Genomic DNA, 72,089 nt, shown 5'->3' on the forward strand with positions numbered 1-72,089 from the left:
TTAGTTTGGGTTGCTCCAAAGCTGACCCTGAGGAAAGAATGTGGGTACAAGTAGTTGATTCCTGGGGGTACGAGTGACCCCAGGAAGTGCTGTGAGTGGGGAGGGAGAGCAGGGAGGAAGGCAGCCAGTAAGGGTGTGTGCATGAGCAGGTTATTGGCATCCAGGTTTTCTGGGAGTTTGCCGCACCGAGGGACAGGGAAGCTGGGGTGTCTATGCATGGGCTCCAATTCCTGACGAGCCCACTGTAGGTCCTAGCTGCCCTGCACACAGGCAGAGCAAGCTCCCCTCGTGCTAAGAAAGCCTCCAGACAGAGAAAGCAAGCAGAGGAATGTGGATGGTTGAGGGGAAAGTGATAGTGTATACTACAGCGTCAAGGAATCCAGAAGATGGCAGAAGGATCTAGACGGGGACATCGGTAGCTTCTACTACACACTCTGAGATAATGTTGCAAAGGGCAGAATGTCCAAACATGGAGAAAAACAACAGCAACAACCCCCTGGTGGCATCTAGATGGAAAGAATAGTTCATTAGTACAGTGTCTGAAGGAATTAAAATTAGCTTTGAAACGGAGATTATTTATTCAACTTTGCAGACAAGAACTTCACAATGGCCTTGAATCTCCTTAAGAAAAATCTCCTTTGCTATTACTGAAGAACAAATTGGGAAAGAAACCAACATGTTTATTGCTTTGGCCTAAAAACGAAGGACCTCACCCCTGTTAAATACCAACTGCTTGGCTCTATTCCTACGTGAACACATGGAAACCTGGTTTGGGACAGGGGTGATTCTCTTGTACTAGTCATTGCTCTGGACCACCACCAACGTGGAGTCACTCAAAGATCAGAAGGGGTTTCACCTTTTTTTTCTCCACCCGATGCTTTCTGTTGGAAAAGCTCAATGACGATGTATGCAACTCGCTGAGGATTCAGTGGACTTCACTGTGGATGGAAGACTGCATGGAGAACAAAAGAGAGACTACAAAGGAAAAACTTTCAGTGGCTTCATAGATTAAAAATTCACCCTGATTCCTCATTTTCTTTACTCACCTCTGCCACAGACTTTGAGTGAGCTGAGACAGCTGTTCCTTCTGACCTGGGCTTGGCCACATAGCAGACATGACATAAACCTGAATGTTGGGCTGGTCTTCTTGGCCATTGTGCTCTTCCATGAGAAGAACATGCCCTCAGTAACTGCCAACTCCTCCTTCAGCCTGGGAGCCAACTGGTCCCCAACCCCAGCTGGGAGCTTTCGTCGTGAAACACAACAGCTGAAGTAAAGCTGCCCAGACAAGGCTATTCTAGATGAGACAAGAGCAGTCAACCAGAGAACTCAAGCATGCGGACAGATGCTTACAGTTGTAAACCTCTGAATTTTGGAGTGAGTTTATTATGCAGCATAAGGGTGGCATTATAAAAGTTCTCAATAAATACCAAGGCTTTCATTATACTATTCCCATTTATTTTTATTTATATATACAAAGTGTTTATTATACCAAAGTATTTATTATCCACAGAGCAGAGAGACTAAGGGAGGAGAAGAGTGGAGAATGAAAACTTTTTACTTTTACTCCATCTATTTCGATAATTGGTCAATTCTTTTAAAAACTTTTTTTTTAAGATTTTATTTATTTATTTGAGAGAGAGAATGAGATAGAGAGAGAGAGCATGAGAGGGGGGAGGGTTCCGAGGGAGAAGCAGACTCACCGCTGAGCAGGGAGCCCGATGCGGGACTCGATCCCGGGACTCCAGGATCATGACCTGAGCCGAAGGCAGTCGCTTAACCAACTGAGCCACCCAGGCGCCCGGTCAATTCTTTTATAACTATGCATTACTTGGTGGAATTTATGAAAGAAAAGTAAATCTGACAAAAATCTGTTTCCACAAAGGAAAAAGAAACAAAACATTATATTAATATATTGCATTTGGTCAACATTTAACTACCAAAATATCATTTATATGATGAATTAAAATCTTGCTACTTAAAATGAGATCCTTGGGCCAGCAGCAATGGCATTGCCTGGAAACTAGTTAGAAATCCAGAATCTTGGGGCGCCTGGGTGGCTCAGTTTGTTGAGCGCCTGCCTTAGGCTCAGGTCATGATCCCAGGGTCCTGGGATTGAGCCCTGCATCAGGCACCCTGCTCAGCAGAGGAGTCTGCTTCTCCCTCTCCCTCTTACTGCTCCCCTGCTCCCCTCTCTCTGTCAAATAAATAAAATCTTTAAAAAGTAATAATAAACTCAGAATCTTAGGCCTCACCTAGACCAGCAAAATCTGTAACAAGATCCCCATGTGATTCTTTTTTTTTTTTTAAAGATTTTATTTATTTATTCATGAGAGACAGAGGGAGAGAGAGAGAGAAGCAGAGGGAGAAGCAGGCTCCCAAGGAGCAGGGAGCCCGATGCGGGACTCGATCCCAGGACCCTGGGATCATGACCTGAGCCAAAGGCAGACGCTCAACCATCTGAGCCACCCAGGTGCCCACCCCCATGTGATTCTTGTGTACAGGCAAATTTGAGAACCAGTGCACTAAAAAATTAGGCATTTTCATTTTTGCTTTAATCACTAATAAAGAAATGGTTTAACAAGGGAAATATTTTATTTAAATTTCCTCCCTAATATGTGAAAAGTATTTGGAAGTAGTTTCAAGTAGCAAAGATATTTTGTGAAGATAATCTTTTCAAAATAGTAAAAAAAAGAAGGTTGAAATGTTAAACACAAAATTTGAATTTTTTCAGTAACTAGGGAAAGCAGGACAACAGAAAGCAAACAAAACAAAAAACAGGCATTTACATATTTCAGGAAGAGCAGGGTGAATTGTGTAAATTGCGCTTTTTCTTCCCACGTCAAAAATCAGTGCTTCCCCTTTCTAAGTGGAGAGCCAGCCAAACCCAGGCTGTCTGGATTCTGCATTCCCAGGTGAACTCGCACAGTGTGGCATGGGGACAATGTGAGGCTGGTTAATTCCCCAGTCCCAGACACCCTGGAAGGAGCCTCAACTTTCTGCTTTCACCTGGAAGTCAAATCCATCTCCTCACAACCTCTCACATCAATCCCACCCCAATTTCTGCCTTTCCCAAAGGAAGTTCCCTGGACTTGGTGTGACTCCACCTCTAATTATTCATGACTTATTTGCATGTGTGTTTCCTCATTATACGTCATCAGTGTCATTAACAAGTGGAGAAGGCTCCTGTTGCCTGGGTAACCACAAGTAGCACATCCATTGTGCCTATTGATTGGACCCCACTTCTAGTTTTTGTTATGCTCTTTTTTTTTTAAATATTCATTTATTTTAGAGTTAGAGAGCGTGCATGCCCGAGCTGTAGAGGGGGAGAGGGAGAGAATCCAAAGCAGACTCCCTGCTGACCCTGACTTGAGGCTTGATCTCAGGACCCAGACAGAGATGCCATTTCACTTTCTTGATAGTGTTTTAAAATGCACAAATTTTTATTTTATTAAAACAAATTTATTTTTTCTTTGGGTGCTTGTACTTTAGGTGTACTTAGGTGTCACATGTAAGAAACCATTTTCTAATCCAAGGTCATGGAAATTCATTCCTATATTTCTGCTAAAAGTTTTATGGTTTGACTTCTGGCAACCCATATACACTAACATGTCCACCCAGCACTCTACATAATCTCTACCATGGTTTACTTTTCTTCATAGCACCTATCATTTCCTGACTTATCATATGTGTTTTGTTGCATGTATCTCCTCCCCCTACTAGTTTATGAACTCTGTGAGGATAGAGAAGTTATTTCTTTTGTTCACTGCTGTAACCTCGGTGCCTAGAAAAGTGCCTGACACATAAGTATTTAATAATCATTTGTAAAATGAGTGAATCAATGAATAAATATCCTTTTGCACAGAACATGATGTTTAAATTTTTCATCTCTTCAAAATTCCCTGGAAAAAATGAATGAGGAATGAATTTCTGTGATGCCAATGAAAGTTAAATGATAAAGCCGTGAAGACCAAGATCTCGATTATCTTATCGTCTGCCTTCACCCTTATCCACTGTAATGGCTTTGTGGCATGGCTGGATCTTTTCTAGATGTGAACAAGGGTGCAACTAATAGGAACTGGAACACAAATTCATATTGCTCCATTATATTACTCTGTTGGATTCTTCTTTGGGTATCAACAGATACATAAAGATAATTTCAAAATGAATTGAAGAGAAAAAGAAATGTTAACCGTTTAACACAATAGGAGTTTATTATTTATACTTTTTTCCTAAATGGTCTTCCTAAAATGTCTGAAAGACACTTTAAATCATTAACATATTGAGAATAGCAACCACCAATAACAGTTTCCTTTCCAAAGTATTTTTTTTTAAAGATTTTATTTATTTATTTGAGAGGGAGAGAATGAGAGATAGAGAGCACGAGAGGGAAGAGGGTCAGAGGGAGAAGCAGACTCCCCACTGAGCAGGGAGCCCGATGCGGGACTCGATCCCGGGACTCCAGGATCATGACCTGAGCTGAAGGCAGTCGCTTAACCCACTGAGCCACCCAGGTGCCCTCCAAAGTCTTTTTAAAAAGTCTTCCTTCACTGTTTTGAAAAGGAGTTATTTTAAGTTTCTAAGAACTTAGCACAGAAAAGCAAACAAAATTCTCAGTGCGACCATCATTTCACTGCTTGGTTGTATGAGGTGAATATATCATTGATCTTACTGGCAAAGCCTGGCAAGGTAGTGGGCAATAGGACAGAAAGTATGCAAAACTAATCAGACTGTCTCTAGGGTACTTCTTATCTCAAGGTTAACAAACTCTCAGTCCATGGTTATACCTAGGTGATCCATGTACTCATACATCTGAACTTATGAATAGCATGAAATGAATTCAAAATAAAATCTTATAGTACAAGACATGGCAGTTATTTTTTTTTTTATCTAGACATGGCAGTTATTAAACTAAGATGAAGCAAGTGTTATGAAGTATGAAAACATGGTACTTGAATTCTATTTATTCAAAAGTCTTCACTGAACTGAGGATGTTCTTTTAACAAATTCAATTACTTATTTGAATATGTATTATATTTTAATTATTGCAGCCATGAAAAGAAGCACTGGTTAAGGATGCATTTAATAAAAATATCTAATCAGCTTGAGTTAGTCAATCATTTAAGTTTGTTTTTTCATGAAGATCTAATTTCTAGAACAACTGTGCCTATATTTTTTGTAGGTACATCCCTATACTCTGGCCTATCTAGTACACAGATTATTTTAGAATTATACTAGTTTATCTCAACTGCTTTTCTAGAGAAGCGTTAAATAAAAGAGAAAGGTTTTGGCTTTTTCCATAATTGTTATATATGTACAATGAAGAGTAACTTCCTGATTTCACTACTATGTTTTGCATAATTAACATAACAATGCAGATTTACTCTGCCCATATAAGGAATAGTAAAAGAAGTTTGAGAAGGAATAACTATCAATTAATATAGGCCCTATAGTAATTTTATATTTTAGACCAGCTATAATTTCTGGATAGATATTCAGATCATATGTATATTACATAGAAGACATAGGCATCAAAAGATATATTTAATGAATGTATCAAATATTGATGAGCATTTCACTGGGTACCAAAAAGATGCAATGTCATGGGTTTTTTTGTCTGTAAGAAGACGCTCATCTCAAGATGGCTTAAAAATACAAGCAATCATTATCTCATTTAGTATGAAGTCAGAGAGAGAGCTGGTCCAAGTTAATTCAAGTTAAAGCCTCCAAGTTCTTGGAATTCGCTCTACTAGTCTTAGCTGGTTGGCTATTATCCCGAGGCTCGTTCCCTCATGGTCTGATGGTTGCAGTACCTCCTAACAATGAAGCCTGAATGCAAGGTGCAAACCAGCTTGTCCTAGTCAAACCATTTACACAGGGCCAACCTGTCCTTAACCGATCATATCATTCTCTGCAAAGCCCTCATTCTCACTTGGTGATGAGAAAATTAAATGTTTTCCCATTTAATAATCTAATCTAATCTAGGATTTTCTGTCTAATCCTGTTATAACAGTCACAAGTAATTAGTGAACGAAATCCAAGTATTATCAGAATTAGCACGTTATCCATCACTGGTGTGTACTGGTGGGAGGGAGAAGGGAGGAAGCAGGAGGAAAGGGAGAAAAGAGAATCTGCCTGGATGAGTGATGGTGACCTTCATGGACACAGCTGGACTATGCTTCCTTCTACTGCTGGGGTCATCAGCTGATCCTGCCCAGGTGCTGAGCAGAGAGGGGTGTCTGACTTTTTTCTTTTTTTTTTTTAAGATTTTATTTATTTATTTGACAGAGAGAGAGAGAGAGCACAAGCCGGGGGAGCAGCAGAGGGAGAGGGAGAAGCAGACTCCCCGCTGAGCAGGGCGCCCTATGTGGGGCTGATCCCAGGACCCTGGGATCATGACCTGAGCTGAAGGCAGCCACTTAACCAACTGAGCCACCCAGGTGCCCCTGACTTTTTTCTTTTACATAGGTTCCATGCCTAGAATGGAGCCCAATGTGGCGCTTGAATTCAGGACTCTGAGATCAAAACCAGAGCTGATATCAAGAGTCAGGTGTTTAACTGACTGAGGCACCCTGATGCCCTAGGGGCGTCTGATTTTTTTTTTTTTTAAGATTTTATTTATTTATTTGACAGAGAGAGACACAGCCAGAGAGAGAACACAAGCAGGGGGAATGGAAGAGGGAGAAGCAGGCTTCCCAGGGAGCAGGGAGCCTGATGCGGGGCTCGATCCCAGGACCCTGGGATCATCACCTGAGCTGAAGGCAGACGCTTAACGACTGAGCCACCCAGGCGCCCTGATTTTTAAATTATTACTGACATGCTGATTTCAACAGAGCTGGTGGACATGATTTTCTAGACCTCCATTTAGCCTTATTTTGGACACTCCCATTAGGGGGTGTGTCCCATTGTTCCATTGTGCCACCCTCAGGGTAGCCCACAGCTCCTGCCCTTCAACTAATCTCAGAGAGCTCTCATTTGGAAAGGCAGAAATTTGTGGGGTCAAATTCGCTGCCCTCCAAGAGCTTAGGAGAGTGAAGAGAGTGTGGATGACTGCTTACTTGGAGATCCCAGCCTGTCCTGTTGGTTCAGATCCTTCATGAAACCTCTTGCCTTCAGTCATCTCCAGATGAGGAGGAGGTACCATCTCTAGGGTCTGGCATACACGCACACTTCAAAAGTTTTATGTTTAGGCCTCTGTCTACTCTGCCCGATCCACTTGGATTTAGGACATGTTCAGGCACCAAACTAACTTCCCTTCCCTAAACTCTACCTCCTCCAGAGTATTTCTCTCTCCCTTATCTCCTGTTTATACCTTCTGTGTCATGGTTGGGAATGGGATAGGAACAAATCAATCATTTTGTGGCAGTCCCCACTTAGCCTAGCCACAAGTCATCTAGGCCGGAGGATGATCTTGAGAGAGAAAAGAGCCTGATGTCTCCAGCGTATATCATAAGTAACTTTATGCACATATATTTTATTACTGACTTACCTCTTGACACAGAGTGTCAGACTCCCTTAGTTGACAGGTACTTGCCTTCCACATACTCTAAATCAGAATCTGCATTTTAACAAGATCCCCAGGTAACTCTTATGCATTTTAAAGTTTTAGAAGCACTGCCTTACCAGTTCTGGGGCTTTCTGGGTCCAGAGAAACTAAAGGAAATAATTAAACAATTAATAAAATAATACTTATTCTTAGCTGAAGACTCAAGTTCACATATTGAAAGAGGACCCTGGCTTCTATGCAGAATCGATAAGAAAAGATCTAAATGCATTCTGGTTATATTCCAAAATTTAAATAACAAAGGGAAACATAAAAAAACTTGAAGGAAAAAATAACAGCTGATATACAAAGCAAAAAGGAAAAACTGTCTGGTGACAGGCATCATCCACTAGACAGGAGTAGAATAATTATCGAGTAGAGGAAAATGGAAGCAGCTAGAAGGTAGGAGGATAACATTACAGAGTGCTAAGGGAAAAGGGTTCACCCCGGAAATTCAATATACAACTAAGATGCCATTTACCCATCAAGGTAAAATAAAAATATTTGCAAAGATATGCAGTGATTCAGAAAAATCTAGCATTTATGTACTCAGCTTGTGGAAAATTCTAGAGGCACAACTCTAACTGAAAACAAATGACCCAGACAGAAATGTCAAGATAGGGAGATGAAAAGGAGAAAATGATTAGGAAAGAATCTTTTAACATAACTTGCTAGGTTCTTAGATAATAAAAATAATAGCAAAGTTCTTTACATGCTCTATCTTACTCATTCCTCGTCACAATTCTGGAAAGTGGATGCATTAGTTACCTTTTGCTATTTAACAAACTATCCCCAAATTTAGCAGTTTAACACAACAAACAGTCATGATTTCATGCTTTCTGCAGGTCAAGAATGTGGAATAGTGTTCTGGCACAAGAGCTTTCTTGAGGGCGGGGTCAGAATGTCAGCCAGGGCTGTTGGCATCTGAAGGTTTGACTGTAGCTGAAGGGTCTACTTCCTAGAAGACTTTACTCACATGACTGTTGACTAGAAGCTTCAGCTCCTCACCCCATGGGCCTCTCCATTGGACTGCCTGTCCTTGTGGCTTGGCAGCTAACTTCCCCCTGAGTGAACACTGTGTGTGAGAGAGAGAGATTCCGAAGCCACAGTGTCTTTTATGATCTCATCTCTGATGTCACACACTGTCACTTCCACTTTATTCTAGTTACTAGAAGCAAGAGATGAAATTCAGCACACATGGGGGGGGCAGAATTAGGCTCCACTTTGAGGGGAGGGTCAAAGAATGTGTGGACATTTTAACCAACCACAATGGTATTATTCTCTACACTGAGGCACAAACAAGTTATTTAACTTGCCCAAGTTTACATGGTTGGTAGGCAGGGGAGCTGAGACACAAGCCCAGGCATTCTGACTCACATGCCCAAGCTCATACAACGTGAAACTGCTTTTCAATGAAAAAGGTTAGATTTCCTGGAATGTGTCCTACACACTGATACGGAAGATGCATACTGCCAGTGAAAACATAAATGCTTGAAATTAGAAGTTCTAAGTTATTTTGGCCAAACTCAACAGTTGGTGTCAACTCTTGAGAGAGATGTGGAGAAATGTGGCATCCCCAAGATCTAAGAGTAGAAGAGTATTTGGGGAAATGACAGTGGGGAAAGCATTGAGAGAACAGAACATCTGGAAATAAGTGGGGAAGAGTTATCTTATTTTTATAAAATGAAAAAAATAGACTATTAGTGTCTGAAAATGCAAGGTGGCAATTAATGGGATGGAAAAGTCCATCAGATTTCCCAAGTTAACAAGGTAGAATTTGAGCAAACCAGAAAAATAAGGAAAAAAATGAGGTCATAACAAAGAAAAGGAAATAATAAGCAATAGGATTAAGAGACTAAAACCAAGTATATCCCTTGTTACACTAAATGTCAATATATTCCACACTCTCATCAAAACACAGAGATAGATTGATATAATAATAGAACAACCTAGCTATATAGTATTTACAGAAATATACCTGTAAATTGATAATGAAAGTTTAAAAATGAGACATTGGACGGAAGGCAAACAAAAAGATTATTAGTCCGGGAGGAATGAAAGTTTATGGACACTCCCTAAGAAAAGGAGAGACATTACAAAACAGTAAAAAGCAAAAACTAGGAACCAGATATGTAATAAATCTATATGCACAAACAGTATGGCGGTGAAAATTACCAGAAATGGAAGAACTTGATAAAAGTATACTAACTGTGAAAGATTTAATATATTCTAGGAATTAGATTGATACAGTAAATTTAAAAATAAACAAGTACTTATGAAATCTGAATAATACAGCAGTAACCTACAAATACGAAAAATGCTCAGGGACAAAGGAACTTTTGAGGTGTTTATTTCAGATTCACATTTTTCTCCATGACCTTAGAACGATCAGAGATCCTAGATCATTCTCTAGGCCAGAGAAAAGTACAGATCCTGATACGAATACATTTATCCATTTATCCAGACTTTTCTATGCCTGCTCAGCATTCACTCCTTCAAGAGGTGTCCTGGTGATGGGTATTAAAGAGGGCACGTACTTAATGGAGCACTGGGTGTTATATGCAAACAATGAATCATGGAATACCACATCAAAAATTAATGATGTAATATATGGTGATTAACATAACATAATTTAAAAAAGAGATGTTTTATAAATGCTATGATATAAAAGAAGCTGTGTAAGCCCTAAATGAAAGTAGTAAGCAGTGCTCTATGTTGTCAATGAATGTATTTTCCATTTCAAAGCTTTTTGACATGTTTTTATTTCCCTTTTGGAAGAAACAACTAAATATGTCAGCAATCCATCCTTTACTTGTACGATACATAAAGCTTTAAATCAATGTGCAGTGCAACATAGCAAACAGCCTCCCACATAACTCCGAGACACCCTGAAAGATTTATTTTTAGAAGGAAAAAAAAAACATGAACACATGGACAATATAAAAGATGAATTTTGTAAGTATTTTTAAAAAGGTAACAACAATAAACTCTACAAACTTTGCCTCAGTCTTACAAAAAGATCCATAACAATTTAATAGATTTTATTTCCAGTCAAATATACCATCAGCCACTGGAATGCCACACCAGTTACTAACTCATATTTCAATTATTTTCACATTTAAATTAATTAATATAGTATTGCTAAGGAACAACTACTCCGTGGGCTGGCCTTTCAGGCCAGTAAATAAGAATTTAAGGGCTCTGGTAGCTAATGCAATTTATTACTGGATTTTAATGACAATTTTTATAAAGATGTGGGAAATAATTCAATAAAATCACTTTATTTACCAAGTGTTTTGCAGAATGCCTGGGACTACCTAAGAAGTACTAAATGTATAATCCCTTTGCATAGTTGTAACTTAAAGATAAAATTTTATTGAATACCAGATAAAGACGGAAGCACAAATTTGATCACTGGTAGGGAACTTAGCGCATGCATCAGTCTGTCTCATAGTCTGTATTGGTAAGAACTACGTAAACTTTTCTGCCACGTTTTGATTAGCTTTATTTCAAGCAGTAGAACTGTTAGCACCCTTTACTCCCGTTTTGTTGCCCAAGTTCGGATGACTCAACCGCTAAATGGCTAAGAGAAAAATATAAACAAAGTTCAAGTTAAGAGCTTCACAGTGTTTTGAAAATCTCTGGTGAAAGAGGGGAAAGGTCGTGTCTACTTATCAATCTGTGGGGTCTCTGATATTTTGCCCATGTTCTGCCTGCCCCTCATTGACAGGAAGCTACTATGTAAGTGTGTCAGCATACCTAGCCTCCTTAGACTGTAAAAAGTTTGAAATCAAATAGGATTATCATGGAGAAGCTACTTTTCAGCTACTTGCTCATAAAAACAAAGAGGATTTTTGTGAAACTCAGAGCGTATTCTTTCAGGGGAAAAAAATGTCCCAGAAACCAAGTGAGGACAGTGAGTCAGACTGATTATCTCCAAGATTTCATTCAACTATCAAATGTCTACCCTACGGTTACTCAATATTTGCACCAAGAGTTCTGATAAATTCAAGCACAGTTCACATTGATTCTGTTAAAATATCTAAGAGAGTTATGCAGTAAGTAGGTGAGGGTGAATAGTGTAGCTTGCCAATAAAGTCACACTCAAATATTTCCAAAAAAATCAATCTCTTAGACTAACAATCATTAATCAGAGCATGTAAGGTAAAATCATGAAATACCAATTTATACTCACTAGATTGGCAAAAAGTTTAGTGTGACAAGGCCAAGTCTTGGCTAAAACACACACTGCTGATGGGGAGTCTAAATTGCAGTATATACTTGGAAAACAAGTCGACATTATCTTGATATTATAAATAACCTGTGGTCCAGAAATGTCACTCCCAGGCATATACCCTAGAAAAACTCTTGAATGTGTGCATCTATAGACAAGTACAAACATGATCATAGCAGCATTCCTTATAATACCAACTACTGGAGATATCTTAAATGTCCATCAATAGTAGAGTTGATTCAAAAGGGGTATGGAATGGTAATATAATGGAACAGTATACAGCTATTAAGATAAAAGAGCTATAATTAAACATAAAAAAGGTATATTTCAAAAATAAGATGTTGGAAGGAAAAAATGTCAAAACAATACATACCATTCTACTCCATTTTTATAAATTCTCACAATATGCAATACTAAACACACATTTTTTAGGGATGCATTCATATGAAGCAACATATTTTTAAAAAGCAAGGCGGGGCGTCGCCTGGGTGGCTCAGTCGTTAAGCAGCTGCCTTCGGCTCAGGTCATGATCCCAGGGTCCGGGGATCGAGCCCCGCATTGAGCCCCGCATCGGGCTCCCTGCTCAGCGGGAAGCCTGCTTCTCCCTCTCCCACTCCCCCCGCTTGTGTTCCCTCTCTTGCTGTGTCTCTCTCTGTCAAATAAATAAATAAAATCTTTAAAAAATAAATAAATAAATAAAAAGCAAGGGGGGAGCTAAATACAAATTTCAGAATAGTGGTTACCTATGGGGACAGGAACGGGAGGGTGCAGTCTGGGGAAGAAATATACAGGGAGTCCAGCAGTAGAAGCAAACTTCTTTAGCCATGGTATGCTTTGTTTCTCCATCCTTTCCACATGTTACATAGTATATTCCTTTGTGTTCATAAAATAGTCCTTAATCATATTTTCAAACAGTCTCTGGGTAGAAAACAATAGATTGGGATGGGAGAACTATTGTTTTTAATCAGAAGCTGTTGCATACTATTTTTAAAAGCATAACAAAAATTTCAGAATTTGCCTGTAAAAAAGTGTTGGGGGTTGGGATGTTAGGGCGCACTGGTAGGCCCTGAAATAAAATGACCTCCTCGATAGATTTGCTGTTATTTGTGTATAAATGTTTTTAAGTCTATATGCATCCTAGAGTATGCAAAGAAAAAGTCTGGGAAGATTTACAAGAATCTACAGCAGTTGTCTCTGACAAGTAGATTTTTTTCATTCTATTGTATAATGTATTTTTCATTTAACTTTACTTTTAAAATTATTTTATTCTATATTGTAATCGTTTGGTTGGTTGGCTTTACTATAGGAGCTTTACGTTTCGAATTAAATGCTTTTTATTTCTTTTTTAAAAAATTTTATTATGTTTATAGCGCTGCGAATTAAATGCTTTTTAGAATAAGGGCAGGGGGTGGGAGAAGAGGATGAAAGAAGGGAGGACTGGTGCGGACCCCGGTGTCGGGCTCACGGCCTCCGCCCATCCGTGGCGCTGGGAGCGCAGGACCCTCCTCCAGCATCCGGGCCGGGCGGGCCACCTGGCGGGGACCGGGCCACCTGGTGGGGCCGCGCGGCTGGTGGACACCAGCCCCGCCCCGCCGTGCCGCGCCCCCGAGCGGTTGTCCTGGCAGCGGGGCAGTGCGTGGCCAAAGCTCACAATCGGCCCTGTCTCGGCGGCTCCCACCCCGCCCCCTGCGCTCACCGGGCTGCAAGCTCGCCCGCGGCGGACCCGGGGCCCATGGACACACACCCCCCCTCCCTGCAGCCCCGCGCGCCGGTTCGCCTGCTCTGCCCACGTAGACACCATTCACGGCTGGGCGCCCAAGCCGGGCTCCTGGAACCCGCGGTCGCAGCTGGGGCCCCCGCCAGGTGGCAGAGAACGAGGGCCGAGGCCGCAGGGCGCCCCCGCAGGCCGAGGAGCGTCGGTGCCTGGTCATCCGCGGCTTCTGATCACCCCCAGGACTAAGAGGTGAGCTTGGCACCTTGCTCCCTGCCACCTGGCTTTTCCCTTGAAATTACTTTTTAACCCACCCCTCCCCTTCCGGATTTTTCTGAGACTTAAAACTGAAAGGGCAGGGGCGTCTGGGTGGCTCAGGCCCTGATCTCAGGGTCCTGGGATTGAGTCCCGCATGGGGCTCCGCTCAGGGGGAAGTCGGCTTGTCCCTCTCCCTCTGCCCCTTACCCCCGCTTGTACTCCATCTCTCTCTGCCCTCTCTCTTTCAAACAAATAAATAAAATATTTAAAAAAAAAGCTGAAAGGGACAGTAAAGAACCCCCCAAATGTACACCGTGGTTTATGGGGGAGTTGAAACGTATGGACATTTGATTGATTCATAGCAAGCCTGCATTGAGGGACTTTGCTAAATATTTCACTAGGATTGTCTCATTTCCTCTTCGCTCCGCCCATGGAATGGGTTCAGTCATCCCCATTTCACAGGTAAAGAGACTGAGGCACAAACCAGGTAGGTAAGATGTCCAGGTTTATGTAACCAGTTTGTATAAACAATGCAGAGAAGGGGGAGTCACAAACAACAGCAGATTTCCCCACCTGCAATCCTACACTCTTTCCATGGTTCCAGGCGTGTCTCCCTCCATTCCTCTTTCTAGCAAACCATCCTTATGTCACAGACTCCTTGGAGAAGTTGATAAGTTCTACAGATCTTTGCCCACAGAAAAATGCACCTGGACACACACACACACACACACACACACACACACACAGCAGATTGTCATATAATTTTAGAGGATTCGGACCCAAACACGGACCTTGGGGCAAGAAATCCTGTTCTATATTCCCTTGTCTTTTGAGACTGTCCATATAGATGATGAGATGGGGGTGTGCCAAGGTGGCTCCAGGGTCATACAGAGGTAAAGTATACATAGGGGGGCATGTGTGTATATATGCTGACCGCCCCCCTCAAAGACCAGAGATGCTACACAAGTTTTTGAAGAACCCAGAACTAGAGTGTATTATGCTAGGCGAAAGAAGTCTGTCAGAGAAAGACGAATACCATCTGATTTCACTCATACATGGAATTTAAGAAACAAAACAGGTGAACATAAGGGAAGGGAAGGAAAAATAAAATCAGATTAAAAACAGAGAGGGAGACAAACCATAAGAGACTCTTAACTCTAAGGAACAAACTGAGGGTTGCTGGGTGGGTGAAGGGATGGGGTAACTGGGTGATGGGCATAAAGGAGGGCACTTGTTACAATGAGCCCTGGGTGTTATATGCAAGTGATGAATCACTAAATTCTACCCCTGAAACTAATAAAAAAAATAATAAAACCGAAGAACCCAGAACTAGAGAACAGGACTTTTGTTATTCCCTCCAGAGGGGCGAAGCCCTTGGTCAGTCTTGGCAGCAGGGTGTGAAGGAGAGCACAGGGCACTGCTCTCACCAGCCCCAGCCCTTTCAGGGCTTTAGCTGGAAGAGTGCAAGCTCTAGAACCTGCCCGTGGACTGTGGAATTCACCAGCGTAACTTGATGGGCTGACCCCGCATGCTGTTAATTCTTCGGGGTGGGTGCCTCAGAGACAGCGTTGAAGTCATCGATGCGGATGTCTCTGTTCACACGAATGAGGGGATGTAGATTCAGGAGAGTCAATGAGCTATTTGGAAGCACTGAATCCTATTCCATGTACATCGTGCCTACGTATGCAGGATGACACAGCACCTAACTAGGGTATGGCTGTGTAATAAGACAAACCATAAACAGCTGCTAAAGTAAATATCACCACAGCACGCAGCAGAGACCAAGTGGGTGACTTGTGGGACAGCTCAGGATTTAGTGGGAGCCTCTTTACACACATGGCTCTAACCAGCTGCATTATCCGGTTGCCTAGTCCACCACGTGTTATAAACAGATTAGAAGGGAAGAGAGGGGCCATGGCAAACAGGACATTGAAGCCACAAGCCATGTGATGACTGATGTCCCAGTGGCAAAGGAGGAAGCACAAAGAAAAAACAGCAGGCAAGAGTGGGGAGAAAAGGATTAGGCAGCAGCGTGCATTTGACAGTGGTGGTCACTCTTCCCCTTGACATGCTCTCCTCCTTGACTTTGCCCAGTGTCGGCCTGCCCGGCAGCCACCAAACCCCCACAGCTCCCCATAGGCCAGGCTCAGACCTCTGTCTCTTGAATTGTGTACCCTATTGCCTTGTGGATTCTGATTCAGCATGCCCAAAGCGTTACCGTCTACACTCTCTGACCAATCCAGACCACATCTCGAGCTCCCCATCGCAAACACAGGTAGCCAGTGGCTCAAGCCAGAAACCTGGGCATTTTCTTTGGTTCCTTCCACTCCTCGATCTTAAAACTTTTGGTCATCCTTTATCGAGCAACGATTACTTGAATGCCTCACGTGAGTCAAGTTCTGGGTGATGGAGAAATAAAGGTCATTATGATATAAAACTTCTTTTTTTTTTAAGATTTTATTTATTTGACAGAGAGAGACACAGCGAGAGAGGGAACACAAGCGGGAGGAGCGGGAGAGGGAGAAGCAGGCTTCCCACTGAGCAGGGAGCCCGATGCAGGGCTCGATCCCAGGACCCTGGGATCATGACCTGAGCCGAAGGCAGACGCTTAACGACTGAGCCACTCAGGCGCCCCGATATAAAACTTCTGTTTCATGAAGGCTCTATACTAGTGGGGAAGTCACACAACACATAAATTGAATATATCTGTTTCTACAGATATATAGAAATGTAATATACAGAAATGTTTCGTTATGAAGAAAAGGTGACATGGTGACTGCAGTTTGAACGGTAGGAAGTGCCAACTGACAAATTCTGAGCAAAGGGCACCCCAGGCAGAGGGAACAAGAAGTGGCAGAGGCAGGAATGCGCTTTTGTTCCATAAACAGGGGGCCAGTGTGGCTGGAGATCACCTTATCAAGGGAGGTTGGAGTGAAGTAAGATCAGAGGGGCAGAGAAAATGTTCTTAAAAGATCATCATGAGGTGTCTGGATTTATTCTGATTAAGATGAAAAGCATTTGAACTGCTCTTAAAAGATAGTTTGGAGAGAACTTTCTGGCATGAACATCATGTTCTATATCCTAACAGGAGTTTGCGTTACATAGATGTATGTGTTTGTCAAAACCCATGGAATGGTACCCTTAATACTTGTACATTTCATTATATATTCAAAAGGCAAAAAAGAAAAAAAAGGAGCTGTAAGCAAATATTGAACTCTAGTTAAGGATACTGTATGCTGGAATATGTCTGCAATTTACCTTGAAATGGATCAAAAAATAAGATGGATACGTGCTAGACAGAAGGATGGATAGGTAGGTGATAAAGCAAGAAAAGCATTCATGGTAGGATCTCAGGGGTAGATATATGGGTATTCAACTTTTCTTTATATTCAAAAATAGTTATGCTAAAATGTTCGGGGTGGAGGCTTGTCTGATCTACATTTTAGAAAGATTTTCCTGGGAACTGAAAAGAGAAGGGGCTCTGGAGGCCTGCTGAAGAAGCAGGGAGACGACCTAGAGTCTGTGGCAAGGATTTGGCCGAGGATGGCACCCCTGGCAGCTGATGTCAGGCTATATTCTGGAGATAGAGTTATGGGGTTTGCTGATGGATTTAAAGAGTGGGGGTTCTGCAGGGAAAGAATGAGGAATAACTTCTAGTATTTTCCTCGGAGTAGACTCATGGATGGTGATGGCACCATCGGGAGTGGGGAGAACGGGAGAAGGTCAGGACGCTCCCAGTTGTTCTCTTCCGACGGGTGACGTTTTATCTGCCTAGTGGAGGTCCATGTGAGGATGAAGAGTCAGCAAGTTAGAGATACCACTTTGGACTCTGGGGAGAGCCAGAGATGGCTGTATAAATTTGAGAGTGAACAATCAGAAGCCTCAAATTGGGATGAAGGTCATGAGATGGGATGAGACCATCAGGACAGTGTGTGAGGATAGAGACAAGTCCTGAGGGCCGAGCCCTAGGCACCCCAACAGTTAGGCTTCTGACAGAAGAGGGGAGCCAGCAAAAGCGGGATGAAGAGTGGGTGGTGAGGGAGAAGGGGAGTAGGCAATGGAGATGGGGTTGCTTAGAGGGACGCAGCTCGAGAGGAACAAATGGTCACCAGTGCTATTCACCGCCACAGGGAATGTAGGCAAGGGAGCAGGCTTGAGGAGAAAAGGTGGTGCAGTTTCAGATTTTATAGTACGATGAAATCCTTTCCATTGCAAATGACAGAAACCCGGCTAACTAGTTTATCTAAATTAAGGGGGGTGGGGAGGGCATATTTACTCCTGCAGCCCTGAGCTAATGTCATGTGGACTAACTAAAGTGGTAGGTGAATTCTGGCACAATGGAGTCCCAAGCGCAACATCTGCCCTCAGTCTCAGTCTCTGTAACACCCACGCTCCCTGACAGCCACCATGGCTCACACAGCCACAGCCCCACATCCTACTGCTTAACTGCCTCAGCACACAGTAGTCTGGCCGTGTTCTAGCAGGAGGGTCCTGTAGGGTGCTGAATGCCTCATGTCTTTCCCGGCATATGCTTGAGACATTCCCTGTACCTAGGGAGAGAGTTCATTCACACCGGCTAAGCCTCGGTCTCAGACCCATTCCTATCACAGGGGATAGAAGGGGCAGCCCCATCAAAAATTTTGGGGTGGAAGCTTTCCTGACCTTACCCGATCTACATTTTTAAAATTATTTTCTGAGGACTGAACAGAGACTAGACCTTAGGGGTCCATTGTGGGAGCAGAGAGGCAAATTAGAAGTCTGTGGCAATGACTTGGCCTAGGATAGCAGGACTGGATGATCTGGAATGGATCCCCCATACGGTAATGGGGTTCTTTTCCCAAAAAAGTGAGGAAAGCAAAGCAAGCTGGGTGTACCTAGCATGACCTATGACTCAATTCAAAAGATTGTTTTTCCATAAACAGTAAAGAAGAGATAAAATTACATATCAGAATGCTCATCACAATTTAACAGTGGGATTATTTATGAAAATTATGGTTGTCTCTCAACCATTTACCTACGTCATTCCCATGTGAAGTGACACAAATCATCCATCACATTTAGTATCCCACTGAGCCCAGTAGATTCCTGCTTATAATGAGCACCTAAAATTCCACACGTTCTTTATAACATTTGCTAACTACCAAGACCTGTATGGTCTCTAGGTTAGAAGGACGTGCTGGTACAGAGCCATAGAGTGGGGAGCTCAAATCCTCACCTTGGCACTTCTGTTAGCCTTACCTTCTTCATGGATAGAATAGGGAGGCTATGTCAAGGAAGGAGGGTTAAATGAAACAAGAAATTAAATTAGCAAGAAAGCTGCATCAGCAAGGCTGATATTAATTATGATGAAACATTTGTTTTGAAATATTTTAGCTTTATGCTAGCTGAATATTCTCTATGTATAATTTATACTTTTTGTGAAATCAATTGCAATAAATTGTGGTAATAACATTTCGTGAGAAACAGCCTCTCTTCTTAGGGAAGACTTAAAATAGTATTATTTATGCCAAATTAAAGATGACAAAATTAACTTGGAGTTGTGTGTTTCTGTTTTTTTTTTTTTTTTTTTGCTGCTATAGTTTTTGTTTTGGTCCAGAAAAGCATTTTCAAGAAGGTGGTCGAGTATGGCTTTAGCCGATAAGAGACTTGAGAACTTGCAGATCTACAAAGTTCTTCAGTGCGTTCAGAACAAAGACACGAAGCAGATAGAAAAGCTGATCAGGCTTGGATACCCTGAACTAATCAATTTCACAGACCCCCTCAATGGACACAGTGCTCTGCACTTGGCCTCGGTTTCCAATGACGTCGATATGGTCAGCTTTCTCCTTAGCCTTGGTGCTCACCCTGATGTGCAAGACAAGATGGGTCGTACTCCGACAATGAGGGCTGCAGAGCTGGGGCATGAATTGTCCATGGAAATATTAGCCAAGGCAAAGGCTGACATGACTAAAGTTGATAATGAAGGAAAAGGTAAAAATCCCAACATTTTATCCAGTAGGTGCAATCCACTCTGTAGCCAGCAATCCAGAAAGTGGACTTTTTTGCTTTCCAACTGTGGAAGTGAATTACTCATGAGTTTAAGTGAAAAGCCAGGTTCTCACTCCTGTACCTAAGGACACCAACTCCCTGTAATTTGAAAATGGTATTAAGGTATATCTTAGGAAACGAGCTCTGAGAGATGTCTCCCTTAAAAAAATTAAGTTAGATTAATTTGTGTTTGGTGGTTTTTCTAAATGTGGAGAATTTTTAATGATACACACTGATAATACTATAGACAGAATCATCGATTATAAAATACAAAAATCTTGTTTAGAACAAAAGATGAGGAAGAGAATTTCTTAATCTTTTTTATACTTTAGAACCTCAAAGAGTACTCAACTTGGACTCCAAAAGGATTGTGTCCCCTCTCAATAGCAGCCTGATGCAGAAAGGGGTTGCAGCTGGGAACTGGAAGGGCTAAGGTGGATTCTGGCATAAAATCCAATTCTTGAGGGTCAATTTAAATGTATTTGGAAACCTGACTTGAACCTTGAGACATGGCATTTCCATGCTTTTTCAGGTGAGCTAGCCCTACTTCCCTGCTCTATTCTCCCTAATCTCATCTCAACACCTTGTCTGGGAGCTTCTTGCCCAAATAACTCAAGGTTTCAGAAGGACTTGACACAGCCCTATGAAAATCACCAAGAAAATTACCACCAGGCTTAATATAAATTGGTAGATTTAATCAGTTGTCCCAAGGAGTTGCTTCAAGTACAAAGCCATTAACATCAGTCCCACACTGGAGAAATAAATCCCATTTTTTAGTGTTAATGTTTTTTGACAGGAACAAAATCCGCTTTTATAATTCTCTCCAGACTTGGTATTTGATAAGTGACTTTCTTAAAATAATAGGAGAGGACAGGAAAGGAACAATCATTTAATTACTTAATAGCACCACATAATGAAATTCAGGGATTTCAATTCAGGGATCAAATGTGTTTTAAAATGTTAAATCCTGAAAAAGAAAAGAAAAGCCTCTTAAAGCTCTATAAAATATCATTTCCCAAAGTGTGTTCCATGGACCACTGAATCTCTAGGATGTTGAAAAGCATTACATGCAAAATTGTTTCCACTGCCAAACTCGTTAGAGAAACATTGGATAAAACAAGTTGAGACGTGTTGATTTCACATTTGTCAGACAGACTAAAGACAGTGACATTTTCCATTTGTCTTAGACCCTTGAAATAGTTTTTCCTTATGGCATTTTATATACCTGGAGTTTTGTGAAATATACTTTGGGGAAACACTATAGTGGAGAACAATTTACCTTCTGGAATTTGAAACAGAAATATAAGCTAAAAAAAAAAAGGTTGAGAAATTTTATCATAAAAATCTAAAATTGTAAAATTAAAACTAAAGTAAAATTAGAAACAGGATCACGTGAATATTAGTAGCAAATGCAACAGCCATCTGGTTAATATCTAAGCTCATTCAAATTAATATTAAACCTGTCAAGGTTCTGGGAGATGAATGTATGAGAAGACAATCTGACCAATCACATAGGAAGAATTAAAAATATAAAACTTGGAACAAATATAAATCTTGTTGCACACATGACCTTGTTAGTCCGGCCCCATAGAGACTTGATTCTGTCTAACCCATGGTGTGCTTATTGCACTGCGAGCCCTGTCTTCCCCACGTCAACGAATCTAGCTCACCTTGCACAGCTCTGTTTGGCTGCCACTTGCCCAACTGCTTTGCTTATTCCACAGAAGTCTCTGCCATTGACATCCTATTCTCCAGTGATTGATGTTTCATTCACTGCACATTGGTCCTAAAGGACAAGCCAACATTTAAATGGTTAAAACACTTACTGGATCTTTAGAAGGATGTGGGACATACTCTAGGTTAAACTGTACTTTGAAAAATTTTGCAGAACATGGAAAATGTAAATCTCTAAGCCAAGAAGCTCTTTCCTATATGTTGTCCTAGAGGATTAATTAGTGTCTGTCCATTCTGGAGTATGGAATGGTATCTATTCTCTTCAAGGGTTAAGCTAGACTAGCTCCTAATAGCACCCATTCCATTGGTTCTCCCATTTATAGGAATGCATACCCAGTCCCATAAATGTAGTATGCGAATTCTACAGTCTATCATCTTGACTCATGTTCATTGTGGCTTAAAGAGTCAACCCAGATAGACTTTAACTGTGAGTTGCACCTACCATCATTATAAAGTATCCATTTCCTAAGTACCTTAGGGCCTTTTGTAACAAATTCAACCTCATCTGGTATTCTCTAGGTGACATTGTTGTTTGTTATTGTTTTGGCCCAATTTTGCCTGCTATGACTTGTTGTGTCTTTGATTTTCTATTTTCAGCCATGTCCTTGGCCATCTTTCTGTTTTTAACTGTTCTGAGTAACCCTATATTAGATGCATCTGTTTATATGAAATATATTTAGATTTTGATTTTATATAAATGGTGGTTTTTATTTTAATGGTAGAATTTATCCAACCTATATTTATCTAGATGGCCCAAAGGTTTGGCCCCAGGGCTGTCATTTATTTTATGTTATGAGGGTATAATATATTTAATATATATAAATATATAAATAAATACATATAAAAATATTTTCCTACATGGTCCATATGTTCTTTATTTTGGTGTGTGTGCGTTATATTTTCTAAGGTTAATGGTCTGCTTTTAGATCTTTTTTTTGTCGTTGGAATGGTAGTTTTATTTACTTTTATTATTTACTGATTGACTTTTAAAAATTGAGGTATAATTGACATCAACATTGTATCAGTTTCAGGTGTACACATAATTTGATATTTGTATGCATTGCAAAATGATCACCACAATAAGCCTAGTTAACACCCACCACCATATATAGATTTTTTTTCCCCTTGGGAAGAGAAATGTTTTTGATTGTTTTAATGGCGAATTTAATAGCTTTTCATATACATAAAACTTTGTTGAATTAACACTTTACATGGTATTCATCAATATTTTGCTATGAAAGAAGAGATTAGTACAATAATTTTGCATCCTTAAACTTACATGTCTACTGCTTTTATATATGAACAGCCAGCTTGGTAGGTACAAAAAACCCTCCCATTTTCTTTCTCAAGTGATACTGTAGAGATCCTTTAGTTATTTTCTAGCATTGACTATTGCTGTGGCAAAATCTGGAGGCCAGCTTGACTATCCTCCTTTTTTTTTTTAAGATTTTATTTATTTAACAGAGAGACACAGCAAGAGAGAGGGAACACAAGCAAGGGGAGTGAGAGAGGGAGAAGCAGACTCCCCGCTGAGCAGGGAGTCTGATGTGGGGTTCAATCCCAGGACCCTGGGACATGACCTGAGCTGAAGGCAGATGCTTAACTGACTGAGCCACCCACCTGCCCCTTGACTTTCCTCTTTATAGAGGACTTGAATTGTTACCCAGAGGCTCACAGGACATGTCGTCTACCTCGCTTTACCAAGGCACACCTCATTGATTATTCCTAGTCCATTTTTCCTGAGACCCCAGTATGCTTTGTCTTTTCTTTTTTTTTTTTAAAGATTTTATTTATTTATTTGACAGAGAGAAACACAGATAGGGAACACAAGCAGGGGAAGTGGGAAAGGGAGAAGCAGGCTTCCTGTGGAGCAGGGAGCCCAATGTGGGGCTCAATCCCAGGACCCTGAGATCATGGCCTGAGCCGAAGGCAGATGCTTAATGATTGAGCCACCCAGGCAACCCCCCAGTATGCTTTTTAAATCTTCAAATTCAGGTTTTCACTTCAAGAAAGTTTTCTTCTGTTGTATCTCCATATTTTTTCTGTTCTACTTGTTTTTTTGTTATTGCGCACCAATTACATATATGTTAACTCTTCTTTGACTCTCTAGACCATTTCAGCTCTTCCCCATCTGTTACATTTTCCTTAGTTCTGTCAAGTTTTTTCTTCACTTCCATGACCATGGTTTTTGCGCTCTCCTTTTTCCTGCCTCCAGTTTGACTTTCCTTTCTTTGGTGGTTTTATTTTCCTCTACCATTTCTTCCTAAGCTCAGCTGGCTTAACTTCTGCTTTTTCTTCTTTTATCTTCTATTGTCCTAGAAGCCCTGCATTTAGTCTTGGTCCATCTTCACACTTTTGTTTTGGAAAAAAGTTATATTTAACTTCTTTGCTATCATAGAAATATGACAGTCAATAATTTTCAACACAGTATAGTTTTTCCAGCGTGTACTTTTAACCTAGCTTTTATCATCAGGTTTCTTCCTTTCGGTATCTGTATTTTTCATAGGTCACATGCTGGGTTTTTTTTGTTGGTTACTCTTCCTCTTTGAATGAAGCCCCTGTTTAGAGTGAGGTCATTACAAAGTCAGTTTGGAGTTTGACTGTTGTTTGCCCAGATTACAACAATACCCCTGGTCTGTAGTGCATTTTTGACGTGGATTATGTGGAGGGCTGCATTTTCCTCTCTTCACTGGAACAAAACGAGTCGCCAAAATGGCAGAGCCCCTTGTCATCAACTTTTTCTTCTTAATGCTGCTGTACTGACAGCCTGCTTCTTGTAAACATGGCCAGTCTGCACATTTCATCATTTAGTACCATCTGCTTTGTCACTCTGCAGCTTCAGACAGGACATAGCAACCCACCACTAGCCCTCCAGCACACACCATCCTGCACATGGACTGCAAGATGCCAAATACCCAAGGTTGACAGGGCCTCACATATCAGCACTCAGATTCTTCCCTGAACCAGGTCCTATCACATTTGGTTGTGACTGTTTTCTAATTGTATCAGAGGTTGACTCTCTTTTTGACTTTGTCTTGGTGTTTCAGTCAGTTTCAGAAGGAAAAGCAAGGTAGCTACACCTCTGCTCTCCACCTTCAACTAGCCAATTATGGATTTCAAAATTATTAGTTTTTCTTTGCTATCTGGTTCAAATATAGAGAGACTATTAATGAAGTACTATTTGGGGATTCTATTTTTTCACAGGTATTTTGTTTTACTGCATTTTACCTACTAAGCGGCATTATCGCTGTGCATTGATTGCCCTGGAACATGGCGCAGATGTCAACAACTCTACCTATGAAGGAAAACCAATATTTCTTAGAGCTTGTGAAGAAGCACATGATATTAAAGACACGTGCCTGACATTTCTGGACAAAGGAGCTAATCCAAATGCTATCAACTCAGTATGACTAGTCCTGTGATTATAAATATTCCTTTATTTTTCAATTATAGAGTCTTAGTAGTGCAATTTTTTTTTGCATTTAAATATGGTAAAATTACCCTGTCAGCTTATAGACTTTCATTTCTATTCAAAATGCTTTAAGATGATATACTCTCATTATCTTTATGTTGCCATGATTTTACGGTTTATTTCCTAATTACATTTGGAAAATTGGTATTTATTATGCATAATGGTAAAACATCATTAGAGAAAATAGAAAAGGTATCACCAATGTCTAATAAAAATTAATCTTTTTGGAAAGAAAATATGTAGTTGTGCTATTTCCCTTAGTCATTTTGCTCCCTCTCCTCATTTGGCCAATTTTATTGAGTTTTCTCATTTTTTTAAGAGGCATTTCAAGACAATAAAAATAGATTTTTTTTTCTCATTAGAAAACACTTATAACCTAATTTTAGCAAATATTTTACCCTCTTTTCTCCCCTTTTGCCCTACTTTCTTTGCAAAAAAAAAGAAAAAATGCATCTTAGGCATGATATTTTCACAGGGACATCTGGTGTGACCCTGAATCTGATATTGGAACTCTCTACACTGACCCACTGCACTGACTTCATTTTTCCTATTTGCTTTGTGGAACTAATAAAGATGTAGAGAACTAAACCTGCCAGTGTGAATCTAAGGCCAAATGGATTGAGAACATATGTATACCAAATGTGTTATTTAAGATGACAAGTATAACCAGAATTTCATCTGCTTCTTGTCCAGTCCACAGGTCGAACGGCTTTAATGGAAGCATCAAGAGAAGGAGTGATAGAATTAGTTCGAGGGATATTGGAAAGAGGAGGTGAAGTGAATGCCTTTGACAATGAGAGAAAACAAGCTGCACATTTTGCTGCCAAAGGAGGCTTTTTTGATGTAAGAATCTGCCCTTTGCTTTAAAATTTGTTGCTCACCATTACTTACCTTTTCCTCAAGTTTTTAAATATTATATAGGTTATATTAAGAATTTTTTCCACATTACCATCTTGATTTCCCTAAGTAATTCTAAAATTATATTTTATATCAAATACTTTTCTTTTAACTTTGTCTAGCTCTGTATTCAGTTTTATTGGCTTGCCAAGTTTATGCATTTAATATTACTAACCATGTTTTTCTGTATCCTTAACTATGGTAATTTAAAAGTTTTGACAACCAGGACTACTTTATTTTATGCCCCTATTACATATTAAAATCTTCATAATACGTCCGGCATGGCCAAATTGTAGAGAGAACAATGTCAACATACTCTTATCGCCCTGATTTTTTTTTAAAAGATTTTATTTATTTATTTGACAGAGAGAGACAGCGAGAGAGGGAACACAAGCAGGGGGAGTGGGAGAGGGAGAAGCAGGCTTCCCGCTGAGCAGAGAGCCCGATGCCGGGCTCAATCCCAGGACCCCGGGATCATGACCTGAGCCGAAGGCAAACACTTAACTGACTGAGCCACCCAGGCGCCCCATTATCTCCCTGATTTTTTGTGTGCATCTAATGACTCACCTCCATTTTAAACTCTTCAGTATTCTGGTTATCTGAATATACCAGCAAAGGATATCTCATAGGTACAGTGACATTGCAGAAACAAAATAGGAACCAATGCTCTCCTTTTTTTTTTTTAAAGATTTTATTTATTTATTTGAGAGAGAGAGCATGAGAGAGAGCATGAGAGGGAAGAGGGTCAGAGGGAGAAGCAGACTCCCTGCTGAGCAGGGAGCCCGATGCGGGACTCGATTCCGGGACTCCAGGATCATGACCTGAGCCAAAGGCAGTTGCTTAACCAACTGAGCCACCCAGGCACCCATTGCTCTCCTTTTTTTTTTTTTAATTCTCAATTACATCTAAACTTTCTTTAATCAATTTTCTGAGTTTTAACAATTATCTTTGTTTTTGTCATTCGGTCTCTCCCCTGCAATAAAAATCTACACCACAGTAGAAGTCACGTGTGGTAAAGAATTTGCTTCCCTGATGATATTTCCCATAGGCTGATGTTTTCTAGAATTACTAGAATTCACTAAGATGCCCCAGCTGAATATAGAATTTTCTAACCTCTAGATCAACGTTATTTGATAGAACTTTTGGCAATGTGGAAAAGTTATAAATCTGTGCTGTATAATACAGTAGCCACATGTGGCTTTTGAGTATTTCAAATATGGCTAGTGGAACTAAGGAACTGGATTTTTAAAAATTGTTTTCTATTTAATTCAATTTAATTTTAAATAGCCACATGTAGCCTAAGTAACTATTGGAGAACACGTTTAGGTGCCAGTCTTCATTCAATGAATGAACATTGCTATTCCTCTACAATATCTATGATTTTTTTTGCAGATATTGAAGCTTCTTTTTGCTTACAATGGAGACATGGGGCTGATATCAATGAATGGGAACACACCACTTCATTATGCTGCCATGGGTGGTTTTGCAGACTGCTGTAAATATATAGCTCAGCGAGGTAAAATTGCCTAACAATTTTATGCTTAAAGTATTTATGATTTACCCATGTTGTAGATGAGCAGAGAATCTGGGCCTGTCACTTGTCAGTTGCTTATCTTTTTCAATAGCCGAACATCAGTTATATACGTAGAAAGAAAATTGAGAATCTTTTTTTTTTAAAGATTTTATTTATTTATTTGAGAGAGAGAGAATGAGAGATACAGAGCACGAGAAGGAAGAGGGTTAGAGGGAGAAGCAGACTCCCCGCTGGGCAGGGAGCCCGATGCAGGACTCGATCCCTGGACTCCAGGATCATGACCCGAGCCGAAGTCAGTCGCTTAACCAACTGAGCCACCCAGGCGCCCGAGAATCTTTTCTTACCATACCTTCTGTCAAATCATGAATCTTGTCTTAAAGTGATGAAAACCCACATTCTCAAATATTTTTAGGTAATTGTTAAAAATCTAAACAGGATTGTTCATGGGTCAACTAATTATTAAAACGCTTATAGTTATTAAACTCCTTTTAAAAAACTGTCGACATCAATCTGAAGGACGAATACTGAAAACTATGTCTTTTAGTCAGAAGTTTTAACAATTTTATTAAAAAATGTTCAATTGTATCAAGTGCAAAGGATAAACTTTTCTAAATAATTTGAAATTATGGGAGAAGTGTTTTAGGGACAAATATGACATAAAATGAAAATTTTCATGGAAAATTTGAAAGGTAAGTAATATTTTAGATTTTCCTGAAGCTTCTATGTAACTATTAATTTAGGAATATGAAGTATGTATGTATAGCTTAATGTATTCCTTGAAGTGGTAATATTAGCTAATTAAGTTTATGGATCAAATTAGTGTTAATTACATGCTGACTGGATGTACATTGAAAGTTTTTAACTCAGCGCGCCTGGGTGGCTCAGTTGGTTAAACATCTGCCTTTGCCTCAGGTCATTATCTTGGGGTTCTGGGATTAAGCCCATGTTGGGCTCCCTGCTCAGGGGGAGTCTGCTTCTCCCTCTGCCCCTCCACACCCCGCCCCCTTGTGCTCTGTCTCTTTCTCTCGCAAATAAATAAAATCTTCATTTAAAAAAAAGTTTCTAACTCTTCATTAGAAGTGGAACTGCATTCTACTGAACTTTATGGTAGTGTTTTTTTCTTTTTTTTTCCAGTTTGAGAAATAGGCAAAAACTTAGCCTATTATTCTACAATTCTAGGATAGAGCAGAGAATTTTAGAAGTCCCTGGGGCCTAGAGATCCTGTATTGTAACCACCAATATAAATAAGACTAATGTGCCTGTATAACTAAGAGTGTAATAACTGATTCACTTCTACTTTTTATGAACTTATACAAGCTCGTACTCTCCCCCCTACCCCCCCAAATAATAAACACTTTTAACAAATAAAGGAAAATATATCAAATGCAACTTTTGCCCCCATAAACGGTCTCATCAGTCTTGTTTTCAAATCTGTTACTATCAGCAATTTATTCTGACATTTTTAACACTGTATATTTCTAAGAACTAAAGATCTGTCCAGATTAAGACAAGCTTCTTCAACTTTAACATAATGACCACTTTATTATTGGGACAAACATCACCAGACATCTACTCTGTTATTTATGTACTCCTGGGAGAAAGTCACAAAAAGCAAATTGAGAAACACATTTAGTAAGAGCTTGGGCCATGCCAAAGGACTTCCCAATGATGCAGAAAAATATTATCTTCCTGGCAGAGTCATGAGACTAGACCGTGTTTCTAAAACAGGGTCTGAAAGTACTCTTAGTTCTGTAGCATGTTTGGAAGTACAACCACTTCACTGGATCAAGGTGGGGGACCCAGTTCCATAGCAGAAACGTGACCAGTTAAATGTCCAGCTTTTGAGTCTTGGATCTAAGGCAATCAGAGCAACAACAAACAATGCATTAACCATGAAATGCTCATTTCTGAGTAAACTCCCTGGATTCAGTGTCTTCTATACTTAAACGTGAAGGCTGAATTCTTTTGCCACATTAAACTATCTTCTTCAGTGTTCTCCTCCTTTGACCGTGGTCCTACTGCTGGAACAATTTACAAGTCCCCGTAAGCAGTATGAGTGCTGTGTCCAAGGGCAGAAGCTGGGAGTTTGGAGCAGTTCTAGGGAAGCACCCCATGAGGCTTCTCTTTCTCTTGGGCCTTTGGCTGGTGCTCCGCAGCGCACACCAGCTGTAAGCTGAGTACCTTTGACCGCAGATCATACATCACAAAGGGAATGAATGGATCTTTTTTTTTTTTTTTTTTTTTTTTACTAATTATAGAGGAGGAGACAAAAAGTCCCAAGGCAAAAGGAGAAGAAAAGGGCCTTCAGATCTTTAAGCTGTGATGTTGGAGTCTTTTATCCACATAAAGGCTTCTAACTAGGAGGAAACTGAGAGCAGAAGGAAGCAAGATAAAACACCTTTCAAGTCCTTTGATCCTTAGGGGTGAATATAGGAGTGGCTTGGGAGATGGTAGATAAACACCCAGACACCTTGAATAAGCAAAAAAACTAAGTAAAAACAGCATGCTTGAAATTGCTATGGAATTATGCTATCGAGATCAGTCTCAGGTCCCCTTTTCAATAAGTCACTGTTCTTAAAACTGTTCAATATGGACATTTTAGAGTCCTCATTGTCATAATACTTTTTGAGTTCTTCTACCACTAGTAAAATTATCAGTCTTAATATAAAATTTTACATTTTGACAATGCCAAAGGAAGTATTAATCTTAAAAAGCACTGGTGACTCATTTTCTTTTTGACAAGGAATAAAACTATGAAGTATTGGAGGGGCATGTTTTATTTTTGCACGCAGCTGCCTATGTATTTGGTTGCTAGACATACTGATTGAGTAGCAATCTTTTTGATTATGTGATGTTAGCAAAGCAACAGAAGAGCCTTCTTCTAGATTCAAAACGCTAGAAAGAGCTTCAGTCTGACTTATTTATATACATAATGGATTTTTAATATCTTAAGACACTTATAGACAGCACAGCCTTCCTAGTGGCACTAAGTAGACTCCCCAATGCACTCAGAGAAATTTATTTATTTGAGGAATACTTACATATAATGTTGGTGTCATCATTTTAAGGAAGGGTCCAAGAAGGAAAATGAATTTTAATGCCTAATTTACACAAACGTAATACTAGAGTCCTTTCAGATTTGATGAACGAATGACTTTGTCCTCTATCAGGTTGTTCACATGACCAATCACAAAACAGCAGGTCGATATAAATTACATAGAATTCATGGAGAATACAGATAAATATAGTTTAAGATGGTACACAGATTTGCAGTCATAATCATTCAAAAAGAAGCAGGTGTACAGCATTCTGAGTTCCTAAGAGCCTCGTAAGCTGTCTGAACCCAGTCTCTTTCCAAATTCAAATGCCACACTTATTCTTTTCCTGTTTGGCAGGAGGTCTCCTTAGCAAGTATCCCAATATGAAATTTGTTTCAAGTATCTATAGGGATTCATGTCCTAATCCTTTCGGGGCAGAGAATATAAACTGGAAACAGATTTCCCTCAGAATTCACCAAAGTGAAGCTCACAGAAAAAGAAAAATTCACAGTTTAATTTTGTAATTATAGTAGCTAAATGGGCTCATTGCTCTATACAAATAATTTAGGGATAAACTTTTGACCAGTAGTTCAAGCTTAAGAAAATGGTTGTATGAATGTCATTTGCAGAGTCATGCAAGTGCCTAGGCACTATTCATGATAATGGTGCTTCATGTTTTAGGATGTGACCTGAAATGGAAGAACTTAGATCATAAAACACCCAGGACTGTGGCCAAGGAAGGCGGCTTCAAAGCAGCAAGCAAAGAAATACGGCGGGCAGAGCGCATCGCTAATAAACTGGCGTGGCCAGGAGCCAAAAATCCAAATCCACTCTGGGCCCTGAGACTTCACGACTGGTCGCTAGAACATGAGACTTTCCTTCGGGAAGCCTTTTCATTTGTGGACAGAGGCGATGGGACAGTCAGCAAGGAAGACTTCGTGTTGACGCTGGAGGAGAGGCAAGAATATGTGACCCCAGAACAGCTGGCTATGATAGCTCAGTATCATGAGAAATTGCGGGGAGCTGGGGTCAACATTAATGATTTCTTTAAAGGAACCAGGTACCTGAGTAAGTCTTATGTCTTGGGATCCTATGGGCCTAAGAAAAAGAAAAAAGGGATGACCAAAAAGCCAAAGAAAGGCAAGTTTGTCTTACCGCTGCCAATCTGCATCATCCCTGACCATGCATTTCCCTGCCAGAGTGACGGCGGGCCGCCCTATTACATGATTGAAACCTACAAGAATGTAACAGATAGCCTTCGGTTTAACCGAGACTGGCCGCCAGAACATCCCGTTCAGGATGACTCTGCTTGGTACATTGAGGATCCACCAAAGGTATTTTCAAATATTAATTTCATCACCAAGGCAGGAGACCTGGCTTCTCTGAAAAAGGCATTTGAATCAGGAATACCTGTGGATACGAAGGATAATTATTACAAAACACCACTAATGACTGCTTGTGCCACTGGAAACATAGATGCCGTCAAGTTTCTTCTTGAAAAAGGGTGTGTTTTCTTGGTTGAATTCACATTCAACTCCAGAATTTTAGGACAAAGAAAGTGCTTCATTCCTGACGTCGAGATTACAGATAGATCTTGTATGGGAAAGTGGGCTAATGGGAACCTGGGAATGTGTGTACCCAAAGATGGTTTGCCAGTAACTATGCATAAAGTTGCTTTGCCTAGAGATTTATCTACATGGTGTGGAGTCACTTTTTATTTTATTTTAAATTACCGAAAGAATTTTTTTTAAAGATTTTTATTTATTTATTTGAGAGAGAGAGAATGAGAGATAGAAAGCACGAGAGGGAAGAGGGTCAGAGGGAGAAGCAGACTCCCTGCTGAGCAGGAAGCCCGACGCAGAATTCGATCCCGGGACTCCAGGATCATGACCCGAGCCGAAAGCAGTCGCCCAACCAACTGAGCCACCCAGGCGCCCCTACCGAAAGAATTTTTTAAACTATTTTTTTAAAAGATTTTATTTATTTATTTGAGAGAGAGATCATGAGCGGGGGGGTAGGGTAAAGGGAAAAGCAGACGCCCTGATGAGCAGGGAGCCCAGCGAAAGAATTTTTTGTTGTTGTTGTGGTAGGGACAGATAACATGATCTACCCTCTTATAGGTTATAAGTGTACAGTACAATATTAACTATAATCACAGTACTGCATAGATCTCTAGGACTTACTCATTTTCTGCATTGCTTTTTAGTCTGTCTCTTATGTTGGGGATCCTAGCAAATTCAAACAAGCGGGACAGTGATCATGATGACTTAGGGCATGTCTCATTCCCTCCTCATGACATTTTTACTGAACTTCTAAAGCAACTACTCAGGTTTAATTCCTTCTTTTACCATAGCTGAATAACCTGGCATAAGTTTCTTTTTTGTGTCTCACATTTCTCGTTTTTATAATGGGGCTCTACTAGGATGCAGCTTGCAGGTTTTTTGAAGATTAAATGAGTTAAAATATGTAAAGCACTTATTAGCAAAGTAATTGCATATTTGATAAAAGGGTATTATTGTTATTACTATAACGGTCAAGGTCAAAGAAGCATTCGGATTTGTAGATTATCAAGAGGGAGTATAAAGTAATCAATGAGAATTTGAAATTTTGGGCAGTGAATTTTTAAAAAGGACTAACATTTAAAATAATACATTTTCATGCATAGAATTTTAATAATGAAGGTGCATTTAAAAATCTATGACATGCAGAGGAAAGTAGATACAAAATGAAATAATAGGACTTTTTTATTTCCTATCAGCTTTTACCTTCATTAGATCCAGTTATATAATTTTCCTTAATTTTAACCTTTGCAAAAAAGTGTAGCCCCTGGGATCTAACTAAGTGCCTTTTAAAACTAAACAAAATGTGTGTATATATATATATATATATATATATATGCACACAAAGCAAATTAAGACTATCGGATAATGCAGAACACAAGTCAAAAAAAATGATGGCACAGAGTTTAACTTTATTTAGAGCCCCCCTGGTTTACAGTTGAATAACTTGATAACACTAATAGGAAATCTTGCTTTGCATTTCCAGCCTCTGGTGTTTGGAACAACCTACGTTTTTAGCTTGTACATCTATCTTATTTTATAGGGCCAACGTTAATGCAACAGATAATTTCCTGTGGACCCCGCTTCATTTTGCATGCCATGCAGGCCAACAAGATATCGTTGAGCTTCTTGTTAAAGCCGGAGCAGTGATAGATGCGGTCTCAATCAACAACTCCACCCCTTTGACTAGAGCCATCGAGAGCTGTAGACTGGATACGGTAAAGTACCTCCTTGATATTGGCGCTAAATTCCAGCTGGAAAATAGAAAAGGTACGTGGGCGCATGAGTGATGGTTCGGGTCAGAGAGGAGAATTTATGTTAGGTTTCAAACCCCTTCTGGTTCTCTTCTTGTAAGATCATATTTCCCCGCGAGTCGCTACTGCAACCGCAAGCCTAAGTTGAATGTTCTGGAAGTTCATACACAGTTCCTCTCAAGTCACTGATATGAAAGGACCAGTTCTTGATGTTTGCCATCTGTCATGGATGGATACTTTCGTAAAGTACAGTAAAAAGTGGTTTACTAGAAAATGAAGTGGGGAAATAAAATGTAATGTTTTTTTATCACTAGATTAAAGTGATGGAAAATTCTATCAAATCCATCCCAAAATTTCTAAATGCCCACTTTTAATTTCTTACTTATTTCACTGTGGCCCAGGAAGCATTGGTTTGTGGGCTTACACCGGTTTTCAGACTATACCTTGGGTTATCACACTGTCATAACTACCAAGTCCCTAGGAAGTGGCATAATTTTAAAGGCTGTAGAATTTGTATTCTTTCTAAAGCTGAACAAAACAATTCCTGATTTTGAGGCTCTCTCTGGGTAGTAAATGGGAGGGGCCCATCTTATGTCATAAATATACAACCTGAAAAAAAAATAAACATTTGAATAAAAGTTTGACCTCATTGCTTGAAGGTGTCATTTTCTTACAGTGGAACCCATTGCTTCCTTTTGATCAAAGAGAGCATTAACCCTTCTGGCTGCTTCGGGCTTCCCCTGGGTCACTGGTAGTATTGTTTCAGGCCTGCCTGAGGATATTACAGTTGTCATAATACTCAGCCATCTCTATAGAGCACTGTGACACCAGCTTCCCCAGGCCTTTTTGAATATACCTCCTTGTATCAGGGAAAGGGGAGGATAGTGTAAAATTGTCACATGAAAGGAAATGTGTGTAAGGTGGGAAGAGAACCATCAATCAAATATCCAAATGTAAATATTCTACCAATATTTCCTATCCATTTTTTTTAAGAAACATGCTCAAAAAAATTAACAAGAAAACGTTGTGTTGCTAGTAAATGGCACTTTAAACTATGAGATTTCACAGCTGGGTCCACCTTAGAGAGTATCTGATCGAGCTTGGTGGCCTTACACGTAACCATTGGCTGTAGTAATCACCCTTACTGCCACATGCCGAGGGCTGATGTACTGAGGTTTTTCGGCATGGTTTATTATCAGTCTGTTTATTGCAACTCTGAATTTATGTCTTGAGCAGGACATACTGCCATGGATGTTGCAAAGGCGTATGCTGACTATAGAATAGTTAGTTTGATTCAAGAGAAGCTGGATAACTTGCCAAAACCAACAGAAAATCAAAAACTGAAAGGCAAGCCACCTCCTAAAGTGAAGACTGAAGGCCCTGAAGTTAAGAAAGAAGAGGTAAGAAAAGTGATCGACTACCCATTAGTAACTGGTAAAAGCTTGCGGGGGGTAGGAGAGTGTCAGTATTTACACATTGTTACACAGCATGGGCAAAATAATATGCAAGCCATATTTTCAGCACTATTATGCGGCACTGAAAAAAAATACCTAGCAAAGAAATTCCTATTACTGAAAATTCTAAAAAGTGCTCATTGCAAATAAAATCCATGTAAAAACCAAGTTGGCTCAGCCAAATACAATTAGAATGTTGGAAAAAGAACTGGTATCGGATATGTATATATTTGGTTCTAAGTCATACAGATTTGATGAGATGGCTCGGACAGGGAAGGAAGGTAAGAGGAAAGAAGCAAAGCATGATTTTCCTCATTTTGGTCTCATAATCTTTCACTACCCATATTATCCCCCTTCTAAGGAATTTTAATGACTACCACTGAACCCTGGGGATATTGAGCCACTTGTGACTTGGATATCCCTCAGAATGACTCCAGAAAGTTTTAAAGGTGCCAAAGTGACTGTTCCTGGTAATCCTGAATAATGTGCATGCCTCTAAACTACCAGCAAAAGGTTGAGGTTTTTGCCCAGGCAGATTACAGAGAGAGCAAGACTTTGTCATTAGCAGGGAAGCCCAAGTGTATTTCTAGGCTAGAAGCTTCTTTTAGGGAAGCAAGAGGATCTCTGGAGATTCTTTGCAGACATAAGACAGGGTGAAATTCAAAAAGGAAAAGCTCTAATGTTATCAAATTGGAAAGGGTTGGAGAAACATAGGTAGTAAGAAGTGGAAAGGGTGAAAAGACTGTAACAAACATGGAGGAAAATAAACAGTAGAGAGCAATAAACATGGAAGACGAGAGTAAGGGGGGCAGAGGTGAAGGAAGATCAGTTGGCTAGGCTTCTATTACATACATCATTATTTTTTAGTAGAATAATTTAATTCTTCTAATCAATGGCCATAGGTCAAGGATGATATTTTGAAGACTTGTATGATCTGTCTCTGATAGAGTTAAACAAGGCAAACTAGTTATCTTTCCCCATCCAAAGTTATAATAATATTCTATTTCATTTCAAATTATAATTTGTATGGTAGCATTTTAATTTTAATTTTTTCTTGGCTTCAGAGAAAGATATAGAATGGTAAATATTAGAAAGTATATATAGGTTTTTGTAATTGATAGGGTTGGTTTTTCTTTTGTCTCATTTCCAGGAACCGCTTTCATCTGTTTATGCCATACCAACCGTATCAGAGGAAAAGAAAATGCGTAAGGATAATGTGGTTTATCTCCATTCATTGATTACCAGTGGTTATACCAAGAAAGTGGATATCACATTTATTCCACGGAGGGTAAGTACTTTGGAAAGACCTTCATAACATGTTATAAACTCATAATATCATTTTCTAAGTACTTTTTATGCAGAGCACCCAAACAAATATCCGAAGATTATCTTTCATAGTTATAATTTGAAGGTGTCCTTTTGCCAGGTCCTACTGCTTTGACTAAGTCCAACTTGTTTAGCTTCCAATATCTAGTTTTCCCTGCTACTATTTCTATATTGTCATTTTAATTGTCCTTGAAAAACTATTTTTTGGTCAATGCCATTCCCTATAGCCATTTGGTCATCAAATGCTATAGATACATTTTCTTGATGCTTCTCAGACCCTAACCTTCCTCTTTGTACTCTTACTACCATTTCACTTGGGAGTTTCATACTAAGCAACACCGGATTTATTCAGTAGCTGCCTAAAACATCCACAATTAAAGAGGTGGAGACATCTTTGGAAAACAGGAGCGATCTTGCCAATGCCCATCCAACTATGCTGAATAAGAGACCACCAGCCCCATCTTCCTTCTACTATGAAAATAATTTTCTCAGGACTTCCCCATAAGACATAAAGGTAGCAAACCCCAATGATCTAACTCTATCACTTCCTTCTTTGACATCTTAAAAATGAACAACAGAGGATCATCAGAGGTCACTAAAATCATTCCAGTTGTCCAAATAGTCACCATCAGAAATAGTGATGCCCATGTAGCCACTAACATCATGTAAGAGGAAAAGATAAGTTAAAATAGATTTAGAAGTAAATTTCATAGTTTTGAATTAACCATATTGGGCATTATCTGCATACTGCCATGTTTGCTGGCTTTCCTACTCATGCCTGCTCCGAATATGGTGATTTATTTAAGATCTGGAGTCCTGAAGCCACAACAGCAGAGCTGATCAGAAAAAGGGAGCTGCAGCGAGAGAGGTTCACTTATGAGGTGGACTTTGAGGACTTCATGATGCCCTTTCAGAAGAACATCACAGAAAAAGCTAAAGCCTTGGAAGCTGCCTTCAAGACCTAAATCACAGCAGCTGCTTCTTGCGGTCAACATTTCGAGGCCCAGGGACTATACTTCAGAGAAAGTTGGTATTTCCATCAAAGTCAAAGCAATCCACAAATTAAGAATTTGTAACCAAACATTTGTTTTTGCTCTAACAACTATAAATATTCTGAACTATCTAGAAAGTGTGTATTTTATTTTGCAATGAATTACATATTCTGGATAAACCCCCTAATCTTCTTTAAGGATGTAGAGGAATAAATGGCATTTTGGTTATAAACATAACATTATTACAAAAAATTTACAGGTTGTATGTCATTATGTTGCTCAAGTTATAATTCTGGTGGAAATTGATGAAAACAATGTAATAGTAGGGAAGAGAAGTAGGTTTTCTTTTTTTTAAAGATTTTTATTTCTTTATTTGGCAGAGAGAAACACAGCAAGAGAGGGAACACAAGCAGGGGGAGTGGGAGAGGGAGAAGCAGGCCTCCCTCGGAGCAGGGAGCCCGATGCAGGGCTCCATCCCAGGACCCTGGGATCATGACCTGAGCCGAAGGCAGACACTTAACGACTGAGCCACCCAGGCACCCCGGGAAGAGAAGTAGTTTTAATCCATTAAGGAAGGAGTTTGTTTCTGATACACCATCGTATGTATTAGATACTGGTATGTATCCAATACCTTGGGTCAGATAAACTTTATCACCTCTAGCAGACGCTGTCAGCATTCTACCCTTTTCTCCTCTGCTTTGGGATTGAAGTAGGTCTGATTTCCAGATGCTGGAAGGCTGCCTCTGACACAGTAGGACCCAAGTACGTGAGAATCAGAGCCTCCTGGAAGCAGCTCTCAACCAGAAACTGAACAGATACGGTGTATTAACACCCCAGCTCCCTCACTGCCCTAGTTGGATTGTTTGGAAGTGCGCATTCCTACTGATTGCTAAAGCTCCCCTGAGAGGTTAAGATCACATTGCCCACAGTGAGAATTTGATAACACACCCTTCACTGGCCACCTTCCTTTCTCTGTCCTCCCACATTTCTCCCACACCTACAGATCTTTATCAAGATCACCTCTGAAATACATAAACCTAAACCCTTGTCTCAAGGTTGCTTCTGGAAGGACCCAAATTAAGATAACAACTACAGTACTAGTTATGATTCTGAGCCCCCCTAGCAAAAATTTTAAAAGTGTGTCCCCTGGGACACCTGGGTGGCTCAGTCGGTTAAATGTCTGCCTTCAGGTTGGGTCATGATCCCGGGGTCCAGGGATCAAGCCCCATATCAGGCTCTTTGCTCAGTGGGGAGCCTGCTTCTACCTCTTCCTCTGTCGCTCTGCCTACTTGTGCTCTCTCTCTGTCAAATAAGTAAATAAAACCTTTAAAAAAAAGTGCCTTCCCTTATCTTCTGTTTACTATAAAATAAGCATTTCCCCAGCAAGACCCCCAGGGTCTTGTGCAATTAAGAAACAGTTCAAGTGGTAGTCATACACTAGCTGAAACTTTGAGCAAAATTTCCAGATGCCAAAAAAACGTATATATGATAAAGAATGACCAGATATCATACGTGACTTTTTCTTAAGGCAAGTGTATGGGGAGGGGGGAGCAAGGGAGAAGAGGGGGTTTAAGAGACCCACCATGAACCCTTACAATTGTCCATTGGGATTTAGGGCAGTGGCCTGGAAAAGAGATATGTCAGGATTCCACCAGAGAAATAGAACCAGGAGTATAGATAGATAGATAATAGATAGATCATAGATAGATAGATAGATGATAGATAGATAGATAGATAGATAGAGAGAGAGAGAGAGAGATAGATAGATAAAGGGATTTACTGCAAGGGGCTGACTTACATGATTGTGGGACTGGCAGAGCAGGCCATCAGGAAGGCCAGGCTGGAAACTCTTAGGTGAGAGGGTGAGAGCTGTCCCTGCAGTTCACAAGTGGAATCTCTTCTTCCACAGGGAAACTTCAATTCTGCTGTTAAGGCCTTTCAACTGAGAGGATCAGGCCCACCCAGATTACAGAGGATAATCTCCTTTATATAAAATCAACTAATTGTAAACGTCAATTGCATCTACACAGCTCCTTCACGGCAACACCTACATTTACTGTTTGACTGAGTAACTGGGTGCTATAACCTAGCCAAATTGAGACAGAAAACTGACCATTGCTGGAGGTGTACTGCTGAGTAAAAAGTGAGGGGAGGCATCACCCGCACAGGAAATACAGTGAATGCTGGGCAGGAGTGCCAAAAATATCCACAGACAGAAATTCACTTTAGGATTGCCTTAGCAAAGAGCACTGACTCCAAATTACAACTCTGTCAGCCATGTATGACAAAAACACTTTGCTTTATCCCCTCCCTCACTTTCCACCTGTGGATGAGCCTTTAATGGAGCTAGTGAGTGGGGAGGAGGCTAGATGAGTGAGCAAGTAGCTAACCAGGCCCACTTTCCCCTGAGGCAGGCTTGAGCTGGAGTTCCTTACAAGTTGTATATTATGGAGCCTGGAGATTTGCTATTAGACAGAACTGAATTTTGTTTGTTTTATGAGTTTTGTGTGTATATGTTTATTTTTAATTATTTTAAAGTTTTGAAATGTACAGAAAAGTTGCAAGAATTTTATAAAGAATTCCTGTATATCCTTCGCCCAGATTACCTACATGTTAACCACATGGCTTCTTTCTTTCTTTCTCTCTCCATATTCTCGGGTATGTATAATTTTTTTTCCCTCAACTATTGGAGTGTCAGTGGAAGACATGATGTCCCTTACCTTACAAACTTCAGTACGTATCTCCAAAAAACAAAGACATTCTTTTACAGAACCATATTACAGCGGCCAAAATTAGGAAATTCATATTTGAATTAACTAGTCTACAGACCTTGTTCAGATTTTGTTATTTGTCTCAATCATATCCTTTATAGCAAAAGAAAATCCCAGATCATGGGCTGCATGAGTTGCCCCATCTCTTTCATCTCTCTTTTTTTTTTTTTTGACATTGATATATTAGAAGAATGCATGCCAGTTATTTCGTAAAATGTCCTTCAATTTTGATGTCTTATGTTTCCTCAAGATAGCTTCAGGTGATACATTTTAGGCAGGAATACCACAGATGTGATATTGTGCCCTTCTCAGTACATGATATCGGGAGGCACAGGTTGTTGATATGTGATGTAAACTTTGTGAACTCTAATCTCTTGGTTAAAGTGGTATCCATCTGGTGAAGTGGTATTTCTCTACTGTAAAGCTATTATTTTTCCCTTTGTACTTAGTATCTTATGAATAGAACCTATGAAACTATATAAATTTCCCGTTACCCCCATAATTTTCACCTACTAACTTTAACATTCATGATTTTTGTCTGAAATAGTTATAACAGTGATGGCTATCATAAGATGATTTTCTAATTTCATCATTCTTTCAACATTTCTAGTTGGTTTTCTACTTTGGGACAGAACTATTTCTCCTAACCCATTAATTTATGTATTTAAATAAGTATGGACCCATGCATTCCTTTTTTATTTAATGAGTTATAATCCTTTACTAACATGACTTTGATTTTCAATTGTCTCTGATTTGGCTAGTGGAAGCCGCTTCAAGGTGGCTTCTGAGAACAAGACATGTTGTTTCCTCAAATAATTAGAGGACATTTTATTTTCTGAATATGGTGGGAAATGCCTTACCCATGGTTTTATTCAAGAACAAGGAAAATAGCAGACTATTAGAAGGTCTAAATTTCTGCTGTCACCGTAGTGAATACAACACTTCCTCAGTGCTAGTTGCATCTATAGTTGCACCTTCAGCCATTTGCAAATGTACACTGAGAGACAGTATTAATGTCAAGTCCTATTAATTCTTTCCCCATATATGTCTATATTCATTTGAATGACTCATCACATGTTTGAATGGGAATATTTGAATGACTAAGTTTATTTCAAGATTAACACTAAACTGAAACAGACCAAAGCCAGAGTTCTCTGATGGCCTTAGAAAGCCATCAGTACTAATCAAAGAGTGGTCCATGGACCAGTAGCATCACCTGATGGCTTGGTCCCACCCCCAAAAATTACAGTATTGACTACTATATAAGCTTAAAAAAATATTTTGTAGAGGAAATTTTACTGGCATAGAAAGAAAGCATGTCAAAGACATTTTAAAAAAAAATAGCATGGGGCGCCTGGGTGGCTCAGTCAGTAGGCGTCTGACTTTGACTCAGGTCATAATCTCGGGGTCCTGGGATAGAGCCCCATGCTGGCCTCTGCACTCAGCGGGGAGTCTGCTTGTCCCTTTCCCTCTCCTTTTGGCCCTCCCCCCACTCGTGCTCTCTCTCCCAAATAAATAAAATCTTTAAAAAAAAAAAGCCAGTATAAATGGTATGTATAGTAATTTCAGACATATAAATATGCAATACTCAAATAGTAATTTTTCTGAGTTTTAGAATTCTGAATTGACCTTTATTGTCTTAATTTATATTTGCTGTCCTTCTTTTTAACAATGAGCATGTATTACTTTTTTGTTGTTGTTTATTGAAAAGTAATACATGCTCATTGTTAAAAAGAAGGATAGCAAATATAAATTAAGACAATATGTATTTTTCTTTGAAAATGTATTTTTCTTTGAAAAAAACATGTATTTTTCCTTGAAAAAAACAAAACAAGTTCATCCAGAAGTCCAGAATGCCAGGTGATTTTAGTAGTATCTATCTGCTTCATTCCTTTATGTATATTGACTTAGTTACGATTCTCTCAGAAGGAGACACTGAGCCAGGAATTCAGGAGCAGGTGATTTGTTGAGAAAATACTCTTGGGGAGACCACTGGGGCGGGGCACAAGGGGTTGGGGGAGTGCAGGGCGTGGGGGTGAGCAGGACAGAGAAGTGAAGGAAACCAAATAAGGGTGAGCTTTCTGGTGAAGTGCCCCCCCCCCCCAGCTTCATTTTAACTCCTGGAGAGCTATAGAGAACAGGCAAAAAGTACTGGGCTTTTGGATTCCTGCATCTGTTAATAACTACAGCCTAGGGAAAGTACTGGTAAGGCTATCTCAGTGCTCAAAGGCAATTCGATAAATTGAATTGTGGGTCCTGGGGGAACCAGTGGTTGGAAAGCCTGCAGGAGCTGACAGTGGATGCAGTATGAGAAAAGGGACACCGACATTGCTGCAGAAATGAAGATGTAGATGCTTAAGTTTAGAGGGAAATACTCTCAAATAAAAAAAAAGGAAATACTCTCTTCCATGTATGTCCTTATCTTTAAATTGACACTGTGTAAATTGGTTAAGAATGTGACTTTTGATACAAATGCAGTGATCTGAAAGAGCACCTGCACCCCAATGTTTAAAGCAGCAATGTCTACCACAGCCAAACTATGGAAAGAGCCCAGATGTCCATCCACAGATGAATGGATAAAGAAGATGTGGTGTATACATACAATGGAAAATTCTGTAGCCATCAAAAGGAATGAGATCTCGCCATTTGCAACGACATGGATGGAACTGGAGGGTGTTATGCTAAGCGAAATAAGTCAATCAGAGAAAGACAATTATCGTATGATCTTGCTGATGTGTGGAATTTAAGAAAGAAAACAGAGAGTCATAGGGGAAGGGAGGGGAAATAAAAAGATGAAACCAGAGAGGGAGACAAACCGTAAGAGACTCTTAATCATAGGAAGCAAACTGAGGGTTGCTGGAGGGGAGGGGGGTGGGGGGATGAGGTAACTGGTTGATGAAGGAGGGCACATGATGTAATGAGCACTGGGTGTCATATAAGACTGATGAATCTCAGACCTGTATCTCTGAAACCAATAATATCTTATGTGTTAATTAAAAAAAAAATGAATGAGGCTTTTGTAGTCAGCAGACCTGGATTTGAATCCTCACTCTGCCATTTCCTAGCTGCCTATCCTTGGATCAAGTTACAAATGGTCTCTGAATCTCAATGTCATCCTCTATGAAGTAGGGATAATAATCTGACCCTCAATAACCCGTCATGAGAATCAAATGGAATTACATCTGTAAGGCTTCTAGTTTTGTGTCTATGCAGTCAGTACTCCGTAAGTGACCTGTTTTCAACCCTCTTTCAGTCTCTAGGGGCAAGGTAAACCAAAAGAAGGCACAGGGATGGAGATCCAGACCTAGACCATCAGAAGAGTAAAGGTTCGTCAAAGCAGAATCATTTTCAGACTGTCAGTTGAAGTGATTTAAGCACGGAGATGTTTTCTTTATCTGGTTTCTGATAATCAGAGAAAGAGGAACATTACCCCTTTCCTATGAACATAGTCACTTAATTCCAGCCTTACTAATTCTAGTGGCCCAAATGTTTACTTTTTTTGTTTTGTTTTGTTTCTAGAGCCTAACCCAACTTCTAGAATGAAAATAAATTATTAAAACAGAGTCTTAGTTCAAGCTCCCTGGAACTAGAGCTTGAGATGGAAACTCTTATGTAAATGCTTTATTGCAGGAATGCTCCCAGAAGAGACTTTTCAGGGCATGAGGGATGCAGGATAAAGCAGGGGGAGGACCTAAGGAAGAGAAAGTTAGATTGAGCCTGACTCCAGGGGGAGCTATGGAGGATGGATTGTACCACAGGGGTTGCCCTGCCCTGAGGGAAGGAGGCTGACTGTTGTACCCTCCATCAGTCAGTCATTGGCCAGCCACCTGTGGGGACAGAAACCTCACAGATGCAAGGTGGCTCCCATCAGCCAATGGCAATCCTCCAGAGAAGGGGGGAGCTCTGAGCCACCAGCCAAGGCCACAGAGCAATGCGTGTGTCAGCTGGTAAGGGGAATTTGGTAGCATCTGCTACAAATGACATGTTTATGGGCGCAAAATTTGGGTGTAAAGTTTTTGATGGTGATTTCTTGGTGTTTATTGTGTATAACAGTTGTCTCTCTTTTAAAAAGAAATGTAACTTTTACAAACTTCCAAACTTGTCTAAATCATTCTTAAGGATACAGAATGAGCAAGAACAGCAATGAGAGTCAATTCAGCAGCTACCTAAAAGGAGAAAGTCATTTCTGTTTCTTCAAGCTTGAGTTGAGCATTATCAATCATTGAAAATTATAACCGTGAGAGATAGACAGACGCATTCAAACCCCATGCTCAGGAGAAAGTCATGTCTAATTGGTATAAATGAATCACCCCCCCCCCCCCTGTTTGGTTAATTTAGCAACTTTTATTGAATTCACAAATTAGCAGATTCCCTATGTAGCCATGAAGGTGCCCAAGAAAACCACTGAGCCTGCAGTTTGTTTTTGAGGAGGTGGGATGACAAGAGAGGAAGGGAAGAATTTAGATGCCTTCTACCCACAGCTATAAATTTGCAGTAAATAGTCATCTGAACTGTTATTATTTTCTAAATATTTGTACAAGAGGTATATTTTTTCCTGCATTTGTGTTTCTTTAACAATGGATCCTGGAGGGAATTTATAAATGAAGGCAGATGAGGTGTTTGTGCGCATCAGATAAGCTCATGTTAACATTCTTAGGTCCTTAGGTAATTGTTACTACATCATTAATTTTATCTGGGCAATAAGGAAGAACGAAATATTCTGTTAATATTCTGGAATTCACTGGAGATTTTTTTTATCCCCGATAAATAGTTGAGTATTATGTGATGCATATGTGTGTGTATTTTATTCAGGATTAATAATGATGGTCTTTTCCTTTTATCTTCAGTAAATAAGACTTGAAGAACTAATACATAAAAGATGATTCGATTTCCATAGGTTTAGTGACTTTTTTATAAGATGGCTTGAAATATCCATGTATTTCTCTAAACCTGGGAGATTATTATGTTCTTTGTTGTTGGGACATGCGGGCTCCAATGTGATGCTTCTCTCTTAAAGAAGTTGGAAATAAGAGAAATAAGTATTTCCTCACAAAAATTAAGATAATGAAATTAAGACAGGAAGAAAGAAACGAACAATAGACAAAGTATTCCTGACAAGTCTGAATGGATCCCAAGCTAAAGCAACATAGAAAGAAGAGTGTCAGCCAGAAGGAGGATTGGTCAGCGATAGAATTATCATGAAATGACATCAGCCAAGCTATGTTTCTCCAGATTCTGCCCTACCGAGAGATCTCTGTAACATGTGCATTTTTGTTGTAGATCTAGACCTTTCAAGACTGGTACCACTAGAATTTTGAATCAACCAGCAACAGTTTTTGTGCACAATTTGGTCAGATTCATTCATTCAGCATATATTTATTGAGCACTGATAAGGATGATCCAGGAACTGTTCCTTGTTTGCCCCATGTGGGGTATCATGGAGAGAAACCCAGGTTTCTGCATCACCTGGCTTCCAGCTGGATTTAGGTAAGGGCAGACACTGGTAAAAGATGGGAGAAGAAAGGAAGGAGAGGAGAAGCCAAGCTAGTTCTCCAGTGCTCTCTTTGCCCTTGGGCAGCTCCCATGCAATAACTTTGTCCATCTCCCCATGGCACCAGCTCTCTCCTTAGCACCCCACCATGGTTCCAGCTTCCACCAGGTGAACCTGGCCCCTGGGCTCTGGTCCACCCCCCCCTTCCTGTCCCTCCAGCTTGGGGATGGTGTCGGCTTGTACGTATCTGGGCTTCCTCACTGCCTCTTCTATCAGGGGCACCACCAAATCCTTGCATTAACTTCCCTTCTGTAAGAACTCAGAGTGGTTTCTGTTTCCCTGGTTGGATCCTAACTCGCCATGTATCAGGCATGATGGCATGTCAGGAGAAAATAAAATGCAAAAATCAGGCTTGGCCTCTACCCTGATAGAGCTTCCAGTTTTGTAGCAGAGACCTATTTTAATAGAACAACCACAAAATCCATATGTGACAATCACACAAGTTTGGATAATTAATGATTATCATTAAGACAAAATTCCACAGGGTATACTCCTGTAAGGTTTTCTTTTTTAAATTCCAGTTAGTTAACATACAGTGTAATATTAGTTTCAGGTGTACAATATAGTGATTCAACAAGTCTCTACATTACTCACTGCTCATCACGGTAAGTGTATTCTTAATCCTGGTCACCTCTTTCACTCACCCCCCCGCCCCCCCTTTCTGGTAATCAGCCTGTTTCTAATCACCTTAATAAAAAATGCACATCACTGAAGCAGACTGGATGGGTAGTATTGACTCTTCAGAGGGTTATTTGGCTTTATCTTGCTAACAGCATCTTCCGAGTCATTGCAAGTCACATTGCTCCTGATACTCAAAAAAACTACCCAAGAACTCCATGGGCCAGAACATTTTTTTTTAATTTTTTATTGTTATGTTAATCACCATATATTACATAATTTGTTTTGGTGTACTGTTCCATGATTCATTGTTTGTTCATAACACCCAGTGCTCCATGCAGAATGTGCCCTCCTCAATACCCATCACCAGGCTAACCCATCCCCCCACCCTGCTCCCCTCCAGAAACCTCAGTTTGTTTTTCAGAGTCCATCATCTCTCCTGGTTCATCTCCCCCTCTGACTTACTCCCCTTCATTCTTCCTCTTCTGCTATCTTCTTCTTTTTCTTTTTTCTTCAGAACATTTTTATAAGGAACTGAGCTCTGGTAACAAGGTCACTACTTTTGGTCACCAGCTTTTGAGGTAGGCAGCAGGAAGTAAAGCTAAGGGATTTCAGAGTTCACGAAAGTGAGACCAAGAGATACCTGCTCATCTCTGTTCAGTTTCTAGTGTTCCCATGTCATTCTAGGTGGCATAGAATTGGTAGGCTCAGAATTTGCTATAAAATTCAGGCTTAATTCTTTAATAGCATCTTAGCTCTTTCACTTACTAGCTATGTGACTTGGCAAACTGACCTCTCTCAGAGTATTTCCTCGTGTGTAAAATAGGGACCCTCACTCACTGTGGTAGTGATTAGTACTATTCACCAAATATTTCCAGCCTGTCCCCACACACTGTAGGACCACACTTCCTGTCCTGCCCCCTTCTTAACTAGTTGTGAACAATGAGTTGTGAGCAGAAGCGATGTTTGTCATTTCCAGGCTGGTGCTTTGAATTGCAGGTTTGAGAGTCTCTGAGCTTCACTTTCCTCTGCTGCTGGCTCTTCTGTCAGCCCAGGAGACACAGAGCGAGGTCCAGAGCTGCCTGTCAACGGACATGACAGAGAGAGGTTCTGTCATGGTTGGTCATAAGCAGCTGAGATTACAGGTTGTCAACTACTGTAATAGACTTTCTTCCTAGATTTGTGTTGAGGACACAGTGGGACAATATATACTAGGCAATTGCTCTAGTTATTATCCATCAGCCTATAAAGTGCTAAGTACATGTATGTTTCCATCATTCAGTCATTGTTGGCCTTCCACGTGTATAAGTATTCGCATTTGTGTAGCTCTCAGGATAGGAGTTTGAGGCCTAGGATTGGAGGACACTTTAGAAGTGTCTATGCTGACATTTAATTATTCATGAAAATTACTGATCGTCAGGTTCGTAAGTCATATTTTCAGTTCATGATAATTGATAATATACAAGAACCTTAAGAACAACTCATAATGGCTAAAAACTAATACCTAACCTCCTTTTCGATAAATAACCACAAGCAACTGATTTTTACTCAGCTCTCACAGCCGAGTAAAATGCAATTGAGAAAAGTCTTAACTGTTTGATAAATACTGAAGGAGTGTTTAGTTTTAACTCATAATAAATACAAAGCATATGGGTTTAAAGAAGAAAGTAAAAAATAAATTCTAAAATAATGCTGGTTCCTACCTTTCTCTTTGCCTTTTTTCAAATGTTTATGTTCTACTTATAAATATGTACCTGTATAAATTATGACTAAAGCTATTTTTACTGCTTCACAGTGAATCTTTTACTGAATGTAAGGAACCTTAATCTCCGGTGTATTATGTACCAAAGGACAATAGATTCAGCAACAGAAATAGTTACATTCCATTAAAAGCCAACTCTATAATTCACAACTGAACCTAGGTTCTCTTCCCAGTCCAATGTTATACTTAACTTCCAAAAGGTCTAAAACAAAGTTTTTAGTTTTATAATTTGCAGGATCACATTTTTTCCATCTTAAACGATAGATTCTTATATTTATGTTGTTCTCCATGGGTTTTCAGAATAAGAGCTAAAGGGCTTGACAGTAAGTATGATTTGAGTAAGTTCAGTAGTCTCTTGACAGGAGGTGGTTTGATTATTTGACTATTCCAATTATTAGTCATGTTGTTTGATTTTTAAATACTTACATACACTTTTTCTTATAAAAGGAATACATAATCCTACAGGAAAACATGCCAATTAGAAGGAATAAGAAAAACATCACCTATCCTTCCAACTCTAGAGGAAACCACTGGTCACCCCTTGAGGACTTTATCCCAGTCCTTTTGCCTTGCACACATTTGCCATAAAGGTAAAAGCAAATACAAAATAATCTATAATGTTTCTTAGCCTTTGTTCCTGATTATGAATGTAATTCATATGGCTCCTTGTAGAGGATCTCTATGGAGAACATAAAAACTAAGACAAAAACATAATCCAGGGGAAAACCACCAGAGATCACTACTATTAATATTTTAGTTCCATTAAAAGCAATCATTACATAGCTACTTCAGAGTTCACTCCAAAGGTGTATTCCAGAGAAAAGTCTTCAGCAGCAGGATTAGATTTTTCAGAGCGCTGAATGTTTACTCACTTCTGAGTTGGAGCACCTGCATTCATCATGCATTTGTAATATGGGGTGGCTACACTACGTTACATCCTGATGTTACAGAGATAGAAACCCAGCCTGTTCTTACCAAAAGCCCCAGGTTTGGGGAGGATGTAGAGTAGGAAGTAATTACAATACAGAGTGATTAGTGCTAGCAATTGAGATAAGCTCAAGATGTAGTGGAGCACGAACCTATCCTACTGGGGAAGAAAGTGTAAGGGAAAACCAGCTTTCTGGAAGCTATGCAGTAGGGCTTTGCTCTCAGGGGTGGGTGTAGCCAAAGACTGGGAGGAGGGGAACCAGCAGTGCGCATATGCTACCCAAGAACAAAGGTAACCCCACATGGTTGGAAGATAGATCAAGACAAGAGATGTGGTGAGAGCAGTTGGCGTAGGCTTTGTATTTTCACAGTAAGGAGTCTGAGTTTTACCTAGATGGCAATGAGGCAATTAAGCAACAGTGACATGATCAGGGATGCATGAAAGAGAGAGCACTCTAGCAGGAAGGGTTGGGAGACCCGGCAAGGCGGAGGCTGAGGGGGACAATAAAATATGGCACCATTCAGACTAGAAATGGAGAGGGCCTTTGTGAAGGCACCGGTGACAATGACTATTGGGGACATCAAGGAGGCTTAGAATGTCCCTTACCCCTTCACATGCCACTCGGGGACCAACCTTAGATGTTGACTATAATTGAAGTCAGAACACAGGGACCTGTGCTAGGTCACATATGGAGAGCAAATGGCTCAGGCTGGTTACTTCAAAGACCCTTCTAGGACAACATGACCACCACAGAACTAGAAAGATACTCCTTTGGGCCATGATGATTTTATCTGACCTACAGGTTGAAAGAAGAGTAAATCTATTCAACACAATTACTGAATCATAGTCATTCATAGTATGTTGATGAGATAGTGACCCAAAGGGGTACACACTTGCTGGATAAACAAATCCATTGGTTAGGGAATGAGGACTTTACAGAGGTCAGGGGATGTTGAGGTTCAATATAAATTGTTTTCTTTTCCCACATGGGCTGGTAACATGGTTTATTTTGCAGAGTTCCCTTAATTAAGATGACCAACCCAGAAAGCTCTCCACATTTTTTTTAGCACAGCACCTAAAACTGTCCATAATTAGGTCCCCTGAATACTCTTTTTTTCTTCAACAATTAGAACTTTCTGAAAGTTGTTTGAATTGCTTTGTGAGGGGATAATGGGTTTGCTATCACTGGAAGTATTCTTTTTTAAAAAAAAAAAAGAGGGCTGAAAAACCACTGGAGGAGAGGTTTTAGGTGGATTAAAATACTGGTTTACAGCTTTGAGGAGAGGATTTTTTTTCCTGTTGTAGTTACGTAAAGATATGCTTATGTATTATTTTTTTCCTTTCCTGCTATCCAGCACCACAAAGTCAACGAAATTGGTATAAGATTTCAGATACAAGGTCAGAAACTCAGATACCTTCCTTTAACACATATATTTGAAGTCTGCATACAGCTTGACTAGGTTGGATCTTCTTATAAAGCAATGACCTAAATGTTTTATTCATTCAGCCTTCACTGAGAGCTAACTTTGTGTTACTAGATATGAAAAAAATAGGTCACAGGAAAGGGCTATTGAAAATTGAATCAAATTACAGATAGAGTACAGGTGTCTATTTCCATTGTAAAGCCTTTTTAATGAAAGAAAAGTTGATGAAAATAATCCATAATGGTATGTAAAAACAAAGTTTTCCATCAGAGGAACAAACACTGTGAAGAATCTCTGAGAGATAGAAAACCATCATGTGCAGAGAAGGTGACAAGTCCAAATACAAATGGGAGATCATGATTCTTCCAAAGGTCGGAAACATCAGAGAAAGCCTAAGGAAGGGCGATGCCATCTATGGTAGAATATGATTGAAGGGGACATGCCATTGTCTGAGGACAAGTGATGCTGTTTCTACAGGGAAGATTTCAGGAAATCTTTTAAGAAATGAGGTCTGAGCTGGCTTCATAATTCTTTAAAGTTCTTAGTATTCCCTCTAACACTACTGACTGAACTTGCTCAGGATGAAGCCAGAAGTCCCTTGGGAGTGTGTTACACTGGAAAGAAAAAAATGTGTGACTCAGGCAATTTGACAGTGACTCCCATTGCAAGAAAAAAAAAATCTGTGATGCAAGGTCTTTGGGGAAGACATCCGTTCTCATACTCATTTAAGTCTGTTTCAATGCGCCTCAATTACTCACAGAATGTCAAGAGCCGAAGACAAGCTTCAGAATTAGTATCTGAGAGATATGGAATTACCTTTAGGCTGAGGGGCAAGACAAAGTGGGGAAATCTGTAACCAGACAAACTGGAGCAAGTCTAGTACCAGGTATCAGACTTGTCATCCTCACCACGTTTAGAGGGATTGAAGATTTCTGTGTCTCCGATGGGATTTTTTTTTTTTTTTTTTTCCTAAGAAACTAGATGAGAGAAACCTAGGATGGAAGTTGGGAACTGTCAAAGCAGTGATTGGTGAAAATGGAATTGGGAAATGTGACTAATGGGTGGGCACAGAGAAATGAGAAGCATGGTGTTAAAATGGGATCAAATGAAAAATCTGAAATTTTATCCTGCAGGAGATGGCTAAAAACAAAACAATTTCATTCTGAATGAGAACAGGATTGCTAAGAATCACTCTTCAAGCAATCTAGGATTTAAATCTGCACATTCGAGACTCAATTTACATGGGCAAACTGATGCAGAAGACTTTAGGACCATGCTTCCTTCTTCATATGTCTGGCTTCTTCCCATCCTCCAAGTTCAACATTAAAATTATATCCTTACATAAAGTTCTCCGTGACTACTAAGCAATTTGGGCTTATGTAGTTCTTTGGAATGCAACACATGGGTGTTTCAAAGTCAAGTGATTAGAAAACTATGGACTCCAAGTATTGTTTGTGGAAATACGCATCCATAGCAGACCTGTGCCCTGCCCAGCTTCCGCTGGTCCTCTCTTCTGATTCTTCTCTTCACCGAACAGCCTCTTATAAAGCACCTGCAACTCTCCTGAAGGCTTTCTCTAGCTGCAGGAGCCTGATCCAGTGTGCTAGGAAGGCTGGAAGTATCTGGGAGTTGATGCCTCCAGAAGCCCCCTTCAACACCACCCAGTGGGAAGTGTTGGGTATATACCCCAATCCTCACCTTTCTGGTGGGGCAACACGGAGGCATGTTATGCAAAGTCTCCCCAGGATCCCCAAAGGCCTGAGCAAATTCTGCTCATTAGCATACCTTTAATGGCTTTTCTCCCTTCTTTGTCTTATCTCCTCACTCACCTTTGCCTCCAAGTGGTTCCTGGGATCACCCTCCATATAAACTACTTGCACTCACATCCTCTCACACTTTACTTCTGGGGAGACCCAAGCCAAAACAGCATTTTACCACATGAGAAAATGAACCAGATATGAAAGTAGATTAAGAGGAGTTTGAGCCAACAATGGCTGATGATTAAGAATCAAGCATAGCTGTGATTAAGAGCTATAGATGACCTCACTGGGGAGGCACTGCTCAGGTTTTCCCCAAGCCTTGCGGGAATTCCTCTTATCCACCTGTGCACAGCTGTGAACTACTTATGGGAAGCGGACTTTCACTGGAATCCTGAATTACTGTTCTCAGTAAACTCCAATATTGTACTATCTAAAATGTATGAATATCAAAGTTTAGTAATAGTGAATTCTTCATACAGTAGTTTACTAGTATATAGCACTTGCTTAGATATAAAAAATAAAATGATATATGGTGTATCATTTGCTCACAATAAAGAAAAAGCCTCTCAGCGTTTCATCAGTTTGAACCTTTAAAACTCTTGAAAGCCTCATGAATGCTGGTCCACACTTTGACAATTCCTGCCCTAAATAGAGGTCACATGGGGTAAAAACCCCACTACTGCAAGCAAATGCCCACTGCTTTCTTGGCAGCCTGGACCTTCAACCAAAAATACTTTAAACAGTGTGTTCCTAGTCTTTGAAAGAGCAAACATGCCTTTAGGGAAAAGAGGAAAAACACACAGCAGTCTTATCGATGTTGGGTTTGATATTTACTCTTTTCTTTCTTGGGTCAAGGCTGTTGAGGGTAAACTGGGTGCCAGGTCCTTATCATTCTTCAGGAAGTTCTGCTTTCTAGAGGGAAAAACCAAAAGTACCTGGGAGGAAGTCAGCCACGATTATGCTGTTCAGTGGTTCTCTGTTTGGGGTGGGTGGTGGTAACATATGGCACATAGATGTTAAAGCATTCACTGCTTGCAGAGAACTTCCTTTGGGTCTAGATTTCCTCTACCACCTGGAAGCCATTTTTCTAGTTGCCTATACGTGTTTTTCAAGTTCATCTCCCCCTACTAGGCTGTAAAGGAGTTGAGAGCAAGGGTCTTACCTGAGCTACTTCCACATCCCTGGGACAGTGCAGAGTGAAAACCCCTCTCCTTTGCCTGGGGTTAAGGAGGAAAGCAAACCTGAGACCAGACTTCCACTGCAGCACCCCCTGCGGGCTCCACTGACTTAATCTGAATTCACCCCCAGCTTGACTTCTTTCCCTTCCCTCTTGCTTCCCCTATTCCTTTACTATCTCCCTTGGAGCCCTTCCTTAAGAAACCATTTGCACATGATTCTAATCTCCAGGTTTTCTTCTGTGGATCACTAGCTATGAGGTCAACCCTTAGGACTAAAAATTGGAGCACTAGCAAAATGCAAATTAATGGCTACCATTTTGTTTTAGTTAAGTGTCCTTGATCTCCAGGGAGGAGAAACCCACTCAAATTTGCTTGAATGGGAAGCTTACAGAAGTATACCATGCCCTGGGGGAATTAGAAAATTACCTGTAACTTGTTGGGACCACATAGTCTCCCTTCTCTGCTTCTCTCAGCACAGGCACTCAACTATTTTGCTGCAATTCAATGTTTCCTGTGATGCTTTACTCTAATGTAGTTGCCTGCACATGGCTGTGGCTTACTAAGGAAACGAAACGCTTGCCTTCGTTCTACAGAAAATCAGCTTATTCGAACTCTTAGTGTCCTAGGTCCAAATGCCAAATGCCAAGGGAAAAAAAAAATAAAACAACCCAAACACCAAAATCTGATTAGCCCATCTGGGGTCAGGTGTCTTCCCCAACCCAATCAGATGCAGCTGTGGAGGCAGGGTCCTCTTCTGAGACACAACCCCTTCTTCAGCAGTACCGTGGCATGGGTGGACTTTTTCACAAGGGATTATAGGCTCGAGGCAATGATTGATATCTCTAGGAGAATAATAAGCCAAGACTTTTTTGTTCTGCCTTCAAACCTCTCAAGCTGGCCCTGCCTACCCAATCCAGCTTGAAGATTCTCACTCTTGAACCTGTCTCCTCTACTCCAATCTTATGGGCTTGTTCATGGTCTACCAACATGCTAGGCTAACTTTGTCTCCATGCTGATGTTTTTCCCCAGTTCCTCCAGCTGTATGGGCTTTGTCTCTGTTTCTGCAAACACTTTCCTTCCTTTATTTCCTACTTCCTCCATGAAGCTCTTCCCATCCTCCCCTAACACCTACAGCACCATTCAATTTTGTTCGTTTACCCAGGTTACATGATAAAGTCCGGGCTGTCTTCCCTACTTAGGAAGCACCTCAAAATCAGGGAGAGACCATGCCTCCTACTTCTGCTGCTTCCTCCCCAGCACCTGACATCATTCTGAGCACCCAGTAAAACATAGCTGCTTCTGCTTGATGTGCCAATTGGAGCAGATTAACCTTTTCTCCAACACTTATTTCAATGCTTTACTCATAGGCTGAAACACAAAGTTGTTTGTATGACTGTCTTACTACAGTGTGAGCTTGCTCTACTTCCAATGGCCAGTATCTGCATCTCTTTGCCAGACAGCTTTCTTCCAAACAGCAGAAAGCCACTCTGGCCTCAGCACAGTTGACTGGACAATCTGAGAAATTAACTACTGGTAGCCCTCCACCAAGGGTCCTTAGGAACTTGTGGATCTACAACCCAGCTCCCCTGCCCTCCATAGTTCAACTCGGGGTCTTCTACAGGGCTTCCAGAGTTCCCCAGTGGGCTTGACTCCAGTTGCCCACAGTGGTAACTTAATAAGGCACTCCTTATGTTTGCCTTCCCTTCCTGTCTCACTTCCCACTTCCCTACTAGTGTTTCCTGGGGTCACCTCCCAAATAAACTGCTTACCTTATCTTATCCCAGGGTCTAATTTTGAGGGAACCTAAGCTAAGAGAACACTAAATAAATACTTATGGAATGAATGAAAAGGTAATTTTCACCTTCTCCCTCACAGGGAGAGAAGTCAGGCCAGGGACAGGGTTGGATTTCTCAAGACTGGGAGAATAGAAGACTCAACTCCCACTCTGTCCCTTAAAAGGGGAAGCATCCATAAAAGGGAAGCTGCATGAAAATCTGTTTAAAGCAAAAAGCGCTGCATCCTGGGGGCAGTGTGAAGTTCACAGCATCCAGCTAGGCCTAGAGAAGCCAGGTGCTGACAATATAGCTGGCCCACAATTTACTGGCCCAATTTGGGATGGGTAATGTATCTTGGCAGCCCAATAGCCATACCCCTACTTGTCTTGGTTTCCACTAGTCCAAGAAAAAGAAAAAGCAGCCAGGAAAAAAATAACTATGATTAGACACCTTGCCAACCTTCACAAACATTTGACTTGGGCTATGAAATCAGAGAAATGTCCCCTTTCTTGCGTCTTAAATTTTGGAACAATGTCTAGCTGCTGAAATCATTTTTCAGAAACTAAGCATATAAAAGCCCTACAAAAAGATGACAGGAAAAAAGCAGTTAACCTCTGATGAACTGGAAGAGCAAGCAGCTTGAGTATTTCTGATGGTTGATTGCATAATTCAACTTCTTGAACATTTAATGTGTTATTCCTTTGTTTGCTGGAGGAATGCAATTGCTCAATGAAATGTGAAAAGACTTGACAAGGACTGTTTTCATGATTATCTACCAAGTTCTTGCTTTAATTTGTTTGCTTAATCCAATGTCTACTTGTGATCTCTTTGCAAGATTCTGAATTTCATTACCTCTTTCCTTAAAGAGAAGTTAATCTGCTTGGGAAGGAAGGCTTGCACCTCATAGACCAGTGAACATTAGCACTTTCTAATAATTAGTTCCAAGCCCCAGTTTCTAGACAACTAGCCAGTTCAGCAAAATTTTTCTTCATAAGAAATTGACCTATTTTCAGCTGAACCTCTGCAACCACTGCAAAATATAATATCTCATAGACCCGTGTTAATTTTTCATTATAGCCAAAATGATTTGTGATAGCAAAGCAACAATTAGAGCAAATGATGCTTGTCTCTTCATTTGGGGAAATCTACAAGACAGCTCTGTCATAACTTTAATTTGAGATCTGCCGGGCTGTCCTGATGAGAACCATTGTAATGAACTGGTAAAATTCTTGTTGTCTTCTATTGTTAAAATGTATAGCAAGTTTCCTGCTCAGCTATGCATAATCAGATAAGGAACACCCTCATGGCTGTAGACTTGAACTTCAATAAACATTTTGTCTTCTCAGAAAAATAGCATGCTAAATGGAGGAGGGTTTACATCCATGCTAGACAGAGAGAGGCTTTAGTTTAACAGATGCAGGATATCTTCTTACTGTAAATCATCATGGTAGCCAGAATAATGGGCCCTTCCCCCAAAATGTCCACATCCTAATCCCTGGAGCCTATGAATATGTTACCCTACATAGCAAAATGGGGTTTTGCAGATGTGATTAAGTTAAGGATCTTGAGATGTGGTGTTATCCTGAATTATCTGGGTAGTTCCAACCTAATTACAAGGACCCTTAAAATCATACAAACTTTCCCTACTGCAGTCAGAGGGAAATGGGACCACGAAAGAAGGGTCAAAGATGTGTAATCTTGCTGGCTTTGAAAATGGAGAAAGGCGCCAAAAGGAATGTGGCTGGCTTCTAGAAGCTGGGAGAGACAGAGAAAAACAGATTCTCTCCTAGAGCCTCCAAAAAGAGTGGATACAATGCTGACACCTTAATGTTAGCCCCATAAGACCTGGGTCAGACTTCTGACCTCCAGAACTGCAAGATAATAAGTTTGTGGTGTTTAAGCCACCAAATTCATGGTGATTTGTTGCAGCAGCAACAGAAAACTAATAATTATGATATTTAAATAATTCCTGAAAAAAAAACCTATGTAAGAAAAAATATATTATGATAATAAAGTTTATTTCTTCTTCCCCACAATGTCCAAAAGTGTGGTTTTTCTTTTTTCTTTTCTCCTTCATGTTATGGCCTTTCATTCTTTTTGTAAAAGAATAAAATATTCATGACAGTTGAACATCAGGTCTCCTTTAATCTTAACCCCCAGGGGCATTCCCTGATCCACTCCATCAAGCATAATATTTCAACATGTATATGTATCCATTTTAAAAATATTAATTTAAGTCCATAATCAATTTACAGCATTATTTTATGTGTGCTTTCTAAATTTTTACATATAAGGTCATAGAATGAAGGGTTGTGTGACAAGAGCTGGAAAACAAAGGACACAAAGCCACTACCAAAGATGACACATCTTCAGAAGGAGTTGGGGAGATAAGCTTCCTGATTCCTCCCTGTCTTCCCTTTGCTGCCCTACCTCCTGTCTTTTACCCATGCCTCCCATGAGCTGAATTGAGCCAGAAGCCAGCTGGCTGGAAAGTCTGAGAAATGTAGCTTGCAGGATGAGCCTTCTGCAATGCAGAGGAGAGCAGGGGAAATGTGGAGAGTGGATCAGAGAGCAAGCACGCAAATGTCTGGCACATGCTTTGCAGGGTATATTCTGGATTTACGTAAACATGAAGTCTTTGAAAAGAAACCTTTTGCTTTTCAGCTTTCCAGGGTGAAGAACATAGCTTTATTTTGTTGTTTGTTCCAAGGGGGCTTTGAATGCTCAAAAGGAGAATCCGAAGGGAGTGCCTACCATGCAGGAGGGGACCTCCTGGGCCAGGAGCCCCCCATTTGGCAGGTCCCTTGCAGCTTGAGCCCTCATTCACCATCTGCTGTAATTTTATCTTCCAGCTTCTGAGTGGAAAGAAGTACTCTAGAATCATGATCTCTGGAAAGTGGAAGAAATGAAGCAAAGCAGGGTTTTCCCAGCGTTGTCAGATGATTTCAATAACAATATCAGACATATAGGAGTAAAAAATTAACAAAACAGCAACCAAAGCAATAAAATAAGGGAAGATTTCTGGAACTAATATACAACATCTAGTATTTTGCATTAAATAGAATATTACCCCACTTTTTTTATCTTTCAGGAACTTATGTTTTATACCCTCAACTGTAAGAGTATCACATAGAGAACAAACAGGATTGTTCATTGATCAAATAATGATATGAAAAATAATTAAAACTACTTAATTAGATTGTTTCAGACTTTTATAAGAAGACTAACATAAGAGGGGCTGCTGACATATTTCTTCAATGCCTTTTCCAGAGGTAAAAGCACAAATCCTGAACACTGTCAGAACAAAACACCATGACCATTTGTTTGGTGAACTTGCCCTACAGAGTACCGGTAGGGTCTTCAAATCACTGGTTAGACAAAAACTATAGACCAGCACTGTCCAGTAGAAATATGGTGTGAGCCATGTTTGAAAAAGTAAAAGAAAACAGGTAAGATTTTAAGAATACTTGTAGGGGTGCCTGGGTAGCTCAGTGGGTTGAGCATCTGACTCTTGGTTTTGGCTCAGATCATGATCCCAGGGTGGTGAGATCGAGCCCTGCATCTGGCTGCGCACTCAGCGTGGACTCGACTTGAGCTTCTCTCTCTCCTTCTCTCTGTACCCTTCCCCCACTCTCCCTTTCAAATAAATAAATCTTTAAAACAAACACTCTTAACTCAATATATCAAAAATATTTCAACATGTGATCAACATAAAAATTAATGAACTATTTTTGCTTCTTTTCAAGTCTAATCTTTGAAATCATGTGTATTTTATGCTTATACCTTGTGTCAATTCAGATACTAAATTTTTATCAAAATACTGATCTGTATTTAGATTTAAAAAATATACAGTTGGTAAGAAAAATTCATATACTCGAGTTATTCTAAGCATGCATAAAAATATCTTCCAATAACTAAGTCAAGTATAAATTTTAAAAGTAATTTTAATTAAAATTAAATAAAATTAAAAATTCAGTTTCCAACTCACAATGGCCACATTTGCTATGCTCAGTGGACAGCTGTGGTTCATGGCTACCACACGGAAAAACAAAACACTGGATCAGAGACCATGACTGTCAGAACATGTGAGATTTTTTCCACTTGAAACTTTTGTACGCTAATTTTCTATGTGACCTGTTTTCTCTTCATAATAATGAGCCTGAAGCCTTTGAATGAAAAGAACCTCTGTTCTTGTTGGTGTCAATAAGGGAGTGAAGTTTCAAGGAGCAAAGCTCCAGGTAAGAATGTGTGGATGTCGGTGGAAGCTTCAGAGAAAAGGAATCAGCCTAACTGTCCAAGATCTGTTACAGAAAGGATGGAGGCCTCCAGGGCAGCAGAAGGGGCCTGGAAAGTGATATGTACACTTTCAGACAGGTATCTTTGGTACAAATGACAGAAATTTGATTCAAACTGGCTTTGACAGTGAAGGTTCTCTATTGGCTCAAGTAACTAAAAAGTCTGCAGGCTCTGTAATGAGAAGCTAAAGCATGGTTAATCCAGGGGCTCAGGGGGAGCCTGGGTGGCTCAGTGCACTAAGGGTCTGCCTTCAGCTCAAGTCATGATCCCAAGGTCCTGGGGTCGAGCCCCCAGTTGGGCTCCCTGCTCAGTGGGGAGTCTGCTGCTCCCCCTGCTTGAGCTCCCCTGCTTGTGCTCTCTCACACATGCTCTCTGTGTGTCAAATAAATAAAACCTTAAAAAAAATCCGGGGCTCAAATAACATCATTAGGAATTTCTTTTTCTCAGTCCCCCGGCATCTGTGCCCTCTGGGTTGCTTTAAATCTCAGAGTTTCTCCAACCATGGCAAGATGGCCACCAGCTATCCCAGCATTACGTCCCATCCTTAACATCCCTACCAGAAAGGGCATGCTTCTTTCCTAAAAGCCTGAACCAAATCCTAGAGTGGATGCTCATTTCTCACCTAATCCCCAGGACTGATTTATTTCCTAGCCTCGGAGACAAAGGGTCAGATCTGCCTATTCAAACCACATGCTCTAGCTGATGAACAGTGATTCTCCTAAGGGAAAATCAGGTTGTTGTAGCTAGGAAGGGAGAGAAGGGTTACTGGGCAGGACAAATCCTTTGTCTGTCAAATCAAGACTCTTAGCAATGAGGCTTTTTGGTTCTCCAAAACTGATTATAGTTATTCAGAATTCATGTGGTTTCATGAGGAAGATGGCATCATCCGCCGAGTGCCTCGTCTCCTTTTGCCATTAGTTAGTCATGTGGAGATCCATACCCTTTTCAGACTACCCAACCTTGAAGAAGTTGTTTAAACTTACTCTGCTTTTGGGTTTCCATCTGTGAAACAGAGTCAAGAATAGGACCTACCTCATACATTTATAATAAAAATTAAATAAGTTAATATTTGTGAAGTGCTACCAATAGAGTCTGGCACATGACAAGTGCTAAAAAAACCCACTAAACACTAAATATGCAGAAATGCATATTTTTCTTAGAAGATTCCTTGATTTCTCACATGAGCTCATATACACTTCTTCCATCAAGGTGGCCTCCAGAAAGAGGAGAAACCAAAGATGTTTATTGAATGACTCCCACTTTCAAAGAATACGTACATGTTTTTTCAGAGACACACGCTGTCCTTAAATGCAGTTTGCTTGTATCGTCCTTTTCCTCTGAGCACACATCAGAATTTAAATTAAACCCCAAGGCAGCCCTCCTGTCAAGTATGCACCCCTATGTAACAGCACCAACAAAAATCTGGGTATCATGACCGTCATGGGGAACACCTCCATCTCTATTCTATTCTTATTGTCACAATATTTGGTTTAAATTATAGTAACTACAGTAAATGGAGTTTAACTGAGGAAAGCCTCCTTGAGAAATGAAGGTTAACAGCCCCAGGTGCCACTCCTGGGGAAAACAAGATTCATTCAACCCAGAGGAATTGCCCGCCCCTGGTAATGCCAAATTGATATATGCTGGAAGCTGAGCTTCAGAATCCTTTTGTGTTGTATAGATTATACTCATCAGTAAAAAGAGCCGCCTGTGAAAGGTGATTCAAGGTACAACATGCTCTGCCCTCCCTAGAGGACAAGTGTGCCCTATCCATCCCTTCCCTCACACCTGGTCTAGAATTACACCTCTAGGGTCACTTTCCTGATGGATATTGCCTTCAGTAGGTCCTTGCCCGTCAAAGGCCCATTTGCCACCAGCAGGGACACACATTAACATCCTAACTCCACCACCACTTGCCGCACACAGATAATACAGGTCACCCAGCTAGGGTATGGGAATTGTCCCCATTCCTTATCCCTCCCAATGTCCCCATCCCTGCCCAAGTAACTCTACAGTTCCTTCCACAAAAAGTCTTGCTTTGGCCCCGTGTGGCTTCTCTAGCTGGGGGAATATAGACAAAAATGGAGATGTGCCAGTTCCGAGCCTGCACCTGAGGCAGCAGCACCTCTTTATTAAAGGACTTGGTTGGGCTCCTCAGCCAAAGAACAATAAAAGCGAAGCCGGACCCAAAAACCAAAGGCAGAGGCAAGTCTGTATTAGCGCTACAGCTCAAAATGAGAAGTCATACACCCAACCAAAAACAATCATACTAGCTTCCCCAAACACCTGGAAGACCCCGCTTATATAGAGAAAGTGCCTGCTCAGGTTCGCACTCCGGTCCAATATGCTAATGAGGGAAAGAAAAAATCATCCTGATTGGTTGGAAAGCTGGTCAGAAGGGCTTCATCCCGATTGGTCGCTATTGGCTGGCAACTCAGGCAGCTCATTGGCGCTTTTCGGAGCCAGGGTCCTCTATTTTAAGTCCGGCTTGTAGATGGGGCCGCGTCCTGGCCTCATCATTACCCTACTTTTTGAGAGGAGAGGCTTAACAACGGAAAGTGCTGTAGGTGCATAATGTTTTTCACGTGGGGCTCTTTCCCGTGGTCCCTGTCTCTTTCTGCTTGCTTCTCTTATGCTCAAAATTTTGCTTATTATATGCCACTGAGATTTGGGGTGGTTCCTACAGGATAGCTGTGGTCATAGTTGACTAATATACCAGCTATCAGGGAGCAAGGCCCTGAGTTTTGGCCACAGCAGAAGAAAGGCAGAGTTTGTAGGAACTTTATTGCAGCCATTTCTTACCCCCTTTCCTTACTTTCTACAATTATAGTTTCTAAAAATGAAATCCCTACATTCCCAGAATTTTTTTTTACAGCCAGGGGTGGGCATATGATCCAGTCCTAGCCAATGATACATAGGTATAACTTTGCAAGGGACACCTAAGAAAAATTTGCTGTCTTGCTAGGAAGAAAAGGAACTTCTGTTACTGTCCTTGTCCCTTCTTCCTGCCCAAAAGGCACTGGTGACGCCGGAGTCCAAAGCAGCCAACTTGCAACCAGGAGGTGAATAGCATGAGGTTGAAAAGCCATCGGCTCAAGGAAGGCAGAGTAGGAAGATGGAAAAAAACCTGGATCCTTGATGATGTTGAGTAGCTAAACCAGCATCAGCAAATGCCTATCTCCAATCCTCTCTTAACGTGAGATACAATCAGGTTGTCTATTTTGTTTAAACCACTGTGAGATGGCATTCTCAAATCTAAAATGAAATGCATTCCTAATGGATATGCCTATTTGACTACATGACAGTTTGACTTGGGTCTGGCCCAGTCTTTACATCAGAAAGATGCTATAGTTTCCTCAGTGTGTATTGGAGGAGCTGAGATAGAAGAAAACTGAAAGTTTCCTAACCTCCTGTGGGGAGGTGGAGGGGAAGCAGAAGTTTGCCTTTGAACATCAAATAGGAGTCCCTTAGGAACTGAGATGGGGGAAGTTTGGATCACTTCTACCTCTGTCTTGACCTATTTGGCTTAATAAAATCCAACCCACCCACCATTTTTAGCCCGATCCAAGAAGCTTTCTCAAAATCCAGCCAGAATGAACCATTACTTTCTCTGAATTCCTGGAGTTATTTGTTTGGTCTGTGTGTTGCCCCTCAATTGACACATCACACTCAGCCCTGCAGGAGTCCAGGTGTTTATGTCTTATCTTCTCAACAAGGATAGTGTCTTACTAGTCCCTGCAGAATCTCTTGCAGAACCTAGTAGAGTTGCTCAGCACACATCAGACCTTTAGTAACTAGTAGTAACCATGAATTAAATAAAATGAACATGAACTTGCCGGATAACATACCTAGGCTCACATCCAGGTTTATGGCTGTATCTGGAAAACTAATTAGGGATTGGCAACAAAAATAGTTCAGCTTAGGATGGCTTCTACTACAGAGGAAGCAGATTAAGAGAAATGAGAGGGCAAACGAGAGGAGGAAGAACAATCCAAAGTCACCTCCAAAGAGACCAGAGTCTCTGAATAATTTATTCCCTCTTGGGAGCATTCCTATCAGACGTTGTGATGATTAAGAGTCAGCCATCTGGTATGATTTTTCATTTTTACCCTGTTCCTTAAAGTATGTGTTGGGGGCGCCTGGGTGGCTCAGTCGTTGAGTGTCTGCCTTTGGCTCAGGTCATGATCCCAGGGTCCTGGGATTGAGCCCCACATCAGGGTCCCTGCTCAGCAGGAAGTCTGCTTCTCCCTCTCCCACTCCCCCTGCTTGTGTTCCCTCTCTCATTGTGTCTCTCTCTCTGTGTCAAATAAATAAATAAATCTTTAAAAAAATCTGTGTTGGATCGCAGACTTCTAGCTTCCACTTTAGTGAAAAAGAAGAGGAACTCTCTAAGCTGCAAAGTGCTAGAACTCATAACTAAGAAGTGGGGTATCTTTGAATGGGTCTCCCAGAAGTGGGCATTGAAACAAGGATTTGAATCCAAGTGGTTTATTTCTGAGACGACTCCAGGAAACACAGCAGGAGAATATGGAAATGAGGCAGTGAAGGAAAAGAAGCTAATACAGGTGCATTAAGGAGAAAATTATGTCCGTGGCTAACTGCAACTCAGCCTTGAGTGTAGAACCCACCTCCAGATTGTTCCTCACAGGCGACGAGAAGCTGGGATATTATCCGCTAATTCCCATTTGTCATTGGTTGAGGGCCATTTGGGGGCATTAATACTTTGGCACTCCCAGCCTGCCTCACTCATGACCGAGCATGCTCCTGCAGCCAAGAAAATCCTTAAGCAGAGAATCCAAGGTGCTTGCAGTAAGAAGCCATTGGCATGTACAGGAATGCTGAGTGTTGACAGTTGGGCAGGGCATCAATAGTGCCTGCCACATGGGGAGAAGTAGAAGATGGAGAAGCAGAGGACTGGGGATGAAGGCGCCAGGGATGAGGAGCATCAGTTGCATAGGGCTGAATTCTGGATAGCCAGAGTAAGATGCCAATGAATGAAGGTAGGCGTTGCCTTGAAACACCAGGGGAAATCTGTCACACATTTATCTTTATCGTCTTTAGATTTTAGAATGTTTTCAAAATCATAATGGTCAAAATTCACATTTATCAACCCTCACGTCCTATATTGGGGAATGATAGAGTACCTTCTTACTGTGGAATATTCTAGAGCTATTTAAAATTATAATTCTATTCTATAACTTATTAAAATCCAACCCAAAGAATTCTCAGTAACAAAGAAAAATACTTATCATTTAATGTTAAATGATTGAAAAGAAAGCACGATCCAACACTGTATATTCAGTAGGGTTTCCAATATGTAAAGAAAAAGGTACTTAGTGTTGGAAGAAATATTATTTTTTGAAAAGCCTTTGAGGGGTGGACTTATAGTTACTTTCCTCTGCTTCCTTATAATTTTTTAAACTTTACATGTTTTCCACAATAAACATGTATTACTTTTATGACTTGATTATAAAATCTTTGAGAAAATATTATGTTACGCATAGTCAATAATGACCCTAAAATGATTTTGCTGATTTGGCCCATTTAAGCCTCTGCTGTTAGATTCTTTTTAGGACTGTGCTCAAGGATACCAGCTCCCAGGAGATTAACATCTTCAACTCTGTTCTCCTTGTTCTCCAAGAAGTCTGTGTCACATTCCAGTTCAGCCATCCAACCAACATGTATTCATTCATTTAGATAAATATTTACAGAGTACCCATTGTGTACCAAAGGTAGACATAGACCTGGCCTTCATGGAGGAAACTGAGTAATGAAATAAAACAAATAAATAAAAATTTCTGTTTTTGAAGAGTGCTATGCAGAAGAGATACATGGTTCTCTGGGAAGCTATAGTAGGAGATTTGGATCTATTAGGAGAGACTACCTTTAGGAAGTGAGGTTCAACCTAGGATCCCAAGAATGCATAGGAGTTAACCAGGTAAATACTGTGTTTCTAATGTGTGCTTGGGGTCACCATGCCGGGGTCTTGAGATGCTATATTCAAACCTCTACCCTAAAAAATCTAGCCATCTAATTGCCAGGTCACAATCAAGTTTCCTAAAATAAGATAACAAAGAGGAAAAGAAACAGTATTGGATTAAGTTCCCCATTGTCTGTAGGAAAATATGGGAGTTTAAAGGAAGAGGCAGTCAATAAAGATTAAGTAGTTAAGAAAGGCCCTTTGAAGGAAATATAGCTTGGGTTCAGTTTCTATGCCAGAAAGAAGGAAGGGTGTCCAAACAAGGGGAATAGCATACCTAAACACTCAGAGGGGTCAATGTCAAGGGTCCTTTATTGGACAGTGAGATGACCAGCAGGATTAGAGTAAAGGGTGGGTATTATGTGAAAAGGATGACCTGTCCTTGGGAGCCAGGTAAGGATGCTTGACTTAATGTGGTGGGAATTAAGGAGCAAAGAGCAACAAGACCAAGAGAGTGTCTACAAGACTATGCCACCTGGAGAGAGCAGCAAGAGGGACTGGCCACAGTGATCCAGACAACAATAGAGAGTCTCACAGGAAAACGTCCTTCCTTTCATCCATGAGAAACTGGGATACAAGAGGTTCGCTGGGTTTTTAGCCTCTGAAAAGAAAATTTCTATTAAAAGGGAAACAATTACATTGCTTAATATAATCTGATTCATCTCATTTGTTTTATCCATCTGTCTCCTATAACCAAGGAAATACGCTGAAACCCAACCAATTTCTTTCCTTTTCCAGAAGTTCTCTGCACAGAGGAGACCATATTTGCAAGTCATCTAGGACTCCACTCTCCCAGAGCAAACCCATGGACTGGGAGACCTTTCAATTTTGGGGAACGCTTCTTTCCTACTCAGTTAAGTTGCTGCTGCTGTGCTGGAGCGGGAGTGAGGGTAGCAGGTGTAGGTTATGTTGGTAAAGGGCTTCCTTAGCCAAAACGTCCTGCTGGGAGCGCTGGGGAGCCCTGAGGCAGAGGGAGAGGAGTCTCTGCCCCAGCAGATGTGGGCAGATGAAGCAAAGCAGATTCTGTCCTGTGCTCTGTCCTTCTGGTTCCCACGACCAGGAGCTCCTCTGACTGGAGCACACACTTGTAGGTCATCTTCTAGCTTGTCCCCCTACTTAGATAGCCTGTCCTGTTTTCTAGATCTCTTCAGGAAAGATGAGTTCCTAAACTTCTTTGGTGTTCTTATTGTACACTGTAAGGGCCTTTGAACAGTAATAGAGAAGACAGGTTCGTCTCTGCTTCAATGTACATTGCAAAGTGCCGGTCAGGACAGTGCTAGGATTTCTATCCAGGAGGGACCAATGTGTGGCAACCTGGTTACCCAATGGGACTGTACTTGAGGCTATGTTTGCAGAGCAAAATGCTGTTTTGGTTTTGACTTTATGTAATGGGGCAGCACATGAAAGTAAAGGGGTACTAGATCCCACCTTCCAATATTGTCCTTGATACCAGTACTGAGCCCTAACACTAGGTTTCTTTTGAGCTAGAGACTCTCTTATAAAAGTCCTATACTTTCACTCCAAGGACAGAACAGGGTTTTGCATGCAGACATCTTTTATCAGTGGATAAACGGATCAATTAATTACCTAACTTAACTAATAGAGCTGGCTACTTCTTTCTCATGGGAAGGTGAGCACCTGCTGAGAAGGTTCTCAGCAAACAGGTCCAGCCTCATCACCCCACCCAGACCAGACCTGTCCCCTCCTCAGGGCCTCTCCTTGGAAATACTGGAAAAGTTTTCTTGGATCTCTGAGGCCCTCTAGTGGCCATTTTAGGATGAAATTCTGCCTAACAGCTGCCCTTCCCACCTTCTAAAAATTCCGCCAGCCCTGAGAAAGAGAAAAAGAAAGAAAATCCTTAAAATACTTTTCTTCTGCTCGTCCTAAAAAGAAAATTTGGGGATGTCTGGTTTCTGACACCATCAAGATTAATCTGACCTCTTAATGTTGCCCTAGTTGGTTTGTTATTGATGAGCTTTGAAAGCATCTCGCTGAGGGCTCTGTACCCAGAATGGCTCTCCCCTCACCCTCTCTCCCCAAATCTGGACTTTAATCTGGTCTTTAGGTTTGCTTCAGAGCATTCCTGACTGTCTTCTCCTCCTAAAAATACAGGAAGGGTCTAGCTGGGTCCTTTACATGGAAGAGGGCAGAGTTCCCTGCCTGTTGGCCAAGGTGCCCTCACAAAGCCTCTGGGTGATTCCAGGGGCACCGCAGAGAGCCTTGGCAGATCCAGGAACTGCTTACTGTCTTTTGTGACTTTGGTAGGTGAATCTGGGGTGCGGTTTGAAATTGGCCACGTTGGTCAATTTTATGAATCGATTTGTACAAACCCATGGGAAGTGTTCCTAATATAAACAGACTGACTTACAGCTGTCTCACCTTCATCTGACCCCTGGGAGCTCTAAAGAAAAGCCCATCATGCTCACCTGGCCTTCAGCCCGAACCAGGCAATTAGGCCGCTAGCCAGGATGAAACTGAAAGAGAAGGAGCCTCCAAGTCTGATGACACCTGCTATCCCCTTGGCTTGTGCTGTGCGCTGACCACTGAGTCTCTCCTATAGTGGGACAGGTATGCTCGTCTCCATTTTATAGACAAGGAAATTGACGCTCAGAGTTCAATGTATCTCGCAAGATTGCACAACTATGTAAGCCACAGTGTTAGGATTCAAACCCAGCTCTCTCTCCAAAACCCACTCTTTAGCCAGCCCCTGCCTCTTCTTGTACTTAGCTTTGGGTTTCAGGTTCTTGTCTCATAGTCTATGGGAACTCCCACCTCCTAGACTTGGGCAGTGCACAGCCTGCATATCTGTAGAGAGGCTCAAACCAACTTAGATTGGTTTGAAACCAGCCCAAGGCCAAGAGTGCAAGCCTGGCTTAAAATCTAGAGCCTAGCTGCTCAAAGTATGATCCCTGCCCTGAAGGGTCCGCAATACCTGGGAGCTTTTTAGAGATGTAAATTTTGGGGCCCCACCCCAGATCTAGTGAATCACCATCTTCAAAGCTGGTGACCAAGAGTCTATACCCAGGGCTTCTCAACTTTGATGTGCACTGAGATCACCTGGGGATCTTATTAAATACAGATTCTGATTCAGGAGGGCTAAGGAGATAGCGCTGAGCTTCTGCTCCTCTAACCAGCTCCCAGATGATACCAATGCCCTGAACCACACTTGCAATAACATGGCTCTAGATCAACCGTGCTCAAACTTGAGCCTGCATTCAAATCCCTTGGAAGGCTTGTTAACACACGGGTTGTTGGGCCCCATCCCAGGAGAATCTGATTCAGAGGGTCCGGGATGAAGCCCAAGACTTTACATTTCTAACAAGTTCCCAGGTGATGCTGATGCCGCAGGTACAGCGACCCCAGTTTGAGAACAACTGTTCTAGCCTTACCAGAACTTCCTTCAATTAGACAATGAACCTCATGCTTTCTGGCTTGGCTTTTGTATGAGCTCTACTCAGTCCCCGAGTCCTGTCCTTTTAGAAAGGAAAGAGAATTCAGATACCAGAGGCAAAGCCGGGATGAAGCATCCTATCTCGATTCAAGGTTGTTTACTCTGCTTCCCGCTGCCTCTGAAGCTCGATAAATTCTCCAGTGTCCAGCAACTGCAGTATTTTTGGTGAGCTCTCCATCTTGGGCCAGCTTTGCAGGCACTTGAATCCCTGTCAGACACATATGTCATCGGCACAATCCGTGAAAACACAGGAGCCTCCTACTTCACAGTTCTGTGAAAAGTGAGCTTCGGAAAAAAACCAGCAGCCAGGGCTGGCAGCCGTGGTGGGCAGAAAATGCAGCAGGGTGCAGGCAAACCCAGACAAGGTGATTCAGCACAGGAGGCCTGGAGCAAAGTAATGACCCAGGAGACCGACAGCAACTGCCAGCCACCTTCTGCTGGGCAACTCCGAGAAGGTTATTGAGCTTCTCTGTGCCTGAGAAATTGCCTTTTTTTTTTTTTTTTTGGAAAAACCATACTCTCCTTCAAGCAAATACACATAAAAGAGGGTTTTGTATGTGGACTTGGGGTGGAGGTCAGAACAGTTAGTTTCTGTGATGTGACGAATCACTCAATACTCAGTGGCTTTAAAAAAGCAACTATTATTGCTTATGAGTTTTGAGAAAAAAAGTAAAAGTGTGCAAGGTTCCTCCTGCTATCCCTTCTGCCATGTTCTGTTGGTGAAAAGCAAGCCCCACAGCTGGGCCCACCGCTTGATGGGAGGGGCTGTAACATCCCTGGGTAAAGAAATAGAGGGCAGGGAGAGGTGGCCATTTTTGCTATGTACCACAGAGACGTTTCGTTTGGTTAGGAGATCCTGAGACAAAGATTCCAAAGCTAATGGTTTACTTGGTTACTTGGGAAGTGAAGGAAATCCTGGCAGGGAAGTAGGGGATTGAAACACAGAAAAACAGCCAGTAAAGGGTCTCTTACTGGGCCAGCTGGCACGCTGGGCAGTTGGGGCTTAATGCCATTGGAAAACTCAGGAAGTGTTGGACACGGGCTTCTTTGTTATTCTGCCTGAGAGAGGGAGCTGGAATATTTATACTACACATCCGTTCACATCCGTCCTTTGTTGAGGGCTGCTTTTAAAGGGGACACTGATTCTCCATCACTTCAGCTTCCTACACTGGGCAAAGTGGCCCCAGAGGTATGCAGGTCCTGGCAGCTGGTGGCCTGGCCACTGTGTGCTGAAGAAGTAAGTGTAGGACGGATACAGTAGCTCCTGCAGGGCAGTGGTCATAACAAAGAAGAAAACCCCTCAAGCTTCAGTTTTAAGTTAATCAAAACATCTTTTCTCTTTCTTTCTTTTTTGGTCTATTTGTTTTATTTTGGGTGATGTTTCTTTTGTGTTGCTGACAAAGGTTGGGACACTAGATGGCATCCTATCAAGTTGTCCTGCAGCACAGGAAACATGCCAGGCAGTGTTGCTAGTTGTCCTTGGAACCGAACAATACCAGCCTGAGCCGAGAACGAAGGATTGTGTCTGCAGCCGGTCGCGGTGGGGGCCACTTGGCCACCACTCTGTCTGAGCCCACTGTGAGCAGCAACTTCACACACCACTGGGCGAAGGTGGGGAGCAGACAGGGCTCAGAGGGGAAGGTGGCGGTCGCTGGTGCTTTCTAAGGAGAAGGATTCACAAAATCCCTGGAAGGCAGCAGTAAGGAGGATGACACTTTCCACCCCCAGAAAGGTCTTTGAAGTGTCTAAAAAAAAAAAAATGGGCTGGAAGGAAAAAATAGGAGACTTACAGTAAAGATTTATTCTTGGGGGTGGGAGTGGGAAGAAGATGGTAGGATGAGGTTGAAAGTAAGGGTCAAGTGATTTAATATTTTATTTACAATATTTGAAACAAATAAGACAAAATATCAGGAATGATCAGTTCTTCATAATGGATATTAGGTGGTTATCATTATTATCTATACTTTTTCTTAAATTTAAAAAAAGTACGTTGTGGGGGGTGGGTATGATGTTCTGTAACTAGCAAGGTCCCGTAGGGTTCAAGAAGGAACACTGATCTGTTTCTTGAGTAACCTTTACCAAATACTTTCCCTTCTGAGCCTCTATTACATTATTTATAAAAAGAAGATACTAATAGTAGCCATGTCAGGGGATTGTCACAAACCTCAAATGAGGAAACATACCCGCAGTACCTAGTACAGTGCCCAAGCAAGATGGTCCCCCCCAAAAACGCTCGCTGTTCCCTTTGCCCCTCCCACAGACACCTAGCACCAGGGGTACAAGGGTTAGGCCCTCTGTCACACCGAGTCAAACAGACAATCAGCTAGTTGTCTAGAAGTAGCAAGAAACAGGAACATCCTAATTAAAGCCTATCCTGACTCCTCTGAATCCAGAGACAGAGTTGGTCTTAAAAAAGAAAAAATGTTTCTTGGAAATATGGCTAGAGGGACATCCTCCCTTTGTAAAAAGGGATTGTGGAATTTATCAATTCTCGACTTTTCTCAGGGCCTTAAGGTTTTCTACCTCGCAAGAGCACTAACCTTTTCCAGAACAGACCTAGGTGCTTTTGTGTGGCTTGTGAAAGAGCTACTGCCTTTCTCTGAGTGGAAATGAGAGCTCTTGATTCCTTATACAAATTAGAGAAGGCCCATGGCTAGCCTTGGCAGCACAACATGCTATGAGGATTAAAGGCAGGTGGGTAATGGACCTCTAAGAGTGGAAGGAATGGAATGAAGTCTATAGAATTGAGGAGTTAGAACCTGATCTCCGGGAGAGAAGGCATCTCTGGCCTCTCTCCATCTTGCTTGGGAAGCTGAGGGTAGCCTCAGGAAGGAACAGAATATTCCTCAGGGTCTCATTTTATCTGAAATTCTCTGAATCGGGAAGAGATTGTCCCTGAACAAAGACTGAGAAGGCAGAGCCAAGACCCACTGGGCTGGGCTTACTCTATGCAGGGATTACAAATAATCTGTCTTCTCCACACTCCAGGGCCCATGGGAGCTGGTGTGTTTGTGTGTGTTTGTACTGGGCTTCCCAATCATTTTCTATCAGTTACCTGTTGC

General features: G+C 41.0%; 1 protein-coding gene across 7 annotated transcripts; it reads left to right on the top strand.

Moving 5' to 3' along the window:
• Positions 1–13,416: 13,416 nt before the first annotated feature.
• Positions 13,417–40,015, top strand: ANKEF1 (ankyrin repeat and EF-hand domain containing 1). Of its 7 annotated transcripts, XM_025876230.2 has the most exons (11): positions 13,417–13,740; positions 16,922–17,058; positions 19,326–19,716; positions 24,712–24,911; positions 25,673–25,822; positions 27,269–27,392; positions 31,130–31,952; positions 33,551–33,777; positions 34,998–35,161; positions 36,366–36,503; positions 37,348–40,009. In XM_025876230.2, the coding sequence occupies exons 3-11, from the start codon at positions 19,371–19,373 to the stop codon at positions 37,504–37,506; spliced, it is 2,331 nt and encodes a 776-aa protein (XP_025732015.1). In that variant the 5' UTR covers positions 13,417–13,740; positions 16,922–17,058; positions 19,326–19,370; the 3' UTR covers positions 37,507–40,009. The 7 variants fall into 7 exon arrangements, with proteins under 7 accessions (XP_025732015.1, XP_073734487.1, XP_025732016.1 ...); XM_073878386.1 differs by lacking the exon at positions 16,922–17,058 and having other exon boundaries at positions 31,130–31,508; positions 37,348–40,012; XM_025876231.2 differs by lacking the exon at positions 16,922–17,058.
• The last annotated feature ends 32,074 nt before the right edge of the window (positions 40,016–72,089 follow it).

The sequence above is a fragment of the Callorhinus ursinus genome, unplaced genomic scaffold (assembly GCF_003265705.2).
Source record: "Callorhinus ursinus isolate GAN/ISIS: 27379988/994484 unplaced genomic scaffold, GSC_fseal_2.0 scaffold29, whole genome shotgun sequence".
In the NCBI taxonomy this organism is placed as follows: Eukaryota; Metazoa; Chordata; class Mammalia; order Carnivora; family Otariidae; genus Callorhinus; species Callorhinus ursinus.

Excerpts from the sequence above, each read along its gene's own strand:
- ANKEF1 (XM_025876230.2), top strand. The coding sequence starts at position 19,371 with ATGGCTTTAGCCGATAAGAGACTTGAGAACTTGCAGATCTACAAAGTT. Across the intron at positions 24,912-25,672 it reads ATCCAAATGCTATCAACTCA|TCCACAGGTCGAACGGCTTT; the intron begins GTATGACTAGTC and ends CTTCTTGTCCAG. Across the intron at positions 33,778-34,997 it reads CCAGCTGGAAAATAGAAAAG|GACATACTGCCATGGATGTT; the intron begins GTACGTGGGCGC and ends TGTCTTGAGCAG.